The sequence below is a fragment of the Ruditapes philippinarum genome, unplaced genomic scaffold (genome assembly GCF_026571515.1).
Source record: "Ruditapes philippinarum isolate M1 unplaced genomic scaffold, ASM2657151v2 ctg6970_1_1_1_1, whole genome shotgun sequence".
In the NCBI taxonomy this organism is placed as follows: domain Eukaryota; kingdom Metazoa; phylum Mollusca; class Bivalvia; order Venerida; family Veneridae; genus Ruditapes; species Ruditapes philippinarum.
This window is the reverse complement of record NW_026860268.1, coordinates 2476-74564: the sequence shown is the minus strand read 5'-3', so window position 1 is coordinate 74564 and position 72089 is coordinate 2476. Positions and strand designations below refer to the sequence as shown.

Genomic DNA, 72089 nt, shown 5'->3' with positions numbered 1-72089 from the left:
AAAAAAGATCGGTTTGTTTCTTTTAGCGTGGCTTGAACTCCATTTATTTGACCTTTTTTATGTAATTATGTAATTGAGAAAAAATCTACATCAAATAAATAACGACAATAATGAAGGACATTCATGTGGAACATCCTTTTCTGTACAACATGATTTATTGTTTCTTTTTGCTGGTATTTAATTGATAAAAAAACACCATGCTTACGTTTTCATCAATGTGTCGCTTTTTCATGAAACCTATTGGTTTAAACTTGATATAGGAGGCAAACCATTTTCTTTTGCGATTTGAAATTGTTTTGTCGCAAGTTTATTATACACGTTAAGCGAACGTATTTGTCTCCTGTTAGACAAATTTGTAATATTTTTCTTCTGGTGATGAAACTGGAGATATAATTCATTCGTGTACACATTGTATAATCATTTTGTATAGCTTTTTATGTAAAAGTTTGCAAACACGTTTTCAAAAATATATGCTAAAAATTATACTAAAACATATCTGTGATGAAGTCTACGAAGTTAAATGTTTTTTTTTTAAATGAACACATATTGCGAAAAAAGTATTTGTTATATTAGAATGTATTTACTATGTAAAAAATATCAAATAAAATTATTTGGATTGTTTTCCAGTTTCTATTATGATGTTCATGAGTCAAACTACCCTATATATATAACAGTTAAACTGTTATAACAATGTAATGCAGGTTCCGTGAATGTGACATAGGTCCATTAAACGAATGCACCAGAGCGTCTGCTTGCTTGCAAGTAACTCATACAACAATTCATAGCATGACCAGATAAAGCTTTTCTCTAGTAACATTGACCTTACGTCAAAGCCTTACACAAATATATTTCATTTGAATGTAAGAAATCATCAAACAACGTCAGATAGGTAATGCTATATGTTTGTACTGTACATGTAAAAGTAGACTATCTATCTTGCCCAATAGATTGGAGAGAAGAGGGCCACACTCGCTATGTGAACATTTCTCCAGAGAGCCTTCTACAAGGTGTGGACAGACAACCTCCTGTTAAACTGCTGAGAAGTGGGAACAAGGAAAGATGTACATTTGGCTCAAGTAGTCTTATCTTCACTTTTTTACCTGTACAACAGATGACAAGAGTCAGTGTAGATAGTCATACCAGCCGAAGCTTCCTACAAAGGCATGTATTGCCCCAAGGCGGAGTTCTATCACCCACTCTCTTTCTCCTCTTCATAAATGACCTGGTAGCTAACCTACTAAGAGAATTAACGCTGCCCTCTATGCAGACGACCATGTGCTTTGATGCTCAGAGGAGCATGTCACAACTGCCGCATATAGGATGCAAAAAGCTGCATATCAACTAATAGCATGGGCAAATGACTGGTGTGTCCACGTTAATACGGAGAAATCCTCCACAACCCTGTTCACCAAAACAGAAAGCAGGTCCCATACGTGTGAGCAACATACTGTGAACAGATGTTGAAGAGGCTACCTACCTCGGAGTGACCTTTGACAAACGGCTAACAGGGAAGGCTCATAAAGCATAAGCTGAAGGCAAAGCATGGAAGAAGGTAGCCATCCTCCGAAAAACTTGCAGGCACCACCCGAAGGAGACAGTGAGGACAATACTAAAACAGAAAGCAGGTCCCATACGTGTGAGCAACATACCGTGAATAGATGCTGAAGAGGCTACCTACCTCGGAGTGACCTTTGACAAACGGCTAACAGGGAAGGCTCATAAAGCCTAAGCTGAAGGCAAAGCATGGAAGAAGGTAGCCTTCCTCCGAAAACTTACAGGCACCACCCGAAGGAGACAGTCAGGACAATACTAAAACAGTAAATAAGGGCACTTTAAGACCCCGCCTTAAATATGGATGACAACTGCCAAGGTACAAAACCAATCCCTGCTCGTGATCACTTGAGCAATGAAGTATACTCCAATAAAAGCTATTGAAGATTTCACCGCTATTCCACCACTTGATCACAAAAGAGAAGAAAAGACAATGATACAAGACTTTAGTGACGAATTTCAAGTACCTGCCCGACCATCCCATGAAAAGCAAACTGTATGGTCTAACAAAGAATCGTCTAAGAAGGAGCAGCTTTATACACGAATCCAAGCGGCTAGTTAAATAATACAGCCCTAGACTTGGACTAGCAACCACTCTTCTCGGTAGGGAGAGCCTATCAAAGCTATGGAAACATGACCTGTAAAACATAACAATTTGCATTACTGTCCCACAATTATCATCCGGGAGACAGGACGAGATGTCCCAGACATCCTTAACACAAGTCAGGATACATGAGGAAGTCTCACAAGAGATCTGTACCCATGTACATACAGATGGCTCGGCAACTGCCGCTGTCCAAGATGAGGAAGCTATTTACATTGTGTACACAGCAAAACGGTGACCAGAAACTACTGCACCGATTTCATGGCAGAAGTTGAAGCTTTTATGTAAGATAATTATCTTATTGGAGAGTCGCATGAAGATTTCTCACATGTGTTGATGCTTACAAATGCCCTGTCTGTTCTTGTTCTTGGGGCCTTAAACAACTTTTGGCAAAATGGTGACAAGTAGTTGCTCAACCGGAAAAACACTGTATCAGTAAGCCATGTTAGCCATGGCTGAGAGCTGGTACTGCAATGGATCCCAGTCCACAATGAGCATGCAGACAACCTAGCCAGATAAGGAGCAAAAAGAGACTAACCACAGAACACCGTAAGGCATGAGGAGATAGTTACACTGATAAAGGCACTGATGAAGCCACAGACATCACAAGATGATTACCATCTGCCTACCAGAGCTGAAAAGGTACCGCTTGCCAGGTTTACTACCTTCTATATAATGACGCTGTCGTTTTAGCAGTTCGCCTTGATCATTCTCATTCGTTTTCTGTAAATGAACATTTTTTACGATTTGTTTTACCTTTCCGATCAACTTTTGCCTTTGATATGATATTTAGACTAATTATTAAGTAATGTATCTAATACCATGTGTCATGTATATACAGTGAGTTAATTATTTTAAAGAATTAATTTATACATTTTGCATTAATATTGTAACAATTTGAAATTAACATTTGTAAAAATTAATATTGAACTTTTGATTACACTCGTTTAACGTTCATGATCGGATAAAATGCAAGATGGCGATATTAAAAAAAATCGAAATGAAATAAACAGAACGGAACATATTTTCATGACTACTAGTTTGGAAGTATTAAACTGATAAACTTTTAATCGAATATAAATTTTATATATTAACGCAGCACTTACAATTGACTAAAACATTCGGGACTATTTTTTTTATTTGACCATAATAGAGCGCGACCTGAACACAAGAGGTTTTTTTATAGGTTTTGTTTAATATAAAATAAAACAACAAGTGAGACTCGCCTTTCATTTCTTTCTAAGCCTTGCCTGATAAATGTTATACTTATATTAGACATGGTATTATCTTTTATATTGAATGTTTATTCTACATTATTTGTTATTTAGCGTCATATTAATGCTTTTTATAGGTTTTGTTTAATATAAAATAAAACAACAAGTGAGACTCGCCTTTCATTTCTTTCTAAGCCTTGCCTAATAAATGTTATACTTATATTAGACATGGTATTATCTTTTATATTGAATGTTTATTCTACATTATTTGTTATTTAGCGTCATATCAATGCTTATTGGAAAACCGAGGGCAGCAACAAATATATATTCTGTTTCGGCGAAATAATTATTATTTTAATTATGTTCCAAAACAAACAAAAGACTTATTCAAGCATACTTTTGTTTAAACACGCGATATTTCATATTGAAAAGCTTTTGGAACAAAATGTAGATACATTTGACATCATTACACTATATTGAATTTATTCTTGTTTATCATTTTTAGTGATCATCGTTAAATGTATTGTATGTCTATCAATAATAACTCATTTTTAAAGCTTTACAATAGCCTAGTTTATATTCGTCAAATGTGCGACTAAATTTGCGTTATAAAAACGACAAATAGTAATGTTTATATCTAGGATAACTTCTCTATTTAAGAGTGCACCTAGATTTTGTTCAAAATTACTTTAAAATTTCAAAATAATTTTAAAACAATATGTATACATCAACAGGCTATATATTCTTATGAAAATGTATAGTTTTTGTGTTAAGCAATGATGAATACGTACATAATTATTATATCTCGTATCTTTACGTTGTGTTTTATAAAGTTCAAAAATGCAAATGTTTTAATGTACTTGGATTGAACCAAGGATCAATATTCAGATAATAAGGATACTATGACGGTTGTTAAACTGTTCTATTTAGCCAATGTTGTGATAAAGTCAAGAATCACACAAATCATTTAGTAGTTGGAAGGATATACGTGTGATGAGGGGCAAACATTTATGAACTTGTACCGTGCTGATGAAACGGTCTGACTTTAATATAGCTAGAGGAAACACATGCGCTGATGACTTGCCAGACAAACCTTTAGACTAAGAAAGGATAGAATATGAACTTTATAGCTTCTTCGTAAACATAAATGTACATGCTGACCCTGCTATATAACAAACAACTCTTTAGTTGTAAAATGGTTATTTTTAAATAATGCCATCCTATTATATTGTGAAGAAAAAACAAAGTTTCACACATGGTATTCTAGTCCACAAAAGTTTAACTGATAAGCGTTTTACCGATAGTGCAATCAATTTGATTTGATGCCTAATATCTAATAAAAGAAACATTTTCATTGAAATATAAAGCACTATGAACTTCGATATTTGGCGTTATATTATTTAACATTTATTGTTGTTCCTTTAAAGGAAACAACGATAAGAAGAGTTCCGAAGAAGAAACAATTATAGAAGACATTTTAGAAAATCTTTTAAAAACCTTTTACAGTTGTAATAAGAAGACATGTTTTAACACATATTGCAGTGAATGCATTTTAACACATTTTAGCACAGAGCATTGTGCAGCCTCCATACAATACTTAGTTATTTTCCACTAAAGAAAGGTTCATTTGATCGAGAAATAATCGCTTTCCTAACGACATCATGAATATGTACTTATGATATAAGTAATTTTGATTCAAAATATCCTCTCTTACTCAAATATAAAATCTTAAACGAGGCCGATGTCTCTTTCTGCCGGCGGCGCTTTGACATTAAAGATTGAATCGCCAATGCCGATCAAATGCGAATATATGAAAATAAGAATTCGTAAAATAGGAAGCCTTGTTCGTTTTTGTTTAATCTGAAAGCATTGCGCTGCTTATTTGCTTACTAAACTATACTAAATTTGACTTTATTTGTATCGGAAAATGAACTGAACATGTCACTGGTAACCGAAAGAGGTTATAAGTAAAATAGGTCTTGTAAAATGTGCTACTCTTAAATCATTTTATCACCAGCAGAATACTCAGGAATATTTAGCAGATAGTAAAGAATGCACCCTATTTATAATGGTAAGGCCTTCAAATAAGTGTATGCATGTACACTGAAGGCACATGCTATGTTTGCTCCATCAAACGAGTACTTTAAACGTTTTAACCGACTTTATCGCATTATCGGCAAAATAAATATTGTTTCATCAATTATTTTTAATTTGAAAAGCTTTGGTTTCATACAGTTATGAAAATTATACCTATTTCTTGTCTATGTATGAATACAATTATAGCATGGTTCTACACCATTTGCCAAAATGTGTTCGTTCTGTGTTCGCATGATTGTGTTAAAAATTATCAGTTTATCACGTATCCGTGTCGCTTTTGTGAGTGTGTTTAATGGTTTTTCACGGCAATGCATATTTAGTTTTACGTGCAAACAGTCCCTGTCTTTTTTATTTTGATATGTAGTAAAATAGAATTCGTGTAGTTTCATTACTAAATTCAATGAACTCGTTGAACTGCCCTCTATATTATGTTAATATCATTGCATACGCCATTCCTCATTGTCGGGTTCTATTCTTGAAAATTTATTGATATGAGTTTGATTTGCAAACAAAAAAGAGGGTATTGTCACAAATACTTCTTTCTTATCCCGGGCTCATTTCTTTATCAGAAACAAATTAATTTTCACTTTTTAAGGAAACGCAAACATGAATTTTATAATGTTTAATTTTAAAATGTTTAAGTAACGATTTTAGAGACAGATGCTTGTTATCTTAAAAAGTAGCGATGCATTTTAAATAACTTGTCATATAAGTAGCAAAATGAAAACAAATAAGTATTTTGACTTTCATACAAAATACCAATTCCCTTGTAATTTCACTTATTGTCAAAAAGCAACAGATAAAAAAGGATGGTTCAGGTAATTGGCCAATAAGTCATTTTAGATACTTTGAAAGAACATAAATAAAAATAATAAATAACTTTTGTTTGTTTTGGGTTTTACGTCACATCGACACAGTATAGGTCATATCGCGACGTTCCAGCCTTACTGGTGGAGGAAGACCTCAGGTGCCCTTCCGTGCATTATTTCAGGCACGAACGGGTACCTGAGTAGAACCACCGACGTTCTGTAAGCTAGCAGGATAGCTTCCTCACATGAAAGAATCCAAAGTCCCAGTCGGGATTCGAACCCACAGAGGTGAGGGGCAAGTGGTTTGAAGTCAACGACCTTAACCACTCGGCCACGGACGCCCCTACGATCTACATAATCGATAACAAGCCAAAACAAATTGAGGGTTGTTTCGCAAATCATACCAACTTGTCGATATGCAGTGGCTGATATCGAAACGAAGCACATGTCTTTGGATATTGTAATTGATAATATGTCAGTATACATTACATATTTATACCGCTATTTTATTTTTATGAAAAAGATATCGAGTTTTTCGGCCGTCATTGTATAACAAAAGCAGACGAATAATTCATCATATATTTGCAGATTTGATATATTAAACAGGAGTGTTACTGCCAAGTGATACCTTTTTACAACTTGTTGTCTGGTAACCCAGCAGATCATTTTGGAGCTCTAAACTATATATACATGTAGTTCAGTGTACTAGTTTGGAACTGAATAATCCATCTATTACATTGAACCATTGCTCACTTTACGGAACTATTGATCAGAAATCATAACTATGGTAAAGTTTGAATGATTTGGCAGTACGAAAAAAAAATAGCTTCTTTTCTTCTTGAATTATAAAACAGTCATCGAACTTTGTTTTGAATTAATATATGGGATTGTATTTAATAAGTAAGCAAGTTAATATTTTATTTAAGTGACATGTGTATGGCAGTTTGCAAATAACGAAATAAAATAATTTTACATAACACTCAGCCAAAGGACCAATAAGTCACCTGAAACATATATACACATTATAAATAGTTAACATGAAAACATCATCAATATTGCAGGATTAATAGTCGTGTATGCAACATAACAATTTTCTTTATTTTATTTGTTTCAGTCTCAATTCTAGGAAAAGAATCAAATTATATGTATGCACCTCTATCTCTTACTTAACAATTTTATGCATATCCTTTATATTTTGCACATATGTAATCTTCGGATAATCTTGTTCGTTGTAAATTAAAATAACTAACATATGTACTTCCAATCCCTCAAATAATATTTCAGATACAGAAAAGAGACAATGATTTAATAATTATATGTCTTAGTTTTATATAATTATATTTAAATTTGAAAATAAGAACAAAACAGATATAGTCTTAAAACTATGTCGTTACAAACCAAAACAACAGCTGTATCTGGATAATGCACTGATACCTGTTTAAAATGATCTAATACTCGAATGCTTTATTTCTCGGTGTGTGTTTAAGTCCAACATCGCGTAACTTTACAGGTTACAATATATGTATTGGGATGATCATAGTTTAAATTAATCATAGATCGTTCAATATTCGACCATTTTATTGACAAACAATGATATATGACATTTGTGACAATTCATTTATTATAACATTATAATTATGAAAAAACATAGATTCAATATGGTACAGAACCTAATAACTTTATAAATGTCATACTTGACACATAGTGTGCTTAACGGTTGTTATGGAAACAATCTTCCTGTCAAGCTTTGTGTAATAGGACATTAACACGGAAACTATTATTACTCAGTCTGGACATTGCATTAAATTGATGCATTGAGATGTGGGCACATGTAACTGTTAATAATTATAGAAATATATATATTTTCTAAAAAAAGGTCAAGTTACATATAACTATGTCTCAAATGCCCCAAACTGAATAGTTTCTTCAGAAACATAGAATGATAGTTTAAATGTCCCAAATTGAACAGTTTCTTCTGTAACGTAGCCTAGTTTTTCACCATTCCTAAACATTACAGTTTACTCAGGAATATACACTAATATTTCAAATGTCCCAAACTTCAGAAGCATATGTTATGCTTTAAATGTCCTAAAATGACTAGTTCATTCAGAAACATAGCCTAATGTTCTACTTGTCTTAATCTTAAAGTTTCTTTAGTAACATCACATGTCCTAAACTTAACAGCTTCTAGTAACATAGATAACGGTTTCAAATGTTCCAAACTTAAATAAGTTTTATTAGTACATATGAATGTTTCAAATGTCTCAGACTGAACAGTTTCTTAAGAAAGATATTTATATTTTAAATGTCCTATGCTTGATTATTTTAAACGTCCCACACTAAATAGGTGTTTATGTATAAAATGTTTATTTCATATGTTCAAGACTCGACGGTTTCTCCAGTGATGGAATGTTTGAAATGTCTAAATGTAAAAATTCTATCAGTGAAACAGAGATGTCCTAGACTTAATAGTGTCGTAAGTAACATAGTAAAATTACCCAAAAATAAATATTTATTACCTCTGACGGAATAGTTTTCTGACGTAATACAGTACTGTTTCAAATTGTCAAGACTAAAAAGTTTTATCAATCACATAGAGATGTTTCTTAATATCACAGGCCGAATAGTTTTTTTTTAAAACATCTAAATCATTAAAATTTCCCAAACTAAAATTCCCTTTTCAGTCAAATCGGAAAGTTTCATATGTCCGAATTTGAATAGTTTTTTTCACTTACAGAGACAGACTTATGTTTAAATGTCCGAGACTGAAAAGTTCCTTTTGTATTGAAGTAATGTTTAAAATGTCCCACACTCTCAGAAATGTTTCGTCTGAAATGTATACTTGTATAATGTTTTAAGTGTCCCGGACAGAACCATTTCATCAAGGCCATAAAAATGTTTTCAATGTCAAAATCTGTGCCATAAAAATGTTTCAAACGTCTCGAACGGAACATTTCTTGTTGTGATATATAAATGTTTGAATGCCTACACACTTTTGATTTCAGTGACACGATGATGTTTCAAGTGTCCAACACTAAACAGTTTCATATATGATGAAAGACATCTTAGACTATGATATTAAAGTAAACAAGAGCCATGTGAACATGGCCATCCCCCGCCGAATGTGTTTTGCTCATTGGAAGAATGTATATGTAGTGGAGCAGAATAATTCCATTTTAAGAGGTCTCTTGGTAATGAAAACTGATGGCTATAGTGATTACAGATTTGGAACCTATGTGAATACTGATGGCTGAAAATAACAAAGGGCAATAACTGAAAAATAATGCAGGGTAGGTTATCATTCTTGTGTGCTGCATCCCTCCTCAGTAAAATCTATCTACCTATGAAGTTTCAAGTTGATACCTCAAATAATTTTTGAGAAAAAAATTGAATTGAAAAATAAAGTATGAAAAATAACAAAGGGCAATCACTCAAAAATTATAAAAGGTAGAGTTATCAATCTTGTGCACTGCACTGCACACCTCCTGAGTGAGATCTATGTACCTATGAAATTTCATGTTGATATCTCATAGGCTTTTTGAGTTATGCTCTGGACAAAAATTAATTTTGAAAAATAACAAAGGGCAATTACTCAAAAATTATGCAGGGTAGAGTATCATTCCTGCGTACTGCACTCCTCCTCAATGAGGTCTATCCACCTATGAAGTTTCAAGTTGATAACTCAAATACTTTTTGATATATGCTCCGGACAAAAATGTCGGGCGGAAGGACGGACGGACGGATGGACAGAAGGTCGGACGCACGGACGGATGGACGGACGGACGGAGACTATTACTATATCCCCCGTCGCCTTTTCGGCGGGGGATAATAGATGAATAGAAAAGAAAGAGCCTATAGATCTGTAACTACAACGTAAGTTTCATTTTCTTTTATATATTTATATATTATTTCATTTCAAATTACTAACCTCCACCTTATTTCACTTTTATAATACTTAACGAAAAGTTGACCAAACCTTTAAATGTCGTCTCATTAAACGATAAAATCCTCTAAATTTAAAACAGACATTCTAAGAGTCAAGTAAAATTGTCAATATAATTTCCTCGATCAACAATAAGGTGATAAACAAATGGTTTACGATATTATACACACATTTTAATGAATTTATGACACTTCAGATTTAATTAAAATGTACACTGAACAGCAGTATAAAGGAGAATATATGATACTGTCTGTTTCGAACAAATAGTAGGTTATAGTGCAGGAATTGTGAACAGTGTACTCAAAAAGTGTGCCTTAAGGGAAATACAAATGAATCAAAACATTCACGCGATGATGTATTTAGATATTTATTTATTGTATGGGGGATATCTACAACTAGTAAATACCCATACATTATTGATCTATTTAACTTTCAAAAGAACATGTTCATAGGAATGAATGTCATTCATCGTTTCCTCTGAGACTTATATCATCAAACTTTGATGATTAATTTAATTGATGAGTTCAATTCTAACCGGAAAATAAATAGGTAAAAATCACATAATTATTTGTTTAGATCTAAACTGTTCATGAGAGGCAATGAATGAAATAGATTCATGATATAGATTAAAGATATTGTCCAGGGATCCGAGTCTAATTAAAAATAAATAAAACCCAGGGCGTAAGCTGACATTTACAGAGGCCTTTATTGTTATATTCGAACGAATAAACAACATCATGCAAAATGAATCATAAAAAGAGTACTGAGAATAATATCAATTGCTTGATAATTAAATGACATTGAAACAGTAGTTGAAGGAAATAAAACTGCCCATTTACCTGATTAAAAAAATACTACTTTTTGCCTCACCAATGCCATCCAAATTAACATAATAACTTGTTAGGTTTTAATAACGAATTTCAAGCTACATATTTTAAAATGTCTATGTTTATACTTATTAATTACAGTTTTATAGTTTACATAAACGTATACATTCAACTAAATAAAAATACGTTCTAGCTTCTGATAAAGTTTGCAGTTATATTGTACTCCAACCGTTGTCTAACAAAACAATGACGATAGAATTATGAACCATAAGTCAGGAAAATACATTTTAGCAATCTGATTGAAAGGACGAAACAGATTTTCTGAACTGCAAATGTATAAAGAATAATAAATGGACATGGAAACAAAAACTTAAATGTAAAGGATAAGCTCATAGTTCTCGCAAGAGGCTTCAAATGTTTGGTTAAAGGACTAGCATCGCGTAATATCGCGTCTTCAGATATGTAAACGTTTAAAGTTCATATGCGCTTGAATCAAACGTCTGACAGACAAACAACGAAAAATATGAGGAATGATAACAATGGTAATATAATTCGTGAAGAAATAGACTTTAAATAAACAGAACATAATAGTTTAATTTTCTAAATATCATATCTGACACAACGTTTGTTTCACAAGTGCTACTAAGACAGACAATCTTCCTGTCTACTTCCATTGGACATTACAACATAAAACATAACGAACTGAGAGTGGACGAATGTTACAAAATTTTTCTAATTAAGAAAAAATATTCATGTTGTTTTAGTAAGCTGATAATAAACAAATATGAAATGTGAATGCCGATGCATAAAATAATGGTGAAAAAAGGACAAGCACCTTCACACGATTGTCGTTTTTTTCTTTATCTAAAAATGATAATCATATAATTATATAAAGGCTACTCTGGAAAGGTCACAAGTACATTTCTTTATTAAATACACACAGACATTAAGTTCATTTTCCAAGTTTATCTCGAACATGGGTCCTGTAGTACATTATGGCCAAGAGTGTATATAGCAATATTTTAAGACTTGGCTATTAAAAAGCAACAAACTGCCAGTCTTTTACCTGCAATGAGGAGGACAAATTCCCAATAATTCCAAAGTTTGTTACATTTTAAAAGGTTAATTTGCGCACCGAAAGGCAAAGGTAGTTTTAAATGAGATCATGCCATGATAATTGTTTTCAATTAAAAATTTACAGTCGATGTAATGTCTTTTTAGAATTACGATGATTCTATAAATTTCCTTTGCAATATATCGTTGACGTTAAACTGACATAAAGAGTGGGACAGTTTTTGTTATTTAAGGCAGTTGTTTTATTGTATCCTAAAACATTTGTTAATTATTAATTATTAGTAAATGACCATTTAAATAGTTTTTTTGTTTTTATTAACAGTCATTTCAGCTCAAATCGACATAGAAATGAATAGCATAATGTAAATTTACTAATATGTTGACTAAGTAAGCAAAATGTCACTTCAATAATACACGGATAAATCATAGAAATAAGCATTACATACCCAATTTAATTTGTTTTAAAGATTAAAAGACTTATAGGCCTTAAGCTATTAAAATTATACTGTTTTATTTTATGCTTTTCAGTGGATTACTGATTTATCCGTGAAAATTATATTTGATAATTTCACAGTGAAAATTATCAAAATATAATTTCACACTTTTCAATGACGAAACTACTTTTTTTAGATTTTTCCCATGTGGTACCTCAATTTTATTTTTGCTAACAATTCTGACAGTGTCAGGCTGTTTAAAGAAAACGCAAAGCTGCAATTGATAATCAACTTAAATGTCAAAAGTAATGAAAAGAAGAAAACTTACTTCTATTCATTCAAATTCCAATCACCAAATTTCATCTCTAAATTTTTTGTTTCATTTTTACAGTCTGACAAATACATTCCTTCCACATGCAAACTGCTCTTGATGACATTTGGGCACATTAAAGTATCCTACGAGCAATAACTGCTGTATGCTTTATGAAAAATTGAAAAGCAATGCCAATGACAGCTATCACCTCGTAGAACAATTAAACCACCCCAGCGTTCCGAGCAAGTTCCAAGTTTTCCATTTCATAGCTGCTTTTTTTCATGTTTTTCACATCTGTCAACACTTATTTTTTGTCTGTTTCAATCCTCAAATATGTTTTCTTTCTTTTAAAAAGGTGTATGACTAACAAATCCAAATGATATCCCTCTGAATCAAACACAATTATTTTCCTCCCGTGAAATACACAACTTTAAAAAATGGCTGCCGCTTACATTTAAAAAAGCCAGGTCTAATATAAATACGCAGTAAGTAACAGAAATATGGATGGATGGTTGGAATTTTTCTCCTACAAGAATTGTTTGTTTTTATTATTAAAACAAGCGATCATTCATATTTTTTTAACAAAATAAATAATATCACTGTCATTTAACGTTGATTGTCGGACTTATTTTACAGCTCAAGACTTCTTGTTTTTAATGAGATATCCGACTAAATGGGGCTCTCAATGGGGAAAACAGATTTTAATATTTACGTTTATATTATGGAAATTTTGTTTTTACTTGTTTTTTAGCATAAAATAAAAAGAAAATTTGTTTGTTTGTTGTGTAAGATTTAATTTTATTTCATTTCGTGAACTTTAAAAACAGTATTCTCACTCGTGGCTACGCCACTCGTGAGAATACTGTTTTTAAAGCCCACTCGATGAAATAAAATTTCATCTTACACACAAACAAACAAATATCCTCTATTTATTTTTTGTTATGTTAAAACAGTTAAAATGGATTTGTCAATGAAGACGTTTTCTATGAGAACATTGTATTTCAAAAATTTATAAAGAACAATATATTTTTTGGATAATCTTATAAAACATTTCTATCAAAATTTGAAATTGAACTCTATGTGATTTAGTTCGAACAATTATACGATAAATGATAATATTTTGTTCGAGAAGAACAATATATTTTCTGCTATATATTAAAGATAAGAGATATCAGACCATGTATCTCACACTTACAAACAACATTTGTATATATGGTTTGTTGTCACACAGAATACTAAAGACTGTCCACATAGTTTTTCATGATCATATAGATCTTCCATCATGCACCAACCAACTTCCTTTAAATGATTTTAATAATGCTTCCATATTAAGTAACTCAATACAGAAAAACGACCCTCTCACATGTATCAATCTTAAATCCCTTTGTGTTTTCCTTTTCTTTTCAGAATGTTGCGATTTATAATCATGATAACAGTCATTGTCTTACATGATGACAGAACAAAAATATGTCCAACAGGATTGACAGATACTTGTTTTCTGGGCATATTTTTATCAGTTAACCGTATTGAATGATTCAGACGACATAATTAAGGTAAACATTTCGAAAATGTACATTAGCAGAGTCGGTGCGTAGATCGTTATGTTTATGTAAAACCTTATGGTTAACAGGACATTGTTCATGACGGCTAACCGGAACTTTCATTGAATGTCATTATTATTTACAAATATAACACATTTACACACTCCTCTTGTAACCATGTTTCAACAGTTATCTTGATTTTTGAAATGAAATGAATATCATCTCTTCTTAACTTAACCATTTCGACAGAAACATAAATAATTAGATCAAAATGATCATAATAGTCCATAATACATGTTATTACTAAGAAATGAAATCGAAAGCACCATATTTATACATGTATAAGGAATTAATAAGTTTAAAATCATCCACATTAAAACCATTTCAACAATAACATATTTTCAGATTAAAATGGTCCTATTTAACAAAACAGTTTCGAAATTTAAATACAATTGAGATAAAAACTGACATTTTATTTTAAATGTCGCGGACAGGTTTCATTTTCAGTAATAGAAATGTTTATATTTGAATGTCTCTTAATTAATTAATACTTATGTAGAAATGATCAAAATGTTGCGGACTGATTGGTTTCTTCAGAAACGTAGAAACATACTTACAATTGGTAATAATGTATTTAAATGTTAAACAGTGCGAGAATGATATGCTGATTAAACGGGTTATTATATAATGGCAAGCTGTCGCCGATTTATAAATCAAATGTACCAAAGAATGTCAATAAAGCAACTATCAAATTCGACTTAAAATGATTTCTACCACTAGAGACAGACATACATGCACTTCCACCGATGTCGATATACACATCTATGACATTTATGCAAAAATATAAAAAAAGAACAAACAGCCAAGTAACCTTGACTAAAGTTTTATTTAATTTTACCGTTTTATTTCATTTCATCTCAGATTTACCTTCAACCATTTCAGACAAAAATAAGACTCACCTTTATACCGTCTTATAAACCAATAAAGTCCACTTAATTTACAACTGACCGTCTAATCGATGATGTTAAATTGTCAATTTATGTTTCATCATCGATTTACAATGATGTGACAAAGGAATGGATTATGGTGTTATAAACTATTTTAAAACGAACATATGACAGGTAAATTTTACTGTATCAAAATGTACACAGAGCAGCAGATTAAATATAATATTATTATACATGTAATATAATATTAGAAGTTTAGTATAACTAGTGCATTATATCAGGAGATTTGAACCGTATACATTAGATAAAAAACCTGCCTTTAGGGAAATAGAGGTGAATAAAAATGACCACGGTATGATATATCAATCATTGTATTGGGAATTATAACAACTAAGTTTATTTCCATAATCTATAGGTCTGTTTAACTTTCAAATGCACTTCTGGTATTGAAAAATGTTCATGAATTTTTTCTTGACTAATATCATCAAACGTATAGAAGATAATTTGAAAAATAAATTTTTTGAATAATAAGCTATATATCAAAAAATGATTTCATAAGATCTATAATCACTGAAAGAATGCTGTTACCGTATTAAATGGTCGATTCATCAAAACGTTGTAAGATAGAATGTCGCTGCTACTTAACACACGTGAATATTGCCCGTTAACAGAATAACATTTTTTCTGGGACAAACTATGCTGCTAACATCAGTAGGAATTTTACCATTTATCGGTGACTTAGTGCACCCACCATTTGCCTTTTAGGAAATTAACAAGCCCATACCATCATTCAAACAATTTCGAAGTTTAGTTTTTTTCAAAATTTAAACAATACTTGTTCAGCAGATATATACTTTTATACACTTTTATTATTCCACGAACATTAACTCTATCGGTGCACAAGTATTACATATACTGAGGCAAGACTTTTTTCTATATTTCGGCAGGAAACTTTACTATATTGTTATTATAAGTAACACGACCTTTATTTCCTTACGAGCATAAGCTATATTTCTACAAGAACATAATTTTTGAAAGTGAAAAAGGTTAATTCAGAAGTAGCACCACATGACATAAAAACTCACAATGACAAGAAATATAGACGGACAGCTCGATAGCAATTATCTGATCTTGGGTCATGCACAACCTCACATTCGTTTAAAACATATGCATATCTGGAAACAATAAGGACTAGTTCAATGACAATATGTAAATGTAAGGAACATAGTTTGCCTTTCTAAAAAGCGACTTATAGCAGACAACGTTTGATACATATACATACAAGGTTTATTACATGGAAGTTCCATTAATAAAGTACATTTGTAATTAAACATTTGCAAAGAATATTCTATAAAACAGCCAGTATTATTTTTCTTTTTTGATTTAAATATTTTTTTCTTTCGAAATGAAAACATGCACACAATTACAATGCACAGAATTATACATTGCATTTAAAATTGAGTAAAGAGTAACAAAAGCTTATGCCACCATTTTTTGGCGACATAACGGACGTCAAGGTTTCCGGACGTTACATACAAAGTGTACAAAATAAGTAACTTTATAAAGAAGGTAACAGCATTTGAAGTAAATATAATGATAACCATAAATATTCCGGATTAAAGATATTAATTGAAATAACCATTCTTGAGAATAAACCATATAACAATATAACCATATAACTTCGGTTTTTTCTAAATCCTGAATAATTTCTAAAATGATAGAAGTGAATTTGTATCTGTGATCTGACGGTAGCTGTGAAATAATAAATATTCCTTAGTACACTCAGGCAGGCATTTTTCTCATCTGTACTCGAGATCCTTTTCGTAACTACAGATTTTGTTTCAAGAATATCTAATAATTTCATTATTTTAAGTATTCGTTAAATTTCGACACAAACACATTTGTATCAACTGTCGATTTCAATGAAATGTCTATTCTTTCACCTGTCGTATTCTGTCAAGTGTCTTCGTCGGTCTTGTTTGAGGAGAATACGAGCATATGTGTGAACTAAGAATATCGTAATTATATATCTTTATTCATCATCATTATAACCATTCTCAATTGTTTAATAATCATTAATCATTTTGCAATCTTTTCAAATATACACGTCTAATTATACTATTAAAAATGCAGCATTTTTAGTTAAAACACCTTACTCAGATGCAAATGAATTAAAATGATTAATCTAGCACAGTATACATGTATTAATTGCAATTCAGGGGGTACATTTATGCAAACAATTTATTGCGTATGTTTTGTTAAAACAAGAGTGTGGTATTTGTAAAAGTAAGTTCCGCAATAACTACTCGTTTATGTGTGTATACAAAACATCAGAAGCGCCCGCGTTCATGTTTTGAGAAACAACAAATTTGTTGTTATTGATAAACGCATGGGGGTATAAAGCCCTTACATCATAAATGCACTAACGGTCCCCATATCAAAAATTGTTTCTTAATCTGAAGAACGTAGAAGGTATCCGGAAAACGTTGAAAGTCCACTACCGGCGAGTTTTCCTGATTTATCCGATTTCACAGCAACAACATCACCTTCCTGTAATGAAACAACAGTCGTGCCGCCATTTTGACTGTACCCACAATATAATCGTTCACCAAGTATTGTTCTCTCTCTATGATCACAAACACTGTTGAGAAGATAGTACGTTTTGCCGCGTGATTCACTGATTATTTCAAGATAGGCCTCAACATAGCTTCCTCTCTCACATGCAATGGTCAGTGCAAATATATAAGTTCCGGAACGCAAACATGTAAACTGTGAAGACCTCTCATCAAATGCACTGCCAATATTTGTGATGTCTATCTCAAATGGTATATTCTGGCCACTGTCTACAGACACGGCGTTGTATAATGTCGAATGAAAGCCTACCTCACCTCCTGTGTAAAAGTAAAATATGTATTACTCACTTCTTTCCTATTATATCAAAATTATACAAATAATAATTTAAAACGAAACATTCATTACGTTGATATAATCAGAGTTGTTAACATTTTTTAAACTCATATTAGATCAAATACTTTTCCATTACTGCATCGTAGAATACATTATGTGTATATGCATTTTATAAAGAGCGATCAGTGATAACAAGTGTCGCCAGATGATAGCCAATGAAGCTATTTTCATAGTTGTTTTAAGATGTGATTGACCAGATTGTTCTTTTTATGTAGCCGCTAAATCATTATAAGGCCATAAAAGAAGACAGAAAAATATCACAGAACGTATTTTTATTCATGAGGAACTGGAAAACTCATTAATTGTGCGCAAGTAATTCAGGCGTCGTTCAATTTTGTAAAATGTACTGAAATCACATTTCGTAGTATTAGTGAGATAGTAAGAACAAAATTAACAAGAGCACCGCTAGGCGGAGCATAATATGCCCGAAAGTGTTTTTTTTCTTTACTAAGGATGAAGCATTTGTAAGACATTACATAAAAATTCAATAAAGTATTACCTCATTCAAATAGCAATCCTCCTATAAAGTTTGAATATTGTGGGCCAAATGGAACTTAAGTTATGCCCTGGAAACTGTTTTTAGTTTTGAGATAATAGCTACCTTGAAATTTGACCGTGTGACCCCAAAATGAATAGGGGTGTTCTACCCAATATGGACAATCATCCTATGAAGTTTCAACACTATGGGCCAAATAGATATTTAAGTTATGTTCTTGAAACTGTTTTCAGTTTTAAAGTCATAGTGACCTTGACCTTTGACATTGTGACCCCAAAATCAATAGGGGTCTTCTACTCAGTATGGACAATCATCCTATGAAGTATGAATATTGTGGGGCAAATAGATCTTAAGTTATACCCTAGGAAACTGTTTACAGTTTTAAGGTAATAGTGACCTTGACCTTTGACCTGTGACCTTAAAATCAATAGGGGTCTTCTACCCAATATGGACAATCATCCTGTGAAATTTGAATACTGTGGGCCACATGGACCTTAAGTTATACTCCAGAAACTGTTTTCATTTTTAAAGTAAAAATGACCTTGCCCTTGTGACCCCAAAATCAATAGGGGTCTTTTAACTAATGTGGACAATCATCCTATGAAGTTTGAATACTGTGGGCCACATGGAACTTAAGTTATGCTCCGGAAACTGTTTTCAGTTTAAAAGTAATAATGACCTTGACCTTTGACCTTGTGACCCCAAAATCAATAGGGGTCTTCTACCCAATATGGACAATCATCCTATGAAGTTTGAATACTGTGGGCCACATGGAACTTAAGTTATGCTCCGGAAACTGTTTTCAGTTTAAAAGAAATAATGACCTTGACCTTTGACCTTGTGACCCCAAAATCAATAGGGGTCTTCTACCCAATATGGACAATCATCCTATGAAGTTTGAATGTTGTGGACCAAATGGAACTTAAGTTATGCTCCGGAAACTGTTTTCAGTTTTAAGGTCATCGTGACCTTGACCTTTGACCTTGTGACCCCAAAATCAATAGGGGTCTTCTACCCAATATGGACAATCATCCTATGAAGTTTGAATGTTGTGGGCCAAATGGAACTTAAGTTATGCTCCGGAAACCAAATTGCTAACGGACGGACGGACAGACGGACGGACGGATAGACAGACGGACGGACGGACGGACGGACGCCAGGGGGTATAACATAATATGCCCGAAATTCTTTCGGGCATATAAAAAGAAAAAACAACATTAAAGGGCCATAAATCTGACACATATCAAAAATCTATGTAATGCCGTCGATATGCACAACTAGACTTGGTACTGATCATTCCTGTAATTTGTGGATTAAATTGTACAATTAGTTTTTGACAAGAAGGCTGGACAAGTTTTGTGACGGACTGTTGTACAGAAGAACAGACAGACGTGTAGGTTACCAGGTGACGACTACCCGTGATGATGATGATAATGCTAAAACTTTTAGTACCGATATTGATCACCATTCCTTTAGCCAAAATGTAAGATTTCCCCGATTTGCAAGCAAACTTTCTACGTTCGAAAACACAGTTTCAATGGACAGTTAATTGATTTGTCGGTTTGCTGAATATCATAACAGTTGTATCCAAAAATTTAAAAGCTAATTAACTATTTAGTTCATAGTTTAATACAATGTTAAAACACCTGAAATCCCCCTTCACTGAAAATCGACGAAAATAAACTTCCCCTCCAACACGTACAGTTCCCCAAATGCAGGGAGATAAGCCTTTGTAATATCAATGATTTTATATACATACTGTTAGTGAAAGAGGTTTATATTTATTTGATTTACAGAACTGCATAATAAACTAATATAATTTTAAGTTCATTTTATTAAAAAAACTTACCTGAATACAACACATCAATATAGCCTCTCTTCTCCACATTAGGGACTAGATTTGTTCCGAATTCTAGAAAAAGAAATACTGATAATTTACAGAACCTTGAAATTATGGAAAGACATTAGCAAAATTAAATATATAGAAGACCATTTTTATCTACATCAAAAATGAGTGAAATATATTATAATACGTTCAACTTCCAGATTTTTATACTTCACAACAGCAGGTGTCAAGTGTTGTGTGGCAGCTGTAAAAGTTGCCGTGTACTTCACTTCAGTGTTGTTATATTTTTCGGGACTTTCGGTATCAGCACTATTAAGTGTTGTGAATTGAGTACCGCTCAAGACGGTGCTAGGGGGCGTTTACAATGTACCAATCGTTTGAGCGATTGAACTTGTTCCTCATTTATAATATAACAAAAATGAACCTTTAAGTATAAGGAAGAAACGTACCATGCAGAAATGAGTACAGATAAAATATTGCATAACATCGGATAGCACTCTTATTTATATCTTTCCAATATATCAGAAAACGTTTTCACTATATGTGATGATTCAGCTATCCGGTTTTTAAGTTGGGTAAAACGCATGTTTTAGAACATGTTTTGGTCATATCCCGTTAGTCTGTCAACCTTACCGTTATTACTTAATAACTAGCTAGTAAATACCAATTTTGATGCAAGTGACCTACTATTAATCTAAAAAGATTTCTAAATCATTTGTGAGAGACAAATGATCCTGACGCGCAATATCTGAGATAATATATTACAGAGAAATTTCGCCTCATCCGCGGAACAAACAAGAACCCACGATCCTCTTCTTATTGGCCTAGGCTATTTAGAGTAAGAAACTTATATACCTGTATTTGAAGCTTGTTCTTGTGCAAGTTTTCTAAGCAGGATTTTGGCAGTAGTTTCTAGGTCTTTTATTCTGGAATGTAACTCTTCTACAGTTAAACCATCATCCTGCTGACCATAAAAACACGCAACCCTCATCACCAAAACAACATATAACAACCAATATAACATCGTTGATGAACTGTAAATAAAGTTTGCGGTTATCATATAGCATAGAATTTAAAATTCTCAAACAGATCAGCTGGTGCACTTAAAACAAAAGATACCCAAGAATGATAAAGAAATATACTGAGTCTAGTACTACTCAGAAGTAAATTGAAAATCGAATTTTTTTTCTTTTGATACCCGATTTGAGCGAAAACTGAACGGAAAGAGTTTTATGCCATTTTAAGCTTTTTTCTCAATCCGTAAAAAATATTTTATGTAATTTATATAAATGTAAATTACAAATTAATATTGTTTAAATTGAAAGCGATGAAACGATTATCGAGTTTTACATATTGTTTATTCGGAACTGACATATCTATTCTAGAAACTCAAATTGAGCGTTTTTTATCTCGACATACGCCACATTGTTCATTGATCTCGATATTCTAAGTTTCGTCATTTCAAATTTATACATGTTGTTCAAAGTATGTATTAAATAGATTAAAGTAACGTAAAGTGAATTGTCTGGGACTTACAATTCGAGGACATGAACTGTTGTTTTTCAGATCTATATAATATATTTATATCAGTAAAGGTCCATCATATCTCGAAAATGCATTTATTTTCATTTTTCAAAGGCTTTTTTATGTTTATGTGTCGTGTTGAAATTCTTAAAAAATACTTATTTTCTGATGATCTGATTTATGTTTTGCTTCTGTTGCTTTTTGAAAATTAGTAAAATAGTAAAATTATTTTGAAAGGAAGTTATAATACTACTTTGTTAAAATTTTCTACTTCATGACAAAGAATTTCACATTCAGTGTTTTTTCCCCAAATGTCACGTATCTTATATGCCCTAAAACCATTTCATAAATGCTTTAAGACAAAATGTCCCCCTTTTAAAAGTTGAAAATGTGTATTCGTTTCTGGACATTAATGTGTCTTCAATGAAAGTAAAAAGTAAATATAGCCAGCCTTTCTGTCACTTTATGTTGCTCTCACATTTTTGAATACGTTAGAATGCCTTTTATAATGGTAATTAACCTAAAATGTATATTGACAAAATAAATGTTTAGGATAAAAAAAAAATCAAATTATAAAAAGACGACCACAATACATAAAACAGACAGATTAAACAAACTGCATATTTGTTGTAAGAAAATGCCAGTCAAAAGGGGACAATTTCTTTAGATTGCATAAGAAGCGCCATATAAATTAAGGCAAATATACTGGTGCGCTTTCTTTTCTTAAACATAGAACAGTTGACTGAAAGATGATATTTTTATCATACCTTTCTTTGTATTATACATGATTTATACGATATATTTAGAAATGACGTACAAAAAAATAAAATCAACTTAAATTTAAATAACAGGACCATTGACATAAAGTATGCAACTTAGAGTAAAGTTACATAAAAGTGGCATTATGGCAATCCAAGTGTTAAGGCTGAGTGTACAGTTAAGAGTCATGACTTTATATTTTGCTATAATTGTGTTCAATTTCATAATTAACTGTGGAAAAATAATGTATAAACATTCACAAAGACATGTGAAATAGTCAACAATATACAAAAACCTTTATAAGCCCAAACGGGGACGTTATTGCTCATATTTACCACAGTAACGTATAATTCAGTTCGTTCATATCTTATTATTTATCACTTATATTTCATATTTTGTTACATATAACCAACATTGTAGCACATATCAATTGCATGGCTATATCATTTAAATTCCCCTGTAGCCAAGTGAGTTAATTGTGTGTCTGTTTTTGTGATAAGGTAATTTGTAGTATACAATTCCGTTAGTTTAGATTCTCATTTAAATTCTGTCTGTCCTTACGTATGGCCCATCAACAAGATCTAAAACTCCGTAATTGCTATAGACTCATGAATATGTATTAAGTACAACGCACTGTATACGTATTCCGTGATGGTATATGATATCATGAAATGGAATATGATTTTCTTAATGTCTCCATTTCATTTATATGATGCAAAACTTATGATACGATCAGCAATTGACTTACTATAAACGTAAAAAAGACATGATGAATGAATGACGTCCTTGGAATTATAGATGGAATCATGAAAGTGTCATAAAAAACTACTATTACGAAACCTAATTTAAATAGACTTAGCTGGTCTAAACAGGGTATTATTTATAAACTTTATTGTGAGACACAAATTTCAAGCAAAAGATAAGACTTTTGATTTCATTCTATTTCTTCAACAAAAAACTATTCCAACAAACGGATGGACAAATGGAAAAAGGATGGTAAACATTATAACGACCTGAAATATTTTATTCTTGCATATTAGACTGGCGTTTCCGTGAGTTTTACTCATGCCGGAAATTTCATCTTGCATGGGGGTGCCAGATGAGTCGCGTGCTGCACAATGTCACGCTTAGGATGACGTCATTTTACCGTTATGAATGAAGTTGTAATTCATACGCTGTTGTAAGAAAGTAGTAACGGTTGTTATGATATAAATTTCCATTGAAATTAAAAATAAAGAATTAAAAATATAATGGAATATAAAAGATTATGCATGACAAAATATCTGACATATGTTTGCGGTTCGGATCGGATATTCGTCCCTCGGTCCCCGGGCCCAAATGGGGGGTAACTGGCCCAACCCGGCCTCGACCCTTCACGGTTGTGTCCAAAAAATATAAACAGTAATTATTAATTTTGGGTTATAACAACTTGGAACAAATTAGAAATAACAAATAAAATATTGGCGTACATTGGAATTAAAGAAACATTTACCGAAGATTTTATTTCATCATTAACATAGATAGAATTAAAAATAACAATACTACGATTCTACAACAGTCATATAACATATATAACAATGTAAGGTGGTGCAACTCTAAAAGGCAATATAAGTAATTGAAATAATGACAGAATAGACTTAGGTGAGTTGCATTCCTTAAAGATTACCTGTATTACATACTGAAACAATGTTTATCGTACGGCGTTTGGCTTATGAACATATGAAATATTTTCCAATTGACTATTGCTAGGAAACAAATAATAGCATTCAGATAACCTACCACACAAGTGAAGAACATGTTTGACTATTTTCCTGCTAGGAGTTACAGTTTCAAAATTTTCACGTAAATTTACTTAATTTAGGCGCTGATTTCCAAATTTACCGAAATTTCTTAGATTAATTAGAAATTGATGTTGAAAAACATATCATGTTACCGTACCATTTGGTTTTGATCAATGATACTATATGATCAAATTAATTTTAATATTTGAAAATATTGATAATTGAATATTGATAATTGTCATACAGTCTCAATAAATGTACATCGTTTGACAGAGGGAGAAGATATGTTAAGATTACATAGTGTGTGCATTTGCTAATTAAACTAGAAATATTCTGAGATATTTTTCTATATTACAATAAATTTCTTCAATACAAGTATGTTAAAAGTTCCATTCCATACGGCGCCTTTGCTATTCACATCCTTTAATTTACCGACGCATCTTTACAAGAGCAAAATATAAGAACATGTCCTCGTTTTGCGCAAAATTATATACTATGTTAAAAATAAAAATAAGAACTGTTCAATTTACAAATAAGAAGGAAAACACGAGCCGGTAGGATTAATTGAATACAGGCATGCATTTATCAAACAAAATTGGGGAACATAAAACTCAATATAATGACTGTATGCCGTAATGACACATTTTATTGGGAACAAACACATATTCACATCAATGAAATACAATTTTGTTTAAAGTCAATTGTTTGATGAAAATTAAACATTCCAGATAGCTCACGAGATGTTCTTATTGTCGATACTCCTGCAGCGCTTTTGCAACAGGCATTACTTACTTCCCGACAATGTTCTGCTCCCCCCGGCTTTACCTATCCGTGACCTTGTATTTGCCGTCTTTGAGTCATTTTTGACAGCTGAAAACAGGTGACCTGCTGACAGATCAATTTCAATTCGTTAATTCTACCTTTTCGTATTCGTTGGCAAAATTTATCGATCGCGCGAAAGTGTCATATTTCTAAATTTACGCTACTGGCATCTGCTGTTCAAAACTTGTTTGCTTAGACTTTAATGTCCAAATGAAGCCAATTTTACAAAATTATGTTACCTAAATATCGACTGACATTTTTCCGCATTTCTACCTTAAAGAAGATTCATTTTATTAAAAAATGCTTAATCATTCAATTAAGAGTTTAATCAGTTGTTTGAACTTCGGTAATAGTTTTTGTTCGTCACACACTGTGTTATGGCACTACTGCCAAATTATTTGGTACCCTACCAACCTTTTTTACCAAGGTAAAAAAGAAGGAATGCTTATTTCCGACATATGACCATATCAAAGACATTGCAATTGCTACAAATCTACTTGTTTATACACTGTCTGAGGAACATCTGTAACATTGCACACTTATTATCACATCCCCTGGCGAATTTACAGACCGCACTTCACTAAAAATATATCCAATGAGGTTCAATGGTCTTCAACAATTAGAAGTCCTCGTATATCTAAATACAATTCACCCAAAAATCAAAATTCATTTTCCTATCCTTACGTATAATTTATCATTAAACGCCACGTCCATCATATCTTTCATTTGCTATAAAATTATGTATTTTATATTCATATTTATTCTTCTTATTGTAAGTTTAAATTGAAGTTAAGAGTATAGACTTATGGTGTATATTAACATCACACACTATTCTGTTTTGAAATAACCTTGGTTAAAAGTGTGTAAGCCAAACGTCTATGATTTTCTTAACTGATAAAAAATATCATTGTCGTGAAATTCTGTAGCCAAATTACGTTTTATGAAGCGAAATTGATAACTTACAAATAAACGGAAATTAATCTGAAATTCTAAATCTAAAACAAAAACATAATTACGCCAAATATTGTACAAATAAACAAAATACTTAAAAATTGAAAAATAAGCAAAAACAGTTCGGAAGAGTTATATCACCCACACTGTGAGTGCAATAATGTGTATGATATTGATATATTTATAAGAAAAAAATAAATACATATTTAAACAGCTTTAACTCTGGTGAGTTTTTTTCTCAAGTATTTAAACAGATAAATTAAATGATTCATGACTATTTACCAAGAGTGCTAGTTTCAGAATAATCATAAATAAATATATTTGTACTATTACGTACATTCTTTTTGATACAAGCGTCATAGTATAAAACTTAATTCACTTTACGGTGCTATCCTACTTTATCTACTTAAAATGTTCCTTTCGTATAATTAAAAAAATATAATATTTTTTTTCTAAAATATTTTACATCTTTAGATATATAAATACAAACTAATAATAATATGCAGATAACTTACCTGTGTTTATAAAATATCAGTACAGTTAACAAGCTTTTACTGCCTTTGAATATGCTTCACGTTTAAGAGATTTCTGATTTATTTAAATCGTGGGAACAAAAAGCCGAGGGCGTGTAAACAGGGTTTAAATTTTTAAATGAAAAAAGGAATTTTCAAAAAGGCCCAAAGCCAAAAATATTGGGGGGACTTCCCATAAATTTAAATTATCTTTCCTTTTTTGGATTTTTTAACAGTTAGGCAAAAAAAAATAAGTTTTTGGGTTCTTTTTCTCCCCCCTTTTACCTCCCCAACTAAAGGTCAGGGGTTTCCCTTTTTTTAAAAACCAATAAAAACGGGGCATTTCCAAAAAAATTTTTTTAAAATTGGATATAAAACAATATTTTCCAAAAAACCCATAAAATTTTTAAAATAAAATAAAAAAAGCAAAAAAATTTAATTTTTTTTTTTTATAAAACTTCCCTTCAAACCAAAAACGGGTGGGCCAGGGGGGGAAAAAAAAGATTTTTTTTTGGGGTTGGGGTTTTAAAACGTATTTTTGGGTAACTTTTGCATTTAAAAAAAATATGTTGCGGAAAATTAAAATTTCATAAAAATAAAGGGGTTTCCTGTCAAGTTGCCCGGGTTTTAAAAAGTATTTTGGAAACCCTTCCTATTTTGTTTTTCCAAAAAAGGGCGGAACACTGCCCACAAATTTTTTTCTTTTCTTTTTTTCCCATGTCACCAACAAAATTTACCCAGTTTTTTTTTTAAAGGGGCCCTAATTTTTGGGCATTGGGCCCCATTTGCTTTTTTTGGGGGAGGGAATAACCCCAAAAAACACATAAAATTTAAACAAAATAACTGGGGGAACAGGAAAAACTAAATTTTTAAAAATTCTTTTATTGATCAAGGGCTTCCAAATTGACAAATAAAAAACCACATTCAAAAACGGGAAAAAAAAACCTTATAAAAATAAAAAATTTTAAACAACAATTTTTATGGGAAAGTGCCCAACTCGGGTTAAATTTTAAAATGCTTTCCCAAATAAATTTGGGAAAAATTTTAAAAAAACTTTTAAATTCCCAAAAAAATTAGATTGCCCCCACTTTTTTAAAAAAGGGTGTTAAAAACGAACGATGAATTAAACCCAAATTTAAATTGTTTTTATTTTCCCCAAAAACGTTTTAAAAAAATTGGGAAAAAATTTTCAAATTTTTTTCAGTCCCTTCTTTTTAAAATTTTCCCGGGAAAAAGGGGGGCTTTTTTTAAACCCTTGAAAAAAGGGGAAATTTTATCAAGAAATTAAAAAAATTTTAAGGGAATTTTTTTTTGGGGGGTTTTTTGGGCTCATGAAAGTTTTTAAAAACTTTTCGAATATATTTTTTGAAATTTTTTTGGATTTTCATAAATGGCCTTTTAATTTTTTAAAATTTTTAAAATTTGTGAAAATAAAAACACTTTTTAAGGGAAGGGGAAAATTTTTTTTAAAAATTTTTGAAACTTTTTTCCCCTTTTAAAAAACCCGGCACTTTCTTTAAATTTTTAATTTTTGCGCCCAAGCCAAATGAAATTTTTTACATGCCCTTTTAATGAAAAAACTTAAAAACCGGTATATCTTTTTTGGGAAAAATCCGTAAACAAAATTTTAATTTTAATTTCAAGGGATTCCCAAAATTTTTGAAGGTTTTTGTTATTTTAATTTAGTTTTGTATAGTTTAAACGGTTAAAACTTTTTAACCAAACAAAAGAACAAGAGGAGGTTTCTTTAATTAAATTTTTATATTAAGCCCCTTTGCATTAAAAGCAAAGTTTCGAGTTTTTTTTTTTAATTTTTTCCTTTCCACAAAATAAATAAAATTTTTAAAAAAAAAAGGCTAGAATTGAGGGAAATGTAAAAATTAAAATTTTTATTTTTAAATTCTCTAGACAAAGGGAAGGGCAACTTCTTAAAAAGTCCCAAAATTCAAAAAGAAACGTTTTTATTTTTTAGACCCCACCAGTGAAGGGTTAATAAATGAAATAAAAAACACCAACGGGGGAAAGGGGGGAACATTAAAGAACGCTATATATTTTTTTAAAATGAAAACCCAACAACATATGGAAGATCGAAAAAACCCAAAATTTTACAAAAACATAAAAATTTATTTAAAACTTAAAAATTTTAAAAAAACCAAAATATTACTTCTGTAAATAAACATAAAAAGCCAAAAACCCCTTGTGAACTATTTAAAACCCTTTTTTTAATCCCAAAAATTAAAAGCATTTTGGCAAGGTTATTTTTTAAAAATTTGGGACTTACAAATGTTTTGGGGCCCATTTTAAATAAGTATTTAAAACGCCCTTTTTATAAAAAACTGTTTTTCAAAGTATTTTCATTTTAAAAATTGAAATTTAAATAAAAGTTGGGAAAATTTAAAATTTTAAAAATTTAATAGTTTTTTTTTTAATAGGGGAAATTCCCCTTTTAAAACCCCCCCCGGAGTTTTTCCTTTTTCCAAATTAAATTTTTTTTTTTTATTTTTTTCCCCAAAGTCCCGGGAAGGGGTATTTTCCTTATGTTCGTTAAAAACCTGGTTTTAAATTATTTTTTATTGGGCAAAAAACCTTTTAAAATTTAAACAAAAATTTTAAACCACATTATTTTAAATGTTTTCCAGGGGTTCACGTTCTTTACATTTTTCCTTCATTTTTAGTTTAAATTCTTTCCTTTTTAATTTTTTTTCCAGGGAAGGGGAAAATTTCGGGGAAATTACTTTTTTTCCCAAATTTAGTGAAAAATGTAAAGGACTTCAATTTTAATGAGCGGAAAAAAAAAGGGAATTTAAATTTTAAAACTTTTAGGGTTTAAAATTGAGCTTTGGGTTTTTTATTTTTCTTTTTGTAAAAAATTGTTTTGGGGGCATCGATATTTTCAAACCCCGTTTTCTAAAGTTTTTGGTAAAATGTCTTGGGAAATTGTTTAAAACGAGTTTTTTTAATTTTAAACCCAAAAGCCGAGGGGAAAACTAAATTCACCAGTGACAAAATCAGGTTTTACTTTTAAATGAAAATTGTCCGTTTTTTAAGTAGATAAAACTTTGTATAGGTTTTAAACATTTAAGTTTGGGAAAAAGGCTTTTTTAGATAATTAAAAGGGCGAAAATTTTAGGGAGGGTTTTAAAATTATTTTTTTAAAAATCATTTTTTTATCTAGAAAAAAATTTTTTTTTTTTTTCTTCAAGTTAAATTTCTTTAAAAAAATTTCTGTCATAGGGAATTTTATCACTTTAGTTTTTAAATAAAATTTTGGTTGGGGGCTACATAAATATATTTTATATCATTTCATAAAAAATTAACCCGGGAAACCAAAATTTGGAGTTTGGTTTCATTAAAAAAGGGCAAACCTAAAGCAAAATTTTGAAAAAAAAAATTTAATTTCCCAAACCATCTCAAATTATTTTCAAGTTTGAAAAAACCGGGGGTTTAGGGCAAAAAAAAAAAATTGGGGGCAAACTTTTACTTTTTAAAGTCTTTATTTTTTTAAATTTTTAAATTTTTTTTTGGCAATAACATATTTTTGGGTTTTCTTTAGATTTATGTTTTTCTGTGGGGAAAAAATTTTTTTACGATGTATTTTTCTAAAATTAAAAATTTTTTTAAAAGGGGTTTTAAAATGAAAAACCCATTTTAAATTTAATTTTGGGGTGGGGCAACCCCCAAAACAAATTTAAAAAGGATTTCATTTTATTCCCAAATTGAGGGATTTTAAAATTTAAATTTTAATGGGGGAAAACTTTAAACCCCCCAAAAACGTAATAAAAACAGATTTTTAAAAGGTATAGTTTTGGGGTATTGATTTTGGAAACAAAATACATTTGAAAACATGCAACCCCAGGGCAGAAAAGCCCCACCCACCCCCCTAAACTAAATTATATATATTCTTAAAATTAAACCCCAAATGGGCAAAACAAACGTCTTTTAAATTAAGAAATTTTTGGGAAAATTAACAGCTAAAAGGGGGGGCCCCGAACCAAAGAATAACTTTAACCCTTTTATTTTTCCTGTATTATTTTCCAAAATTTAAATTTTCCCGGGGGTTGGGGGCCCTAAAAAGAATTTTAAAATTTAATGGAAAAACTTAAAAAGATTTAACTTAAGTAAAAAAGGGGCCCGGCGCATGGGTTGGGGCACGGGAACATTGGGGCATTTTAGGGGAAAATAGGGGAAAATTCTTTGACATCTTTTGAAATGGGATCAAATTTTTTAAAAAAATTAAAAAAACAAAAAATTTTTAAAAATATAGAAATTCTTCTGAAAAAATACATATTCATGATAACAAATAAAGAATAAAAGCGGAGAAACAGAAATTTTAAGGTATTTCATTTTTATTGATATTCAAAATGTCAATTGACGCTACATGCTTATTGTCAAAGTTGACATTTAATATGTGTCTTTCATAAAGTAAATTTTACAGTAGATCTAGTTGTAGTAGTTTAAAGGAGCCTATTTTTGGTTTTCGTATTCCAGATTGTTTTGTTCAGACCCCCCTCTTAACTTTACAAAGAGATAATTTTCATCTAAACTCTTTCCAGAATCTATATCTTTTCAATGAGATAAGCAACTTAATTTTGGGCTAAGCAACTAAAACCACTTATCCATTAAGCCCCTTCTGCTTCCCAATTCTAGACAAAAATAGCTTAAATTAGTTATTAGAATTTAACACCTTTGCCCGATTTACATTGTACTCATTATAAAGAATAAAATACATATCAAGACTTAAGCTAAAGCATTAAGCCTCATTCATCTAAAAAACACATATTGAACAATCAAGGACTATGTCTTCAAGATGAGTGTCACTTTACAATAACAAAATAGTTTACAAACCGTTTTAATTACTGTCCAACCGTCACCCATAAAATGACCAGTTTGAATATTCAACCATTTAACTGGCAAACAATTATTAACGTCATTTTCGAATATTCATTAATGATAATATATATTCAAAATGGTACAGAACCTAAAAACTAAAGAAATATCTTACTTAACGCATTGTTTAACGGTTGTTATGGAAACAATCTTCCTGTCAAGCTTTGTGTAATAGGACATTAACACGGAAACTATTTTTACTGGAACATGCATTAAATTGATGCATTGCTATGTGAGCAAATGTAACTGTTTATAATTATACACATTAATATAGATACTGTTTTTAAATAAGGCCAAGTAACATAGACTTATGTTTTGAATGTCCTAAACTGAATAATTTCTTCAGAAACATATAGACGAATAGTTTAAATGTCCTAAACATAAAAGTTTCTTCAGTAACGTACATTAACATTTAAAATGTCCAAAGTGAATAAATTATTCAGAAAACACAGAGTTATGTTTTAAATGTCCTTAATTGAACAGTTCCTTTAGTAACATAGCCTAGTGTTCCACCTGTCTTAATCTTGACAGTTTCTTCAGTAAAGTAACATAGACTAATGTTTCATGTGTCATAAACTTACTGTTTATTTACTGTTAAATTTCTAGTAAAATAGACTACAGAAACTGAACTTTGTTTTATCAGTACATACAAATGTTTCAAATGTCTCAGACTGAATAGTTTCTTAAGAAAGATATTAATATTTTAAATGTCCTGTGCTTAATTTAAATGTCCCACAAAAAGGATTTTTTTTTTCATGAACAAAAGTTTATTTCATATGTTCAAGACTTTACGGTTTCTCTAGTGACAGAATGTTTGAAATGTCTAAATGTAAAAGAAATTTTCAGTGAAACAGAGATTTTCTCAATGTCCTATACTTTAGTTTTTTTTAAGTAACATATTAAAATGGCCCAAACTAAACTTTTATTGCCACAAATTGACTGAATATGTCTTGACGTAATATAGTAATGTTTCAAATGTTCAAGACTAAAAAGTTTTATCAGTCGCATAGAGATGTTTCGAATATCTCATGTTGAATACTTTCTTTATAACATTGTAAATCATTTAAATTATTCAAACTGAAATTCCGCTTTTCAGTCAAATCGAAATGTTTCATATGTCTTAATTTGAATAGTTTTTTTTTATTTACACAGACTTATGTTTCAAATGCCCGAGACTGAAAAGCTTCTTTAGTAAAATGTTTAAAATGTCCACACTATCTTAATAGCTTCTTCAGAAACATTTATAATGTTTTCATTGCTCCAGACTGTACAATTTTATCAGTGACACAAAAAAGTTGTCAGTGTCCAAATCTGAGGAGGTTCTTCAATGACATGAAATGTTTCAATCACTCGAACTGACCATTTTCTGTTGTGATATAGAAATGTTAAAATGCCTAAACAGATCTTTTTGCAGTGACACGATGATGTTACTTAACAGTTTCTTATAAATTATGATGAATGACATCTTAGACTATGACATTTAAGTAAATAAATTAAAAGAAAACAAACAGTCTCTAGATCTGTAACTACAACTTAAGTTTTATTCTATTGTATCTATCTAGTATATATTTTTTCATCTCAAATTACTATCCTCTCTTATTTTTTATAAGCTTGACAAAATGTTAACCAAACCTTTAAAATTCGTCTCATAATAGAATAAAATCCTCTCAATTGAAAACAAACAGTCTAAGAGTCAAGTAAAATTCTCAATATAAATTCCTCGATAAACAATAAGGAATTAAACAAATTGTTCACGATGTTATACATGTTATACACACATTTAAATGAATTTATGACACTTTAAATCTAATAAAAACACTGAACAGCAGATTAATAGAGAATATATGATATTGGCAGTTCCGAACAACTAGTACGCTATAATCTAGGAAATGTGAAAAGTGTACTTAAAAAGTGTGCCTTAAGGGAAATACAAATGAATCAAAACGTTCCCGCGATGATGTATTAGAATAATTATTGTATTAGGGATATTTATAACTAAAAATACCCATTCATTATTGATCTATTTAACTTTCAAAAGCATCATGTTTATAGGCATACAGGTCATCCATCATTTCCTCTGAGACTGATATCATTAAACTTTACGACTACTTTAATTGATGAGTTCATTCCTGAGAGAGGAACAAAAATGGTAAAACTCACATAATTATATATATCTAACTGTTCATGAGAGACAATGAATGAATACTTCAACGTGTGTGATTATTGTTATTAATAGTATATTTATAAGATTGTACCGAGATAAAAGTCTAAGTAAAGTAAAGCGTAAGCGAACATTTATAGAGGTATTTTATAGGTATATTCTAACGAATACCACAACAGAATCATGCAAAATGAATCATAAAAACAGTATTGAGAATAATATCAATTGCTAGATATCTATATAACATGGAAACAGTAATTGGAGAAAAAACTAAAACTGCTCAGTTACCTGATTAAAAACTTGGACAGGCAAAAACTAGCTTACCAATGCCAATTACTTCAAATGTTGTTATTATAAATCTCAAGCTACATATGTTTATATTTCTATGTAAAGACTTAAAAATTATAGTTTAAATATTAAAGATATACATTCAACTAAATAAAAGTACTAGTTTCTGAGACATGTTTGAAGTTAAATTTTACAGCAATCGTTGTCTTACACAAAATTGACGATGGAATTAATTATGAACCATAAGTCATGCGAATATAGTTTAGCAACCTTATGAAAAGGGCGGAATAGACTTTTTGAACTGCAACATGGACGCTTTTAAAACGTGTGGTTGTGGTTGTCTTAATTATTCATGATAACTTAATTGTATTTTTACCAGGAAATGTTTTCGTAAACAATAATGCTTCACAAATTAATCTGTAGAACTGTCAACTAAAACAAAACATCTTCAGCGCAAAACACGTTGTGCGAATATAAAAATTCCGAACGAATTTTCAATAAAAACATTTTACAGCATAATATTCTATTTAATATTGTCAATTCTGGCTATAATCAGACTCTAAGTACAAATATTTACAGGAATTACTATGCATAAAACATACGAAATGAGTATTATTATGAAGTTTTTAACGATTTATGTACATTAGGAATACTGTCAAATAGTAACCCAAATAGTAAATGACAAGCGTTTACACATAAGCAGGAAAAAAAACCTAAAATATATTGGATAAAGTCATTGTTTTCGCACTGAGCTTCAAATGTTTGGTTAAAGGACTAACATCGCGTAATTTCGCCTCTAAATGTTTAGAGTTCATTTGCGTTTGAATCAGTCAGAAAACGTTAACAATTCAAACGTCTGACAGACAAACAAACGAAAAATGTGAAGAATAATAACATTCATTAATAATATAATTCGTGAAGAAATAGACTTAAAATAAGCAGAACATAATAATTTTCTAAATATCATATCTGACACAACGTTTTTCAAGTGCCACTAAGACAGACAATTTTCCTGTCTACTTCCATGTAATGGGACATTACTACAGATAAACATGAAACTAAACTTAACGAACGTTCTGAGCTGTGGACAAATGTTACAAAAAAATGAATGTCGATGCATAAAATAATGTTTAAAAAAAAAGAAGGACAAACACGTTGGCATGATTGTCGTTTTTATCTCAAACATGATAATCATATATACAAAGGCTACTCTGGAAATGTCACAAGTACATTTTTTTCTTCTTTTATAATACATAGCAGGCATTAAGTTCATTTGCTAAGTTTATCTAGAACATGGGTGCTGTAGTACATTATGGCCAAGATTATATAAAGCAATATTTTGAGACTATTTAAAAGCAATGAAATGCCAGTGTCTACCTGCTGTGAGGAAGACAAGTTTCCGTAGAAGCCGAAAGTTCGTTACTTCTTGCTATATATTATAGATAAAAGATATCAGACCATGTATCTCACACTTACAAACAACATTCATATATAATTATTTCATGGTTTGTTGTCACACAGAATACTAAAGACTGTCCACACAGTTTTTCATGGTTATATAAATTTTCCATCATGCACCAACCAACTTACTTTAAATGATTTTAATAATGCTTCCATATTAAGTAACTCAATACAGAAAAACGACCCTCTTACATGTATCAATCTTAAATCCCTTTGTGTTTTCTTTTTCTTTTCAGAATGTGGCGATTTATAAACATGATTACAGTCAATGTCTTACATGATGACAGAACAAAAATATGTCAAGCAGGATTGACAGATACTTGTTTTCTGGGCATATTTTTATCAGTTAACCGTATTGAATGATCCAGACGACATAATTAAGGTGAACATTTCGAACGATTTTATATTTGAGTTTCATCAGTTTTAACGATCTAATGAATTGAAATAAAGTGATAAAGCTTAAAAAATGGGAAAAAGAATAAACAATGTTTCAAACACAGTAACGAAGAGAGTTTCAATAGATTACTCTTGGCTGTACAATATTTAACAATGTATTTATATTTCTTTTTAACTCGATATGACATATCATTAACTTAACAGACAAGTAAATTAAGAAAGACTGACTTTAAAGAATCAGAGCAAATTCAGATTGATAAACACAAATCTGATTTTTAAAGGTTGTTCGTATTTGATAGATGTTTTAACAACGAGTACATATATTATCATTTATATCACTAGTACAATAAGGCTGTTACAATATAATGAAAACTTACATCAAACTATTATTTTATCTGGAATATGAAAATAACACTACATGTGTATATTAATGAACCGTCATTCATGTTCACAGGAACACAATGTACATTGAAAGAGATGGTGCGTAGATCGTTACTTTTACGTAAAACTTTTGGTACACATGATATTGTCCCATGGTTAACCGGTACTTACATTGAATGTCATAATTATTTACAAATATAACACATGTACACACTCCCCATGTGTGAACAGTAATCTTGATTTAATTATTGAAATGACTATCATCTCTTCTTAACTGAACTATGTCGACAGAAACATAAAAATAGATCAAAATTATCACAATAGTAAATGTAATTACTTAAAAATCAAAAATCAAAAGTACCATATTAAAAAACGGATTAATAAGATTAAAATCATCCACAACATAACCATTTCGACAATAACATATTTTACGACTAAAATCATCCTATTTAACTAAACCGTTCTGACATTTAAATACAAGTGAGATAAAAACTGACAAGTTTCTTCACTGACACAATGTAAACATTTTTTATTGTCGCGGACTTAAACAGTTTTCATTTATAGTAATAGAAAATGTATATATTTTAATGTTTGTAAATAAATCATCATTTATGTAGAAATGTTGAAAATGTTGCGGACTGATTTGTTTCTTCAGAAACGTAGAAGCCTACTTTCAAATGGTAATAATGTATTTAAATGCATGATATGCTGATTTAAAGTGCAGTGGTATTATATAATTGCAAGTTTGCGCTGATTTATAAATCACATTTGAAAAAAAGAAAAGCTGGCATTTGACTAAATATTTTCTAATGTAAATATATTTTCTAACACTAGAGTCTGACTATACTACTAACAATATCGATTTAAATATCAATGAGTTACATCTATGATATGCCAGCAAAAAATATATAAAAAAACCCAACAAATAAACCTTAACTCAAGTTACATTTAATTTTATTTTTTATACTTAATTTCATTACCTTGTTCTTTCACTTTTAAACTATTTGAGAAAAGAAACTTAAACTAACCTTTATGTCGTCATATAAACCGATATATTCCACCAGATTTACAACGGACAGTCTGATCAATGATGTTAAATTGTCAATATATGTTTCGCCCTCGTTTTACAATGATGTGAACAACAAATGGTTGACGGTGTTATAAAATATTATAAAAAACATATGACGGGTACATTTTATTGTATCAAAATGTACACAGAACAGAAGATAAAAACAATATTATTATACATTTCATATGATTTTAAAAGTCTAGTATAACTAGTACATTATATCAGAAGATTTGAACCGTATACATTAGATAAAAAACTATGTCTTAAGGGAAATACAGGTGAATCAAAACGGACACGGTATGGTATATCAGTTATTATTGTATTGGGAAACATGTTGTACTTACAACTAAGTGGATACCAATAACTTAAAGTTAACGTTTGTTTAACTTTCACATGCACTATGCATATTTGAAAACATGATAATTAATTCCTTCTTGACAAATAGATGATAACCTTTAAAGTTTTTAAGCTATATCTTATGAAATATTTAAAGTATCTATTTAACATAATCATTGAAATCGTGTTGTTTTCATAATCGTATGGTCGATTCTTTGAACAGTTGCAACATAGAATGTATCTGCTACTTACCACACGTAAATATTGCACACTTACAGAATAACATTATAATGTATTATACTGCTATTATCAGTAGGATTTTTATCATTTATCGATAATTTTGAGCATGCACAATTTGCTCTTTAGGAAAGAAACAAGCAATCAAACATCATACAGGCAGGTTGGATTTTCTTTCAGGATTTAAACAATATTTTTTTAGCAGATATATAATTTTATATTTACACTTTATTTATTCCACGAACTCTTTATGGGCACGTGTAAAAACTATATTGTGGCAACACTATTTTCTATATTTCGGCGGGAAACTTACCTATATTGAAAACCTAACTTTTTCATCATCACATTCATATGTGCAAAATTAGTGTTACATTCAGTTTCCTAGTACCCAGTGTAACAACCTCCGGTAGACATCTCAGAAAAGCTTGTGGAATGTTTCTCCATTTCCGGTCCAGACTGCTTACGAAGTGTTGCTTGTTGACCTCGAATTACCTGCAACATTATAAGAAAACTATGCATGTAAGTAAAGTAGTCTATTTAATGTTATCATGTTGATTTATTAGATAATAGTTTATTTTTTAAAACAATCATAAAAACCCGCATGAGTGAATATCCGGCAGCAAGTCTGTCTTATTCTATTTAGCCATAATGCTAAAATTGTATTGTTTAAGCCTTGCTATCCTTTCAGGAAAAGACCATGACAATAAGATTCTTTTACTAAGAAAATGATGCTTGAAAAAGCCTGCATTTCCAACCAAAAGTTTATATTACTCTCGGCGTTGTCGTACGGCAAATGGAGTTATAATATTGTTTTAAATTTTTCAATTTCATACATGGATCCATATTTAAGAAAGGTGATTTCGAAAAGTGTTGCGTTAGATCTGGCTTTGAAGTATTTATCTATAACCAAATGTGCAGAGGTTTATTATTTGCACCCTTGGCTTTGACCTACTAACTTACTCAATTCCAAAGAATATTACTGTGCAAGTTATCTTTCTACCAGATACGCTATGAAAGATGCCTGTCAAGAAATAAAGGTTGTATTGGCAAAAGTGTAAAATCTATTTGTAGCACTGGTGACTATGAACCAAATGATGCTAAAGTCCATCTTAGGGTAGAACACTTTTAATTATTTTGATCCTACGAAATAAAAATGACATATGACAATAGAATAATGTTACAACAGTTTACTGTAAAAATTTTAAAATTCTATATTTGACATAAGTGACGTTTTCCTTTACAAATATTATCCCTTAATCATTGCAAAGGTATGCAAGATATCTTCCTACTAAATATGGAAGACACCATTCTGTACATAAACAAAGGCTGCATGGACAAAGTGTAAACAGTAATATATAGCACGGGTGACTTTGACCCACTGCCACCTTACACAGTCCATTGAAAGAATACCATGCTTATCCTTTTCCTACCAAACATGAAAGATATTTAACAATTAACAAATGCTGTTTGATCAAACGTGTAAAAAATATTTCTAGCACTGGTGACAATGATACAACTGACCCGTTACACAATTAAAAGGTGAAAGACTTCTCATTTTTATGTCGTAGTCAACTTAAAAAATAAGATTCCATTTCATAAACAGGGGGCAGTCAAAAGTCAACTCGGTCCGAAACTTACGACACTACACGTATCATCACGGTCAACTATTTACACAATTATAATCAAATATTAGATGCTGTCTCTTCAACACTTTTGGTTGTTATCATCTGTAATGTAATCATTATCAATGTACTTAATATTTAGAAAATATTATAGTCAGTAAAACATTCATTTGTATTAACGTAGAATGATTATTTGAACACTATCTTCGTAAACTATAGATTCTTAAAAAGTCTAAGTAAAGTGAAACTTTTATTTTTAGGGAAAAGAATCGACTTAGTTGATCTTAGACTGGAACAATAGTCGTATTTGCATGTTTTAGTTTACATATCGCAAAAGGGCGTCATTTTTTGGAGTTTGTTCACCCTATTAGACTGTGAGTACTGTGAAGCAAAGTAAGTTGTACAGCAAAGCTTACCCTTATCAAGGTCAATTTGTGCCTAATTAGGAGATATATATAGAGAGGGATAGAAAATGGTCCAGGCAAAACAAAAACTCTTAATTTATCACTTTCACCACTGTGGGCTGAGGGTTGCTTAGAGAGTGCATACTTCATTTTTCGAATTATTTTTAAAGATTCTGACCATAGCTTTTACCGTTATGACTTAGCCGTCAGAGCTTACCTGTTGATTATAGTCCTTCGTCAATTTGTATAGGATTGCCTTGTTACTATCTGGCTCATTGGAAGTGCCTAGAAGAATTTTCTTAGAATAATGTTCAATATCTGCGATGTGTTGTGTCTTTGACCATACATTTACTTACTTTACATATTCGAGAATGAGTTCCAAAATCACTGTCTGTTTTCCTCAGTCAGTGTGTTTTATCAGTGTTTATCTTATGAAATTTTGTTACTTCGTCGTCGTTTTTTTTTGGAAGACCTTTTGTATTCTTCCCAACTGGTCACATTACAGTTGTTGTTCAAACTGAATTTTAAAGCGTTTTTAAGAGAGATAACTTATAGAAGTATTATCAACGGCGGCATGTAGAGTTACAAGTTACAACGACATTACTTCGGCAAATGCAGTGATATGTAGAGAATATATCGTTCTAGTGAAAGATTAATTTGATACAGAAGTTTTGGACACTGGAACGTATTGATAATTTAGAATCCAAATGAGGGTACAATGAATATCTGATTCTTTTTCAACTCTGGGGAATAAATGAAAACGATGCTAGTTTAATAAGAGCGGATCCAATTATGATACTTACTGAAATATATCGTGGTGCATTTCCTTTAAGTTAATTAGTACATTTATAAGGAAAGAAATAAATAAAATGATTAGCTCAAATATAAAATCTTTAAAAAATTTAACATTTGCTTTAATTAATTAAAGGGTCATTCCTGAAAACGCATTTTTTCCTTTTCCGGACAAAGTCCGCCTGTAATTAGTTTGACTTCCTTAAAAACTAACAGTGAAGGGCTAATTGGTCATTTTTAAAATTACAAACTGAAGTCGGTGAATCACATTCAATTTGGCTATTCTAAAATAAAATGAAAAGGACATTTATAATCATTCTAAAATAAAATGTAAAGGATAGTTCTAACCATTCTGTAATAAAATTTAAACAAAAATTGACATAGCATTTTAGGGATGGTTTTGCCACAGAAAATAAAATGTAAAGGATTGTTCTTAAATAAAATGTACAGGAATTAATACAGTTCTTTTACTTTTAGTTTAATTTGTATATGAAAAAAAATGTGTAAAGTCAAACGTTAAATACGTAAAAGTGACATCTTTAACAAAAGTTGTCCATCTTTCAAAATCACCAATATCAATATGCAATAACAAGTTTCAATGTTCACAAAATGTTAGCTACATGAAATGATTATTATGTCATAAACCAGTTTTACTTCGACCGAGTATCTTTTTCAAAGATACCTTTTGTTTTGGATGAGCTTAACGACACCCCAACACTGTAAAGGTCATATGACAACTTTCTAGCCTAATTGATGGATTTACACCTCATATTTAAGGCACAAACGGGCACACAAATAGCTGGATAACGTCCTTATATGAAGTGATTCGAAACACTTGGCAGTATTCTAACCCATAGTGGTGAGCTGCAAGTTTAAAGTCAATTACCATTACCACAAGAGGTTATCATTTAGGGCCTTAAAACACAAAACGACAACAACAACTATAACCACACGCGGCTACGGAAGCCTCCAAGCTTTATCTTAGATTGAAACGAACCTGATAAAAACAATCAGATACGTTGGACACTCATTTGGAACGACACAATTAATGCCGATTACTATCCTCTGGCTGGCTGCTTACAATAAAGATAAGTTGAAACGTGTATCTTGTGCAATATAATTTACAAAATGTAAAACATTGTAAAAAATGATTTTTTTTTATCTAAAATCAGCTTTAATTTCAAGAAACATGTATATGTTGACATTCTTGAATATTTGATAAATCAGAACTATAGTAAAAAACTTAAGTGACATGCAAACTCCTATTACCTGTTGTCTGTAGTCAACTACAAAACTTACGATATTCGTTTTATAAAATGCATTCAAAAGTTATAACCTTAATCAGGTCATTTATGATAGTAAATTCATCTTTAGTTAACAAATGAACACTTTAAAACATTGTATCCTTTAACTTAACTCTAACATAATAAATAAAACTTTTTATCTTAATTGTCAGTATATAAAGTTAAACTATATTGAGGACTTTATGATATTACAAAACTTCTCTCATTTCGGATGATAAATATGTAAGCTTTACCAAATAATATTTCCTGTAGATCTAAATAAGTTTAATGGGAGTAATAAGTATGAGGGAACTTTATATTCTAGCAGACAGTTTGTTTATGATATAATATACATGAATAGATTTGTAAGTTTAAAAAATGTCTTTGTCTATAAACACTGTTGTTTAGATACGTGTTTTACAATATGTTTATATTCATTACTTTATTTTAGTATATTATCAGTATGTTATATCTTATAAAAGAACAAGAGCTTCAGCAAAGGTGTATAGTTGTATTGTAATTACGTATGCACGTAAAATCATACTTTAAAATGTAATATCTATTTAAAATATCGATCGGCGTTTATCGTTTTTAAACAAAATTATAAACGTGTGTATTGATCCTACTAAATATAAACGTAATCGTTATGCCTTTTAAATTGTCATACTTGTTTACATTGCCACTTGTCAATAGTTACATTATCAGTGTATATCATAATGGCAACCGGCGGTAGAAGTTATATAAAAGCCTCGGATATTATACATGATTTTCCTTGCTCTCCTTGCTCAGAAAACAACAAAAATTCAGAAGCAGTATACAGATGTGTCGAGTGTAAAAACTTTCTCTGTGCAAAATGTCGCGATGGACACGACCAGTTTGTCAAAGGCCATAAGGTTGTTGATGTCCGCGCGAAGGATATTGGAGGAAGTTTAATTCTTTTGAAAGGTTATAAGTGCAAGGAACATCCGAACAAGTTGATTGAAATGTACTGCAAAACACATGATGATATCTTCTGTCCTGTTTGTATACTGCAACACAGGTACTTTTTATAATAGTATATTAATTGTCAGGCATGGCTAGATTTAAAGAATATTTTAATTATATTTTGATTAAAACACTTTTGAAGCTTCACTTTCTTTTACGACACGAGTTCATACTGACACATTTTTATGTTTTTCCATTTTTTTGATAGTTTGAAATATTTGATATTTTCAAATGTGATTCATTTATATGTGGTGTTCCAGATATTGAACATATATTGAATTATTCATTGTTTTCTTTAATATTTCAAGATCATGTACAGGAGTGGAATACATCCCAAATATTGCTAAAATACTCCTAGAAAATCAAGACAGGGAAAGTGTTGAGACAGAACTGAAAGAACAAATACTTGATCTTCAAAAACTAAAGCACGATCGCCTCATATATTTGAGCACATTGGCTAAAGACAAAGAGAAAACTAAGAAAAATATAATGCGTTTTAAAGAAGAGTTGATTAAAAAAGCTGAAGAATTGGAAAAGTCTTTACTTCTAGAAGTTGAAAAGAAATACAAGGAGATTACAGATGATGTAATCCTTGATATGGGAAAGATTGATCAACTTATTGATAATGTCGATAAATATATTTCCAAGATTGTTGCGGGCAAATTTGATGATGTCAATGATGAAGTTGTTACGTTAAGATTGTCGGAAAAACAAGTTATCGCAGCTAATAAACAAATATTGGACCTGGCGTGGAAAAAAGAAGAAAGGGTTGATTTTCAATGTAGTACTACGCTTGAGGAATGGTTAGGCGAAAATCGTCTTGGAAATTTGAACAGTAAGTTTATAATTTTCTATAAAAAATCCATGTTTTGAATAGAAAATACTATATCAAAACAAACTAATAAACACACAGAAAGATTAAAGATTATTTTTTGTCTTTCTGTCCCTAAAACCTGTTTCTGAGATCACTTTTAAAGAACATTTTGACTATCTTTTGTATAAACATGATTTCCTTATAAGGCAGGAAAACGTTATACATCAACATGATACAGACAAACGGAGAACTAAAAAGATTTGTTTTCAATGTTTGATGATTGCTTTTTATTATCATCTTGTTGACTGTTTACTTGAATGAGACCCGTCCACTTACATGTAGCTGTTTCGATCTTCTGTCGTGGCAAAAATGTCTCCGTCACATTTGATCTCAGATATTAAGGCTAATGGTCATTTGTGTCTAATCGCTTATTTAGAAATCATGAGGAATAAGTAGGCGCGCGGTCACTTAAGGAGAAGTTGGACATTACTTAAATCCACCCTGAAAGCCTGTTAGGTGGATCAACTGTTCAGAAGATATCTGACAAATGTGTTTATCGTCGTCAAATACTTGAACAATGTGATTTAGATATCATCGACGGTATTGTTTACTTTAAATTTGTGTTTTGTCTTCTTGCAGATTTTCACAATACAATTTAAGATTTTGTGGTCTAAGTAACCTGGTATTTCATATTCATCACTTAAAAGGATGCAGTCAATACACCGTAAAGCTTTTTAAGGCGAATAATTGTTGGAAGTGAAATCAAAACAACATTATTCCTATTCATTTTTTAATTGTTAAATGCTATTTATCGTTTTATATAATATAATCGTGAGTGAATAAATAAATACAAAACATCAACGCACAGACAACTTATATGTTTATAACTTTTTCTAAATCATTAGATCTAAAATATTAGATTATTTGATTTTTCCCTCAAAAATGTAATCAATATTTTCGTTTATTTTACACAGAGCATTTTCATTTCAGTTTCTAGAAGAAGCCGAAATACCGTTAACATCTACAATGCTGTTGAAGATGAAAGACATTCAACTTACGAGTCCGAGTATTTTGAAGAGAGTATGCAGCAGTACATACAACCTCGTCTTACTGACGTTGGGATACATACAAAAGTAATTGAGGATCTTGGAGTCGTTAATGCTGGTGATCTATGTGTGTGTGTTGTCTCAGAAGTTCCAGATTTGGTGTACCTTGTATATTGCTTAAACAAAGGCAAAGTAAAAAAAAGTAAGTTTAATGTACAGTTCTTATTAATACAGCAATGGCAGGATATTCAGAAATAATACTTTGATTGATCAATTTAATAATTGAATATTAAATGTTGATATAATTTGAAATGATTTTTTCTTCCTCTTTAGATACCACGTTGATAGTGTAGCACAGTGCCACATGTTTCGCTTATTTATTTAATATTGAACGCTAGGTCAAGGAGTTACATTGTTAGTGTTTTTATCGGTTTTTATCAGTGAAAAAGATTTGTTTTAATTTCATCGGGATGAATTTAGGCATTTCCGGTGTAATTGATTGCTATAGGTCTCATCAAGCGGAAACGATTTTTACTTTCAAGGTTCAAGCTTGACAGCATTAAGGATATTTTAAAGGCAAGCAGCATATAAATCCGATGGTTCTGGTTAAAACGGTTCTCTAGTAATTGTGCAGAAGTTTTTGTCATTGTAAAGGTCCGTTCGGTTCTTACATTTGAGCATCCGAGCCCAAAATTAATACCAATGATCTGTCTGCTTAATTTGGTCACATGATTCTTATATAAAATATATGGAAATACTTTAACCTTTAGTTTCTAGTAAATGAATGTCCCTTCCTGTAGAGTAGAAAGGTTGAGGGTGAAATGTATGTGGTACTTGAGCTGAAACGGTTTCCAAATTTAATGCAACCGTGACCTTGGGTCTTGAACATCAACGCCCAGTGGTATATTACTCAATGAGGATAATTTCATGGTTTTCTGATTATTAAACGGAAAATATCTATATTTTTGTACATTCAGTCAAGTTTTATGCTCCGTGACGAACAATTTAGTGACGGACAGTGGACAGACGGACGTTGTAATGAGACAACACTTAAATGGCTACTCCATTGTTCTCCCTATTGCTCTTTTTACCTCATAAAAGAAAAAAAAACATAGAAAAGTTTACATATTGTATGTAGAAAGTTAATTTACCTATTGTTCATGAAGCAAAATAAGTGTTCTCCTGTAAGTATGTTAGTGCAGACTTACAGGCATACGGACGGACGAATAGACGAACAAACAGTCGGAAGGACAATGCCACATCTTCATCCATTCTTCTTCGTTTGGGATAAAACCGTAAATCAAAATTTTTTAGTTAGCAACCTTTTTATGTAGATATTTATTTCATGATTTTACATTTAGTGTGGCTTTCAAAACTTGTGCAGTCAGTTCTTCTTTAAGCTTGTAGCGACTGAGCTACTTTGCAAATTGCAAATTTAATCATTTATCAAATGATAAATGACTGAACTGCAACAGTATCGTAGCTTGAATTTCTATTGATTCAATAATATATCAATTGATGTAATACCGCCTCCGTGGTCGAGGGGTTAGAGTCGATGACTTCTAATCCAGTTACCTCTCTGGCGTGGGTTCGATCCCCGAGAGGTGCTTTGGTAGTTTAGCACGGAGGAAGGTAATCTAGTACTGGTGTAACTCTCCAGGAACGATGGTTATGAAACTACCCGCCTATATGACTGAAATATTGTTGGGAAAAGGCGTAAAATGAAACAAACAAACAAACAAAAGTTGATGTAATATATTATTAATTAAATTTATCATTCAGAGTGTTTTTTCTTCGTTTTTTAAGATGTTTGTTATTTGGAAAAAGTAAAATATAAATCTTGAACTGAAACATGCTTGACTAGAAATAACTTTACATAGCTACATGTACATCATAAATGATGCGATATAGTATATTCATTTTTTTTTCATACTTAATTATCACAATTAATCACATTTAAATTATTCCAGGTCGAAGATACAAAGTTTTAGTTGCGTGTAGGGTGTTGAAAGAAATATCGAGACTTTGGGATGGTACCCATTTAACACATTCTTCTGCTAGAAAATTGTGTACAGACAATAACTTACCGTACATATGTGTTTTAAATACTCATCTGGAAACATCGGAGGATCTTGTTCAAATGATCAGAAAGACTGTGGACGGATATTCTCATGAGACAGTTATTCAATTTATTGATACTTCAATTTCAAAGGAAAGATTCTTTAAGGAATATATATAGAGGTGGGAATCGTATCACCAGGAATGTAGTTAACCTGATGATTTGCGGAGTATGTTATCATCCTGTATATGTGAGGGAAACTGGGAGTACAGACAAGAAAGGATAAGAGAGCACATTTTGGTTATAAGGGCATTCTGGGGCAAATCTGTGTTTAACCATTTCAATTTATCAGATCATACAGAAAATGACGTACAATTCATAGAATCAATGGGTTACAACAAAAGTACAATTTAAAAATGCGTTCGTGAAGAGCTCCGGATAAAGTGATATAAAAATGACAACCTATTGGTCTGAATATCAAATAAAAATAAGCATTGTTGTAATCAAAATCATTATTATCAGTGTTATTTGATAATTATATTTTTATTATTGATTATAAGTGCCATTTTATGCACTGCTTCCGTTTAATCTGGTTTCTTGTCCTATTATGGTTCCTCTAAAAGTGCGCAGGACAGCAGTCTTCGCATCCGTTTTCAATCAGAATTCCTCGGCTTTTATCGTTATCTTGTTATTCGAAAAGATGCGATGTGTCAATTCAGTTCTTCCGACGAAAGTTTTCAAAACCATCACTATCTAGCAGGTACTCGCTATTACCGTTATTTATTTATCGTTTCCAGAGTGATTCAAATTGTAGATTTTATTCACAATTAATGTTTAAATATCATAGGATTGAGAAATAAATGAAACTGTAGACAAACATTCGCAAAGAACTCTCGCAATAATTATTGTTTGAAACTAAGCAACAGCAGCATCAACGTTTCAATTTCATACAATCTTACACATTGACCAATCTTTTTTTGATATGTATATACAGAGGACGATTTTTCTAGATATATGTATGTAATATAACGTATTAAAGCTGGAATGGGCCGTGGTCATATTAAGTGACTTATGTATTGACACTTATAACTTGGAACCTTTCTTTTACAGCGAGTCATTGACAAAGTAGTCGTTTTGTGAACTATAGTTAAGTTAATATGTTAAAAACAACAACAATAATAAAAATAAATAATACTAGTAGTTAAATTCCATACTGCGGAAGTGTTGGACAGTGTTTTGTCCATGGCTGTTATAAAACACAAAATATTGGAGACTTATTCAAATCTGACTATCTGAGTTGAATATAATCAATGAAATACCATTTTGAAAAAAAAACAATTGTGCTGACAAGAAATGAAAGAAACCAGTAAAATAGCTATGGACGTCGTTATAGAATAAAACGGTCATCTCACTTCTGAAATATTGTATAATGTTTAATTATGAATGAATTGAAAGAGTATTCTGATTAAGAACAGGTCATGCCAATTACACTGTGTTTGTATTAAAAAAAATATTGCTATGACTTTTTAAATATTTTGGCATAGTGCTATAATAGAGGATTATGTGTTTGTTTGAGTGAAGTTTCGAATTACATTTCACCGAGTGAAAGCAAGGCTTGGCGAAATTGTAAAGTTCGCCTTGAGATTAGAAGCGACAAGCGAGTCATAACAGGATACTGAAACCCAAGGTTATCTGACTTGTGCGCCAATAGATTAGATATTTACAAATTTGATATGTTTATTTCATTGACATACAGTTAAACAAAAGGTTTACTGTTTTCAGTGTGTGATGTTCCTTTATCTTTTCTTTGGAATTAATGCAAATTTCTTCTTCAATCCATATATTTAATAGCATTAGTTTTTGAATTACTCTTTTGGTATTCCATTTTCGAAATGTACAATTTCCCTAAGATAATGATATACATGTAATTCACTATTTATATTGTTTTGAAGCTTTCCAAATCCCCTTTTTTACATGAAAAATTCGCTCAAAATAGAATTATATAGATTGTATCCAAATAAGTTAGTGTTTGATGCAATATGTCTTTAAATAATCTTTTACTGAAAATTTCTTAATCTCACATCAATAGTACTTGTAGTGATGTTGTATATATTTTATTCCAATTCAAATCTATATTTTATCTATTTTATTTACCTAGTGCTCTTAATTTGTATTCTTTACCTTTTTATCATTTCCAATTTGAATATTTTGTAAAGGATTATTTATCATTTTCTTTTGCTTTGAATTTTAGTGAGAAACATATCTTTCTATTACATATTTATAGTTGTGTTGGTTTTCAGTTTCTCTAAATATTGTTTTGATGTTTTGTATACAATCACGAAGCATTTCAAATAATCAGTATTTTTCATTCCATTTATATATTTTAAGTCATTATATCTTAAAAACTCTTTTATGGATGTACTTTATAAAATGTGCCCAAATCACGTTATGTTCTTAATCTTTATGCTCGAATTATTTCATGTAATGTCTTAAAAATGAATTTGTCTATAATGGAATATCTGAAATGCTATTAATATTGATATCAATAGCATGGCGCAACAAACGTTTAAACAAACCAAGAAATAATTATACACAGATGCTGTTGGCGAATGTGAGATGCGTGATCAGATATGCCATATTAATATACAGCAGGTAATAAAGTGCTCAAGAACAAATATTTTTATATTGCACAATATTAATTTAATATTTAGTGTGCAGCTTTATTTGTCATCCAAAGAAAACGGAATATTTCTTTTAAAAAAATGTCTGCTTATTTTCATAGAAAAGCAAAAGCATAAAAATATATTAAATTCTGTTAAAAGTACCCTTTTATTTTTCATAGTGCTTCTGAACTCGTAAAAATAGACAGGTAGTGACGTAATGAAGTGAATATTAATGAAGTCAAACAAAGATTGACACTAAATATTTCAGTATTCATCCGTAACTGTTCTACAGAAATAAGGAACATACTTCTTTCGCTATCGCTCCTGTCAAAGTTCCTCATTTTTGTAGAACAGTACGGGTGAACACTAGCAAAAACATGTAATAACACTAAAAGTGAAACTGTGAGGAAAAACTTCGTTCATGAACGAATGATGAGAATATAAATTGTTGATATATGTTTTAGAAAGATAATGTTTAAAGATAAAATCATCTCTTTTTTTGTAAGAGTTTCCATAAATCAGCAATTTTCTTGCTTATGTATAATATAAACAAGCTTGCTTCAACTGCACTAAGAAAAAAAGCTGATTTATATTGAGGTGGTGCGACATAAAAACTCAATTATAAAAATGCCATTGATTAAAGCAATTAGAAAAAATATTTGACTTAAGATTTTAAATTCATGTTTTTTTATGTAAAATGACGAAAATTACTTTATGTAAATTGATGTGAAATTACTTCATTTTTCCTGGATCAGTTGAATTTATATATTATCGGAAATTGCAAGTCAAGTTAGAATCTGCTCCTTGAACAAATGTTCAGTTTCCGTTCGTTTTCTCCCAAACTGTTGTACACATTCAACTCAAACTTGACATATGGATACGTCAGAGGAAAAGACAGGCTAAGTTTGAATTAAGTTATGGTTGAATGATCTTTGGCAAATAAAAAAAACTAATAAATGTTCAATTTCCGTTCATTTTTTCTTTCTCAACTGTTGAACACATTCAACTCAAATATGACATACGTATATGCAGGTCAAGTTCGAATTTGGTCATGGATCGATGATCGATGTTTTTTGACAAAGTAATCCCTCTTGAACTTTGAAAAAATATTTCAGTTTCCATTCATTATCTCCCCAACAGCTGTACACATTCAACTCAAATTTTACACATGAATACGTCAAAAGAATGCCCAGGTCAAGTTTGAATTTGGTCATTTTTTGATGATTTTTGTCAAAGTTAACTTTAAAAAAGAAGAAATTTCCAGTTTCAGTTCATTATCACTCCAACAGTTGGCACATATTCAACTCAAATTTATATTATGGAATACGCAGGTCACGTTCGAATTTGATGATGGTTTAAAGATTTTTGACAGTTATTCCCCTTGAGCTTTGACAGAAATATGAAATTTTTAGTTAATCTTCATTATCTTCCCAACAGTTGTACACATTCAATCCAAATTTGACATATAGAACATCTTAGGAAAAGGCCGGCTTAGTTTGAATTTGGTCATGGTTTGATGATTTTAGACAAAATAAAGTACCTTTAAAAGTGGAAAATATGAAATTTTTAGTTTCCCCACTCTTACTTTTGTGGAAATATATATATATAAGGTTGAAATTACATGTACAGGTTTTCAACCAGATACCACAAGTCAAGTTCGAACTTGGTTTTGGTCCGATGATTTTTTTACAAAGTTTTCCCCCTTTAACTTTGAAAAGGTTAATAAATTCCCATTTTATAATCATGACCTGGGCTACAAATTTGCAATGTGCAATTTGCCAGAGGTTGACACTGTATAGTATCAGGGCTCTGAACTGTGTATAAAATTGGTTTGTGGTAACATTGAACAGTTTAAGGGCTGTGAACTTAGAATGAAAATTAAATGGTTTGTGCAAACAAATTTGGAAATAAATACTATAATATCATTTGAAATTTTGTCTGCATGCGGGGGCATTCGTGGCGTTACGACATTTTTCTACTTTAATTTTTACAATTTACTTTATTAGTACCTTTAAAGACCAACTATTAATATTATAGATTGTTTAGATAAAGATTAAAAACCGGACATTTTACTAAATTCTGTAATCATATTACAATTTTCAAAAGGCATCAATGAGTTGTCATCTACGAAAGTTGCATCATCTGCAAAACGGACTGTTTAATTTCATTGTGCGCAACTTCAACTCCTTGTATTCCACCTTAAGTTAAACATTTTCTACGTAATTGAATAACATTTCTACACAGTTATACAGTAAATGACAATAATAAAGGACATTCATGTGGAAGGGCATTTCTATTAGTAAAATAAAAGATAGGAATGACAGTAATTTGCAATTATGTTTGAAATATTGGACCAATTGTATAAAATCTTTGTCTAAATCAAGCTTTTCACTTGCGTATAAAAATCAAACTGATGCCTGAAGCTTTCAAATGCCTCTTCATAATCGGCAATTCACACCAAACCTGTTTTTTTTCTTCCTTTTTTTCTTTCGTTCATTATTTATAAAAAATCATCATAATGTTTTCACAAACGTATAGGCTATACATGGAATATGTCTTGTCAAAGCTGATCATGAAATGCAAAACTTTTTTATGCGATTTGAAAAATATTGGTCTCTTTTTATTTATATTTGTAAGATCTTTTTCTTGTGATGGAATTATATTATTCCGTTCAAGTTACATTGCAGAAATCTTTTTGTATAGATGTTATGTAAAAGTTTGCAAGCTCGTTTTCAAATAAATATATGCTATACGGTTCCGTTTTTAAAAAATACTAAAATATATCAGTTTTGTAGTAAACCAGTTGATTTTTACTTTTAATGAACATATATTACAAAATAATGTATTTGTTGTATTGATATAATTATGTTGTAAGTTTAATATCATCAAATAAATGTATTTGGATTGTTTTCTAGTTAATGAAGATTATGAGTCAAGCAACCTTCCATAAAGTAATACAGCAAAAGAATACATGGTTAGTGAATGTGACATTGGCCCTTTAAAAAATGCACACGAGTGTCTGCTTTTTTTTTGTGCCATTAACCTCAAGTAAAAGTCGTACACAAATATATCATTTAAAAAAACTTATGTACGACAACAGATAACAAACATTACTTGTACGCAGCTCCCCATCCATAGTTGATATATTCTATTATTTAAATATCGCACATTCAATAAGACCGCCATATAGACACATCTGCAGATGTTTCTGAAAACAAAATGTTAAAATCTATTGTTATATATATATATATATATTATATATATATATATATATATATGTTGAATTCTGCATTAGCCGATGCTAGGAGGCGTGTGCGGTAACATGCACCTTTCAGCACCATCAATGAACATTCAAGCCTGCAACATGTTCAATCTTTCCGTTACTCGACACTCTCTAGGGATTCCTTATTTCCTAATAGACATTATCTTTATGACTATCTTATAAATAATATAGACGTTATTTATGTAGTTTTTTCCAGTTTCGGTTGATATAAATAATACCAATGTTATTGATCTATTTGCAACGTTCATGGATTGAACCAAAAAAGAAATATTCAGATACTGTGTCGGTTGTTTAACTGTTCTATGTAGCCAATGTTAAAAGATAAAAAGTACGTTACAGGTCACAAAGTTAACATCATACAAAACATTTTCATATTATCATTATTATAATAACTACTATTACTTGAAATATAGAGCACACTGAGCAAAATAAATACGTCCTAAAATTTGCACATTTATCTATTCTAATAAATGAGTACAAAACCAATTTAACAGTCTGAATGAAAGAAGAAACAAGTCGAATTGTAATAACAATACTGATAAAAATTAACTTCACAGGAGTATATAACAATCGTTTCGTCAGCCTGCCTGCAGTCTCACATGACCAATTAAATAAATATGGGGTCATTCACACGTGAATAATCGCGAAAAATGGAGGATAGCGCACCCCGGTATCATTTTCAATGACCGGAATGTAGGTCAAGTCCATCCTTTTTACGTAACAATGAGAGTTTATTATATGACTTAAAAATTTCCATGACTTCACTAGCCCAACCCTCAAAGAGCCGAACAATAGACCCCACTAAAGTCATTACCAGGTATGTCTATTATTACTTTTTTATATAAAATGTAATTAAACTGCAGCTGCTATCGTATTACATAGCGATACATAACGATACCATTGCCATTCAATATTCTGATTCAATTATTTTTGATTGTCGTTTTATGCACTAAATTTCTTTTATTCCTAATAATCATACCCGGTATTTCTATCGATATTTAACTATCTTTCATTTACCTTTATGTAGCCCCACCTAGTTTTTTTTTATATACACATGTTTTTCCTAATTATAATTATACATTCTAAATACGAAACTCTAACTCTAATTGATAGGGGTCATTACTCTTTAACTTGCATTCCATACGAGGTCAAAGTGACGCGATCGTTGACCTAACCATAAAAGACGTGACACACCTTCATTACTATACATTTTGTCGTTACCCAACTTTATTTTTTATAAACACACAATAACATTAACACACCCTGATCTAATTTATACGTTTAAAATATAAATACTGCTAATTATTATTTCTTTTCCCAAAAGTGCATACAACTTTAATTATAATTTCGTACTGTCTCAAATTAATTTATCTTACGATATCCTTACCAAAAGTATTTAAAGTTTAACAATTAATAACGATTTTAATCTATAAAGCGAAACAACGTTTTATTAAAATATTATCTCCATTTAAATAAATCTTGTTTCGGGTATTCAATTGTGCGCAGGCCGTGAACATGTAGAGATTAAAGATAGAAATAATTAACTTGACGATTTGTTTCAGATATCGTGCAGTCCTTTGTTTATATCACCTTTACACCGAAAATAACACCTTTAAGTTTATTGTCGTCACTTGTACGTTTTATTGAGTTCACACGCGATTATAATCATATTAAAATACCACTTGTTTACCAAATTATAACTGTAGTTATATCGATTTGAACGCTTTAAATATAAATAAAGTCTCATTGAAGAAATAATTTAGCCCGATATGATATTACTTACTCGGGGAGCAAAATGAAACAGAGTTGTATGTAGTTACATAACAAATACATAAATTAATTTCATTCATTTATTCGTTAGATTTTGTACATATAACGCGTAAAAAATAAATTATGGCTATTATGTCATAATAATATTACGGGGTTCAACTCGGTTCAGAATGCACATTATCGGTTGTTATTTTCAATTCCTTCCTATATCGGTAACATCTTTTGGTTTTGGGATCGACACGTTTTTCCGTTTTGCCGACGTTCAAGCATACTTTTACCTATGGCAGTCATCTGTTCAGCTGAAAGTACCGCTCGTATACGATATTGCGGTTTATTTTGTTTATATATATAGGACACGGACGTGGCGATTTTAAACCATCGTTAATGATAACAGTCATTGTCTTACATGATGACATACACAAAAATATGTCAAGCAGGTTTGACAGATACTTTTTTTCTCGACACTTTTTTATCAGTTAACTGTATTGAATGATCCAGACGACATAATTAAGGTGATAGTTTCGAACGAATTTATATTTGAGTTTCATCAGTTTATTGAAATAAAGCTTAAAAAAATTGGGAAAAAGAAAAGTTTCAATAGATTACACTTGACTGTACAATATTTAACAATGTATTTATATTTCTTTTAACTTGACATGACATAGCATTAACTTAAATGTTGTATTTTCTAACTAGAAAGACTGACGTTAAAGAATCAGAACAAATTCAGATTGATATACATAAATCGGATTTTGTAGAGGTTGTTCGTATTAACACAACTAGTACATGTATTATCATTTATATCACTAGTACAATAATGGTGTTACAATTGAATGAAATCTTACATAAAACTATTATTATAACTGGAATATGAAAATAACACTATATTTATGAACCTTCATTCCTGTTAACAGGAACACAGATGTAGTAGCATGTACATTAGAAGAGTCGGTGCGTAGATCGTAACTTTTATGTAAAACCTTATGGTAAACAGGACATTGTTCATGACGGCTAACCGGAAGTCATAATTCTTAACAAATATATAACATGTACAGAGAACACTCCCCATGTGACCATGAACAGTTACCTTGATTTTTTTTTAATGAAATGAATATCATCTCTTCTTAACTGAACAATTCTGACAGAAACATAAAAAGTAAATCAACATTATCACAATAGTTCATGTTATTATTTGATAAATGAAATCAAAAGCACCTTATTAGATAAGGGATTAACAAGATTAAAATCATCCACAACTTAATCATTTTGACATTAACACATATTAAGATTAAAGGCATCCTATTTAACTAAACCATTTCGAGATTTAAATACAAGTGAGATAAAATTCTTCAATAACACAATGATAACATTATATAAATAACACATGGGTTTGTGAGTAACAGTAAAAATATCATCCCTCGTAAAAATACTGTTACCCTCGGCTACGCCTCGGGTAACAGTATTTTCCTCGGGATGATATTTTTACTGTTACTCACAAACCCATGTGTTATTTATTTTATTACCCCGAACAAAAATACTGAGATGATCTGAAATTGTCAACTAAATCTAACTGTAACAAAAATAAACCAAGAGTAACAATAACTAAACTGTCCTTACCTTTTCAGTTTTAAGTGTACTTTACTGTATGCCTACTTGAGAAGTTTTCTTTTTCTTTTATTTTTTAAGCAAATGATGATACCTACAAACCATAAACATACAATAAGCTAGGTTTCATTTAGGAAACAAAACACTAACCCATTTACACGGTTATGATCTGTGAAATCTGATCCTTCTGTTTCCAGAATATTCTTAGCACGGTTTTTGACAAAATAACGATGATATCCCAAGTCCACCATATCTGTAACGTTTCACTGATTAAATTTGTTAAATAATCCTTTGTTACATGTTTAAATCGTCTGCATGTTCCAGTTTGACACATAATTATTTACATTGCAATTGCTTCCGTTGAAAACGGATGTTCACTTTTTGACTATTCAACCAAAAGGTATTTTATACGCGAAAAGCCCACCAGGGTGCACACAACTAAATTTTATGAGTGTCATAGTGACTCCCGAGGAGAAATTGATGTCCTATCTGGGTTTAACGTTGAAAATAAGAATGAATCGAGAAAAAATGGCGGCCATTTTATTTCATTTTATTTAGGAAATAGACCACGTGACCCGTTAAAAAATACTGTTACCTATGTAACAGTACAAAATTCTCAGTCACGTGGTACACTTGCATTAACAGTAAAAAATAACTCCCAGAGGGCTATGGGAAATTAGCATTACGAAAAAAGTGAAGGGTAATAATTTTAAATGTCGCCGACTTAACAGTTTTCATTTATAGTAATAGTTCATGTTTATATTTTAATGTTTCTAAATAAATTACTGTCACGGTTCAGAACTGTTCACTATTTAGGGGAGAAGATGTGTAAGCGACCGGATAGCTCAGTCGGGAGAGCCACGGAACGGTATTCCGAGGGTCCCGGGTTCGAGTCTCGGTCAGGCTGCACATTTTTCTCACCCTGTGACATTTGGCGCCCAACGGGGGACCGTGACTGATAAAGCTCAGAGTTTAATTTACATTGCTCTGTAACTCTGTGAAATTCGAGGACGAATTTCAATATAGCAGGGGAGTATGTCACGGTTCAGAACTGTTCACTATTTAGGGGAGAAGATGTGTAAGCGGCCAGATAGCTCAGTCGGGAGAGCCGCGGAACGGTATTCCGAGGGTCCCGGGTTCGAGTCTCGGTCAGGCTGCACATTTTTCTCACCCTGTGACATTACCATTTATGTAGAAGGGTTAAAAATGTTGCGGACTGATTTGTTCCTTCAGAAACGTAGAAACCTACTTACAAATCGTAATATTGTTTTTAAATGTTGAAGAGTGCGTGCTTAATATGCTGATATAAAGTGGTTTTATATAATGGCAAGTTGGCGCTGATTTATAAATCAAATGCACGAAAGAATTTGAAAAACGAAACGATCGCATTTGACAAAATATTTCCTTATGTTAATATATTTTCTAACACTGGAGACAGATATACTACTAACAATATCGAATTTTTTTCTGGGACAAAAAATTATGCTGCTATTATTAGTAGAATTTTTACCATTAAAAATTTTATCGATGATTTTGTGCATGCACTATTTTCTCTTTAAGAAATAAACAAGCAAAAAAGAAAAATACATACAGGCAGGTTGGAAAGTTCTCTTTTTCAAGATTTAAACAATATTTGGTCAGCAGATATATAATTTGGTACACTTTAATTTTTCCACGAACATAAACTCGATTGGGGCACGAGTATTTCCTATATTGTGGCAAGACTATGTTCGATATTTTGGCAGGACACTTATCTATATTTTAGACTTATTCGACCTTTATTTCCTATATGTCCACTCGATCATTATTTAAACTGTACACGAACACAACCTTTTTTGCTATAACACGTATAACCTACAATGTATATTATAAATGAGCATTTCATAAATTGTACTCAAACTTATTTTGTCTACAGAAAATAAATATATACAGCTTCACGAACATCAACTGTATTGTATGTAATCAACTCTATTGTAGGTGCCTGTTTGTGACTTAAATAATCCACGGAGTGGATTAAGCAGTAAAATTAGAAAGTCGTTTTCATCTTCTGTTTGAAACCCTGTAAAAAAGGGTAAATTATATTGCCAATATATCAGTTCATTGATGTTACTGTACTAGTATTGTACTGTTAATACAATATTAAAACGATTTTGATTTTGACTTTTTCTTTCATTCAATGTGTGTTCCCTTTTAAAAGGTGTTCTCCATGGTTAATTCCTACACATCAAAACTCCGAACCTGTGTTAATTACCCGATAAACACCGCTCAAACCGATGTAATTTCTTAAATAACGGCGGTACGAAATACTATTCAGTATTGTAATAAACAATGTATAATAACTTCATGGTATTTAGCATACATACACCAAACAGGATGTGATATAAAGTGGATTACATATTGTCTATATCATATTAATAGATAATTAATTGAGAAGGATGACCAAAAAAAAAAAAACGAAACAAAAAGTTTTAGATAATGATAGGAAATGTAAATAGAAAATATCAATGTTACAAATGTCGTTTTTAATTGTTTACATAAACTAGTAACCGAAAAACACTATAATACTTTTAAATGAATATTTCTCAATCAGTACCGACCTTTTATCTTTGAATAAAGTATTTCTTATAACCACGCAGTTTCTTTAGTTAGGACAGTCTGGATGTCATAATTGTAACATTTTAAGTATGCAATCATAAATTGTTATGTATTGCTTTTATCATGTTCACTGTTGTTATGTTTTGTTGTTGTTTGTGTTGCTGTTGCTGCTGTGACTGATAATGCTGATCCTTTCAAGCATTGAATCTCTTTTGAAAGAGATATGATGTTACAGAAAATACTTCAACAAGATATATCAATATTTGTTCATTTGAAGCGCATCACTTATAATATATAGCCGTTTAAATTTGGAATACAAATCAAACAGCACATTATATACAGGAGGAATATCTTTTTATCAATAAACATGTTAATGTTAAATATAACATATAAAACAAAAACAGTAAAAATAACAAAGTTTTGAAATGGCACGAATTCAAAACAGAACTTTTTCGCCATCACATTCACGTGTTCAAAATAAGTGTTACATTTTGTCTACCTAATACCCGGTGTAACCACCTCTGGCAGACATCTCAGAAAAGTTTGTGGAATGTTTTTCCATTTCCGGTCAAGATACCCTTCGAAGAGTTGCTGGCTGACTTCGAGCAACCTGCAAAAAATATAATAAAACTATTGATTTAAGTCAAACATTTCTATTCATTGTTATATATATATATATATATATATATATATATATATATATATATATATATATATATATATATATATATATATATATTCTATAACAGTTTATGTTTTATAACAATCATTAAATGCCCGTGTGAGCGAGAAGTCGCCGCTAGTCTGTTTTATTCATTTTGCCATGATACTAAAATTGTGTTGTTTAAGCCTTCCTTTCCGTACAGAAAAATGCCATGACAATAAGAATATTTTTTTACACTAGAAAAATGATGCTTGATACGAAATGTAAAAACCATGCCTTTCCAATACTATACAAAAGTTTATATTCGTCACGGAAGATAGTTTGCCTTTGTCGAACGAATAAGGGAGTTATTAAATAGTTTTCAATTTTTTCAATTTCATGGATCCATATCTAAAAAAAGTAATTTAGAAAATTGTTGCGTTAGGTCTGGTTTTGAAATATTTATTTTACCATACTGATTTAACATCTAAATAAATGATGTAAAGCTAGAGGACAATTTCCTAACATGAAACAATCCAAAGACTTTGGATCACCACAAACTACAGTTTTAAACATTCCCTTTCTTTTATCTGACGGAATCATAAGAAAAGCTATCAGTTTAAATAGTATTTTCACGAGTAAGCCAATCTATGTCGTTGCTATTTAAAAGTTTAACAAAGGTTCCTGTGTTTTGTGTGTTAACCTAGACAAGCCTTCTCATATATTTTGTATATGTTATCACCAATAGAATAAGACCTAAGGCTTAGTTCATATACGAAATGTCAGCCTTCATTTGATTGAGTGGTTATACACTACAATAGGATGATGAATGAGTTGTTGTTTTTGGTGTTTTATCGATAAATGCAATGATAGAAGAATTCTAGTGTTGACAGGTCTGTATCGGTGGTCATATGTCCTAGTTTGTGTGTCTCTCTAGGTAATCAGGATATTGTTGCCATAGGTATCTGTCTCTAAATACACCTTTCCACTAAAATCAATGGTTTCAAAAAATGTTTACCAATATGTTCAGCTATGAACAGAACTTTGCCAAAACAAATTTAAAACACAGTTCTATAAATTGACATAATTATGAGACATTGCTAAAAATACAAAATAGAGAAAATAAGAATCCCTAAAGAAAGCCCAACACGGCAAAATTGAAAATGTTGCAGGCTCGGTTTGATTGAGCCTGTTCATGGACGGTACTGTCAACTGCAAACTACCGTCTAGTCTTTATAAGAAAAAGTGTAAAATATATATTGTTAGAACAAGTGACCATAACTTTTCACTCCTAACACTAGATAATCAAATGTATGTTCATTTCAAATTTGAAAACGATAAATCTATAGATAAAAGCAAACGTGTTGAAATCCTTTTCTGGTGGCACTATTGACCTTGATCTACTGAACCATAACTAAATCCAAAGGAAGAAAACTGTGCAAGAAATCTTCCTTATCTTCCCATGACTCTATCAGGAGGAGAAGAACATGCAAGTAATTATCCTATCAAGTATTAAACATATCAGTAAAAAGGGATGTATAAACAAGTGTGTAGAGGTCTATCATTTGCACCCTTGATATTGACCCACCGACCCCTAACTCAATCTAAAAGAATTATACGGTGCAAGTTATCTTTCTACCAAATATGAAAGACACCTTTTATTAAATAAAGGTTGTATGGACAAAAGTGTATCCATTTTTGGCAGTGGTGACCATGACCCAAATGATGCCTAAGTTCAGCTAAAGGTACAACACTTCTATTTTGTTATCCTACAAAATATAAGGGACATGTCAATAGAATAGTGTTACACCTGTAAACTTATAAACTTTTTTTGACATAAGTGACTTTAACATTTACCAATATTAGCCATTACTCATTCCAAAAGTAGAAAGCTATGCAATATATCTTCCTTCTAAATATGGAAGACATCTAAAAGAAGAAAAATCTATTCATAGCGCTGGTGACCTTGACTCACTGACCCCTTACCTAGGCAAAGGAAGAGTACCATGCACATTATCTTCCTACCAAACATGAAATACATCTAACAATAAACAAATGCTGTATGAGCAACGCTTTAAAAAATATTTCTAGCATTGGTGACATTAACACAACTGATCCGTTTCACCATCCAAACGGGAACGACTTCTCATTTTTATGTCACAGAAAACTGATAAAATATGTATATTAAGATTCCATTTCTTAAACAGAAGACTGTCAAAAGTGAACTAGGTCCGAAATTTACACGACACGTATCATCACGGCCAACTATTAAACAAATTTTAACAATATCAGATGCTGTCTCTTCAACTCTTTTGTTAGTTATTATCTGTAATGTAACAATTACAATTATTATATATTTAAAAAAGTATTCGTTCGAATTAATATCATATTTCATTTTAAATGTTTTCATTTATATTATGTAGTCAGTTAAACATTCATTTATATTAGTGTAAATTGATTATTTGAACACTATTTTCGTGAATTATAGATCCTAATAAAAGTCTAAGTAAAGTGATAATTATATATTTAGGAGAATAAAAATCGACTTAGTTGTTGCACTTATTCATTATCCCTCATGTACAGACTCAATCAAACCGAGTCTGCAATTCTTATGTTATTTTGTTGTGATTAATGCTTCCGAGGGATCACTTTGTTTCCAGAATTTTGTACTTCACAACAGCAGGTGTCAAGTGCCGTGTGGCAGCCGTAAAAAGTTGCCCCGTACTTCACTTCAGTGTTGTTATATTTTCTGGTCCTTCGGGATCATTGATGCCAACACTATAAAGTGTTGAGAATTGAGTACCGCTCAAGCCGGAGCTAGGGGGCGTGAGGGATGTTGCACTTATTCATTATCCCTCATGTACAGACTCAATCAAACCGAGTCTGCAATTCTTATGTTATTTTGTTGTGATTAATGCTTCCGACGGAGCACTTTGTTTCCAGAATTTTGTACTTCACAACAGCAGGTGTCAAGTGCCGTGTGGCAGCCGTAAAAAGTTGCCCCGTACTTCACTTCAGTGTTGTTATATTTTCTGGTCCTTCGGGATCATTGATGCCAACACTATAAAGTGTTGAGAATTGAGTACCGCTCAAGCCGGTGCTAGGGGGCGTGAGGGATGTTGCACTTATTCATTATCCCTCATGTACAGACTCGGTGCTAGGGGGCGTGAGGGATGTTGCACTTATTCATTATCCCTCATGTATAGACTCAATCAAACCGAGTCTGCAATTCTTATGTAATTTTGTTGTGATTAATGCTTCCGAGGGATCACTTTGTTTCCAGATTATTTTTTTTCAATCAAACCGAGTCTGCAATTCTTATGTTATTTTGTTGTGATTGATGCTTCCGAGGGATCACTTTGTTTCCAGAATTAAGTTGATCCTATTCGGAATAATAAGTCGTATTTGCATCTTCCAGTTTACATATCGCAAAGCAGCGGCACATTTATTGGAGTCAGTTTACACTATCGGATTGTGAGTACTGTGGGACAAAGTAACTTGTAGAGACCTTAATTAAGGCAAAGCTGACCCTGATTAGGAGATTTAATAGGAGAAATATATAAGGGCAAGGCAAAACAAAAACTTATAAGTTATCACTTTCACCTCAGAGGGCTGAGGGTTGCTTAGAGAAGTCATTCTTCATTTACTCGAATTTTGTTGAAATATTCTGTCCATATTATTTACTGTTTTAAATATCTTAATAAAAGAAAAAAACTTTTTTTCAAGTAAACCGTCTGTAAGCTTACCTTAAAATTATATGCTTCTCAATAAATTTGTACCATAGTCCTTCTGGGGAAGGTATCGGTCAATTTGTATTGGCTTGTCTTGTTTACTATTTGACTCATTTAAAGGACTCTATGACATCGAGACCCCTAGACCCCTCGACCCCTTAGACATCTCAACCAATGACACTTAGACACCTTAGACACTTTGATCCATTAAATTGACTAAACATTTCGACCCCTTATTCTATTATGTACATAAAGACCTTACTTCAGAAAAAGGAATGTGCATGAACCCGTAAATGTCAAAAAAAGTCGTATACACAATATCCTTTTCAAAATACCCTATTTTATTTTTGAGTTCGATAATTATATAATGTAATAGATATATTGAATTATAAGTGAAATCATATTAAGCCATTTTTGTTATTCATTATCATTCTTCAAGTCAAGTATTTTATACAAGAAACAGAAACACATGCACAACATTTAATCAGAAAATATATTATGTATATATGTAAACATATTTCCATAAATTACAGTTATTACAATATACATTGTATACTTTCTTTCTTAAATGAATGGATATCTATGAGATATTCACTATTTTCAGCAAATAGTGGCATTTTTTTCTGAACTTGTTAGTTTCTGTATATTGAACTTCTAACATCATGAAATCCGATGCGTATTACATGTATTAGCAATTTTTACATTCTATATTTCAATGAAAATACATCTACATAATACTGCTTCAAAATCGTTAACGATTACACTTAGCAGGAATATATTGTATAGATTGATTTAAGTGACAGCTATGAGATACAAGGGAATCGGGGAACCAGTCCCTTACTCTTATTGAATATACCCATTGGTTCTTTTATATTCCCAGTTTATAGCACTGATATATGCGAGAATTACCTGGATTTCTAACCAACACTATCCCAAGGATGTTACCCAGGATCTCTTTGTTTGTTTGATTGGGTTTTACGTCACATCGACACATTATAGGTCATATCGCGACGTTCCAGCTTTACTGGTGGAAGAAGACCTCAGGTGCCATTCCATGCATTATTTCAGACACAAACGGGCACCTGAGTAGAACCACCGACGTTCCGTAAGCTAGCTGGATAGCTTCCACACATGAAAGAATCCTAAGTCCATGTCGGGATTCGAACCCACAGCGGTGAAGGGCAAGTGGTTTAAAGACAACGACCTTAACCACTCGGCCACGGACGCCCCTTACCCAGGATCTAACCCAGGACCTCAGGAGTGACAGTCAGTGGTCTAACCAACTGAGCTATCGCGTCACCACATTATACTATAATGTACATGTACGTGTATGCTATACATTGAATGACAAAATAAAAATACCTGTTGATGACTAACAGAAACTGAATTTCTTACATTACATTCGTATACACAATACCCCTATTCAAAATACTCTATTGTGATGTAAGATAGCACACAAAGCAATAACTTCCGTGCTAGATATAAACTTAACCGACATGCCTCTTAAATTGTCATACTTGTTTATATTGTCACTTGTCTATATTTACCTTATACCAGTGTATATCAAAATGGCGACCGGCGGTAGGAGTGTTATACAAGCCTCGGATATTATATATGATTTTTCTTGCTCTCTTTGCTCAGAAAACAACAAAAATTCAGAAGCAATATACAGATGTGTCGAGTGTAAAAACTTTCTTTGTGCAAAATGTCGCGATGGACATAACCAGTTTGTCAAAGGTCATAATGTAGTTGATGTCCGCGCGAAGAATATTGGAGGAAGTGTACTTCAATTAAAAGGTTATAGGTGCAAGAAACATCCGGACAAGTTGATTGAAATGTACTGCAAGACACACGATGAAATCTACTGTCCTGTTTGTATACTGCAACACAGGTTATTTCTATATTATTATCAATTGTCATGCATGGTCAAACTTAAAAAAAAAATAATTAAAACACCTTTGAAACTTAACTTTTTTGAAGACACGACTTCATTCTGAAGCATTTTTTACTTTTTCGCCTTTGCGATATTTAAATTTTTCGTTTATATGACATGGTCCAGATATTGAATGTCGGAATAATCGTACAGTTTTACTGTAGATAGATATATTTTTTTCACGAATTAATGTCTTCCTACAGCGATACACAGAACTGTATCATCTTTCAATGAACAGTGTATTTATAAACTTGTTGCTGTGGTTTAATTTTCTACATGTAAATGTCAAATAGAAATATGCGAGTTTTGGGACAGATTTTACACCAGTTTAGGAGAGACGTAGCGTTTATTTATTTTTTTGTTGAAAAGAGAATTTGTTGTTTTGAGGGAGTTTTGTTGATTTGTTGCAGTTGGTGGACTTTAATTGTGGTGATCTTAATTCATCAGGGTTTATTGGTTGTAATTAATTGTTTTGGTTGTTGAGTTATATCTGTTTGGTAAGAAATACTTGGTTGAAATTGGTTGAATGTTTGGAGTAATTTTGTCTGGCTAAGATTATATTAGTTGATGCTTTGTTTTGAGGATATAATTTATGTTAACATTGGGTGCTTCAATTTAAGTTGTTTTCTGATGCTGATTAGTTTTTGTGAAGTTAATATTTTTGGTTGAATGTATGTGGTTTCTACTGTATTTAAGAGTTGTAAAAATATTCATTTTTGTGTTCTTCATTTTGTGGTGATTTTATTGTTTTGTTTGATCATCAGTTATTTGGAGCTTGGACCCGCCGGTGTCTAGTATTGTTTCGTATAAAAGACTTATACGTGAAAAGATATTTCGTATAAGTGGTTGATAAATGATGTATGTTTGTTTTTTGTGTAAATAATGATCAGAGTTCTTTATTTTGGGTGTAAATGATATTCAGAGTTTGTTGTTTAAATGTATATATTGATTTGAGATAGAAAAAGATAAAAATACCTAAAAAGAAATAGTGTAAACTAAACAATTGCATGCTAGTTCTCCGACTGAGAATATTTCAAGTTTATGTCAGGCGGTGCTGCTCAGCCCCCATATCTTGGAAATTGGTTCTTTTGGTTACTAGATCTTCCCTTAGATTAAATAACATCAAGTCAGTCATTCTCCTGACATTGAACATACATTAAATTTATTTATTGTTCCCTTTACTATCTAAAGATCATGTACAGGAGTGGAATACATTCCAACTGTTGCTAAAACACTCCTGAAGAGAAAAGACAAGGAAAGTGTTGAGTCAGAATTGAAACAACAAATTGATGATCTTCAAAAGCTAAAGCACGATCGCATCAAATATTTGAGTATATTAGCAGAAGACAAAGACAAAACAATAGAAAACATAAAGAGTTTTAAAGAAGATTTGATTAAAAAAGCTTAAGAATTGGAAAAGCCTTTACTTCTAGAAGTTGAAAAGATATACAAGGCGACTACAAATGATGTTAACCTTGATATGGAGAATATTGATCTACTAATTGATGATGTGGATAAATATTTTTCCAAGATTGTTGCGGGCAAATATGATGATGTCAAGGATGAAGTTGTAACTTTTAGATTGTCGGAACATCAAGTTATTGCAGCTAATAAACAAATACTTGACCTTGCGTGGAAAAAAGAAGAAAGGGTTGATTTTCAATGTAGCACTTCCTTTGAGAAATTGTTAGGCGAAAACCGTCTTGGAAAATTGAACAGTAAGTTAATCAGTTTCTATAACAAATCCTTGTTTGGAAAAAAAAAATACTTTATTAAAACAAACTAATATACATACAGAAGAGATTTAAGACTATGTTTTAATTTTCTCTATTTCTAAAAATGTCAGATTACATTTTATCAAACTGTAATGTCAATTTTATATTAGTGTTAGAAACAGAACTGATGTAACATAAGATTCTGACACTTTATGTTTTATGTTTGTGAGTATTACTGAAATACTGCGTCCACAAAACTGTATCCCGTGATAACGCAAAATATACTGAAAATATTTTTTTATAAAACTTAATATATGGGTAGATGGCAGTTTTGAGATGCTGAACACCTTTTTTCTTCTTCTTCCTATGTAGCAAATATAACATTTTTTGCGATAACACAAAAAATACTAAATAAGCATTTTTTATGAATATTGAAATATGGATAGATGGTTGTATAGAAAGTTTCCACCTCCGACTTAAGATAATTGTTCTTTGTCATCATTTACATCATGTATGACGATATTCATATTAAATCTTACACTTTTATAAAGCTAACTTTAATTATTTTGCGTTTTAAATATGTTATATTCTGGTAAAAATAGGGATTCTTAACGTTTTAGTCTGTGTATGTCCGTCCGCCCCTACAGACTGTTTAAGGAGATAAATTTTTAAGAACTTGAAACTATTCTTGTACTTATTATAGAAAAAAAGTTGAAACCTTAGTTAAATATATTCATCCTTGATCTGTTGTATAAACATGATTTCCTGATTAGGCAGGGAAACTTTACACAGTAATATGATACAGACAAAGAACACAAAAAATAGTTAATTTATGTTTTCCACAAGGTCATATTGAATGCTATTGCCCTTCAGAATGCTGCTTGGGTTCTAACCGGTATTTGACTTTTTTATTGTTTGCAATACTTTCATAATTGCTTTTTATTATCATCTTGTTGATTGTTCACGCTAATGAGACCCGTCGGCTTAGCTGTTTCGATCTTCTGTCGATACAAAATTTCTCCGTCATAGTTGATCTCAGACATTGAGTCTAATAATCATTTGTCCCTCATCGTTTATTTAGAAATCATAAAGGAATTTGTAGTCGGTCACATGTGGATAAGTTGGAAATTACTGACATATATCCAGACCGGTTATGTGGATGAACTGATCAAAACATATCTGACAAAAAATGTGCTTAATTCCCATGAAATACTTAAGTGATGTGCTTTAAATGTCAACGACGATATTTTAAACCATTATATTGTGTTTTGCACAATCTTTTCTGAAGGTTTAAATAAATAGAAGTTAAGATTGTGCTGGTCAAAGTAGCTTAGCATTTATATAAATTTATTTCAATAATGCAATAAACCATATACTGTGTAGCTTTCTTAGGCGTCGTTTTATTGTTTGAAGTGAAATAATTACAAAACAATAAACAATATCCCTACTCCGCTTTTAAAAGTAAAATTTTGTTTATCTTTTGAAATAATTTATAAAGGAAACTTATACGTATGTGAATAAATTATTAAAAAGAAATCGAACACACAGACAACTTAATATATGTTTATAAATTTTCGAAATAATTGTTATATTGAATTATTTGACTTTTTTCCTGAAAAATGCAAACAAAATGTTCGTTTCATTTTTACACAGAGCATTTACAACTCATTTCAGTTTCTAGAAGAAGCCGAAATACTGTCCACTTTTACAATGCTGATGTAAAGTATGCAAAATATGTCAAAAAGAAGATAGAGTGCCTACAGTCTCTTCTTACTGACGTTGGGATACATTCAAAAGTAAAATGAGGTTCTTTGAGACGGAAGTTTGGGGTTAATTTTGTTTTTCTCAAAATTTTCCCGATTTTTTAGAAGCTTTTATGACTTAAACAAAGGGAAATGTCAAAAAAAAGAAATTGAAATTTAAAGTGTAATTCATAGCAAAGGCAGGGAAAACAGAAAGTTTTACATTTTTATCTAAAAGAAAAAATATTCACCGGCACTAGCAATAGTCATAAAAATAAGAAAAGGGTTTTTTGCTGTCTAAACACTTTTAAAATTTTTTTTCTCAATTTTTATTTATCAATTTATAAACTTTAAAAACATAATTGAATGTTGAAAGTAAATAAAAAATTTAAAAAAAATGATCAATGTTTAAAAAACCCCGTTAAAGTGTCAATAAAGCTTTATATTATATATTGAACCTAGGTTAGAACTTTGGTGTTGTTTTTTTTATTATTTGTGTAATAGGTTTTTTTTTAAATTTTAATCGAAAAAGAAATAAGCATTCCAGTAAATTAATTTTCTTTTATTTTTAAGCGGAAAACGTTTAACTTTTTAAGGTTTAAAGCTTTAAGTTTTAAAAATATTTAACCGATAAAAAGGGGAAAAAGATAAAAAAAATCCGATGGTTTTGGGTAAAATTCTTAGTATTGACAAAAATTTTGTCATCGCAAAGGGCAGTCCGTTATCTAACATTAGCATCCAGCCCCAAAAAATAAAGCTATTATCTATCTGCTTAAATGGGTCAATAAATTCTCAACTTAAATAAAAGTAAATGAATGTGCCCCTTAAGTGGAGTATAATGGTTGTGGGTGAAATGTATGTGGTATTTGAGCTGAAACGGTTTTTACCTTCCAACGCCACTGTGTCTCTGGCATTTGTGCATCCACAGTCAGAGAGATAGGGGTATACCACTCAAGGAAGATAATACTAGTAATGTTATTTTTATGGTTTTTTTTTAATTGAACGGAAAATATTTGTACGTTCAGCCTTGTTCACCTTGTAGCAATGACAATATTATAATAAAAAACAATGTTTATTTCGATACATATACATTATCAAATATACATTTATTTTCATTTATTTGCAATATTTTCCAAGAATCTCCTAATAAAAGCTGTTTGTATGAATTAATACTCAAATCATTTCATTGAAGCTTCTTTTTATTATGTACATTATAATGCAATGCAATGAGATACAAGCAAAATACATTATTTCTAAATATTATGGCACTAGAATATTGTTTTGATATTTCTAAACGGTTCAATTTTATTCTAAAACCGTCAAGTTAAGTGATTTTAATAGTTTACAACTTTATTTATAGATATATAACATCATGATCTAACATGCAGTGTATTTCCTGTAGTAAGGCTATCAAAACTTGTGCAATCAATTCTACTTAAAGATTGTAATGACAGGTTTAATTTTTCAATTGCAAATATTACTATATACAGTAAAATGATCATTGACTACTTTACTTTAGGTATAATAAATTACTAATATTTTTATTTCAATTTTATAAATTATCTATTCAAGCGTGTTTGCGTTTTTAAGATGTTTGTTATTTGTAAAAAAAGTAAAATATTAATTTTGAGCTAAAACATCCTTGATTTCATGTAACTTTACTAAGCTACACGTGCATATATTCTAAATAATGCTCTTTAGTAAATTCACATATGTTTCATATTAAAAAATCATTATTAATCAAATTTTGATTATTCCAGGTCAAAGATACAAAGTTTTCGTTGTGTGTTTGGTGATTTGAAAAAAACTTTCCAAGTATTGTAGTTGCAAATGATTAGCTATTGTCTCCACATAGCCGCCCATTTAACACATGCTGCTTCAAGAAATTGTGCAAAGACAATGATTTTATACTTAACATATGCTTGACTTTAATGATCCGGATTTTTCTTGATGCTGTTCAATTGATCAGACAAAAACTGTAGACGAATGAGCAAATCTTTTTCATTTAAATTTAATGTTTTCATATACTATTGAAATTAAGAAATAAAATAATCACTTTTATGCAAAAAGTCGATAGCAACAGGCAGCAAACGACAAGAACAAACTACTCTTAAAGTTTATTTTGCATATTATACTTTCATCAAATCCATACAACAATAGTTTGATGGTATATACAGATAATGTTTTTTACTTTCTATGTTATGTAAGATTTTGAATTGCTTGAAATTGACCGTTGTCATATTAAAATTTGTCATTACAGTTATATTTTAAGCTCGGTAACCCTTGGAATCATTTTAAAAGACAGCTAGTCATAAAGTTTTTGGGCGTTTTGTAAAATGTTAGCTTTATATCAAGTCCTTGTTATATAATAATAAAAAAAAATAATAATCAAGGGGCCCATTTGGCTTCCCCAATGCGCTTCACCTGAGTACTAAATGCAATTGCATATACATAAGTTAAGTTACCAATGGTCCCTAATTCAATTTTGGCCCCTAGGGCTTAAAATTTAAACATCTTGGTAAAGGTTCTACTACAACGATGCTCGTGCAAATATTAACCTCTAGCCTTTGTCAATTCAGAGGTAAAGATTTTTTTTAATTTTAACTATATACATAAAGGAAAAACCCTATGACCCCCAGGGGGGGCCAATTTTGGACCCCAGGGCTATAAATTTGAACAACTTTGGTAGAGGAAACCTATTTAGATGATATTCATATTACCCAAAAAATATCAAAGCTCTAGGCCTTCTTCTTTCAGACAAGAAGCTTTTTTTATTTTGCATTTTAAAACTCCTTTTCTGCGCCCTTGAACCTTACTTATTTGCAATTAGACCGGAACACATTTTGAACAAACTTTGGCAGGGGACCGACCCCAAGGCATATTCCGTTATGTTTGGTTTTGGGTTGCTAATGGCAGTCATTTGGTTTCTGAGTAAGTATTGTTGTTTTAAAGAAATTTTTGACGACGTCACGACGACGGACAACGGGACTGTGGGGGGATCACAATAGCTCACCATTTTAGCACGTTGTACTCAGATGATCTAAAGAACAAGACGATAAAAAAGTTAATACTGCCAGATTAGTTTTGGGACCGTTAATGAAATAATAAAACATGAGTTTAATTTGGAAGACTTTTTTCCCATATAGGCTTTTCTTCGGAATTTTGGGAAAAGAAAAA

General features: G+C 31.0%; 1 protein-coding gene and 1 long non-coding RNA gene across 3 annotated transcripts; one reads left to right on the top strand and one right to left on the bottom strand.

The window, feature by feature from the left end:
* Positions 1-16175: 16175 nt before the first annotated feature.
* On the bottom strand, positions 16176-37708 carry LOC132759463 (uncharacterized). Of its 2 annotated transcripts, none has more exons than XM_060751226.1 (4): positions 37615-37708; positions 21519-21697; positions 20667-20729; positions 16176-18245 (listed from the first exon to the last, which is right to left on the bottom strand). In XM_060751226.1, the coding sequence occupies exons 2-4, from the start codon at positions 21685-21687 to the stop codon at positions 17806-17808; spliced, it is 672 nt and encodes a 223-aa protein (XP_060607209.1). In that variant the 5' UTR covers positions 21688-21697; positions 37615-37708; the 3' UTR covers positions 16176-17805. The 2 variants fall into 2 exon arrangements, with proteins under 2 accessions (XP_060607209.1, XP_060607208.1); XM_060751225.1 differs by lacking the exon at positions 37615-37708 and adding an exon at positions 27016-27116 and having other exon boundaries at positions 16177-18245.
* A 27312-nt stretch (positions 37709-65020) lies between these two features.
* LOC132759462 (uncharacterized) lies at positions 65021-68970 on the top strand. Its single transcript, XR_009629718.1, has 3 exons — positions 65021-65413; positions 66647-67173; positions 68845-68970. It is a non-coding gene; the product is annotated as an uncharacterized LOC132759462 (long non-coding RNA).
* Positions 68971-72089: the final 3119 nt, after the last annotated feature.

Excerpts from the sequence above, each read along its gene's own strand:
- LOC132759463 (XM_060751226.1), bottom strand. The coding sequence starts at position 21,687 with ATGTTATATTGGTTGTTATATGTTGTTTTGGTGATGAGGGTTGCGTGT. Across the intron at positions 20,730-21,518 it reads AGAACAAGCTTCAAATACAG|AATTCGGAACAAATCTAGTC; the intron begins GTATATAAGTTT and ends TTCTTTTTCTAG. Across the intron at positions 18,246-20,666 it reads TATTGATGTGTTGTATTCAG|GAGGTGAGGTAGGCTTTCAT; the intron begins GTAAGTTTTTTT and ends ACTTTTACACAG.